This window comes from Nicotiana tabacum, chromosome 20 (assembly GCF_000715075.1).
Source record: "Nicotiana tabacum cultivar K326 chromosome 20, ASM71507v2, whole genome shotgun sequence".
NCBI lineage: Eukaryota > Viridiplantae > Streptophyta > Magnoliopsida > Solanales > Solanaceae > Nicotiana > Nicotiana tabacum.
The window spans coordinates 32,476,052-32,548,140 of NC_134099.1; the positions used below are offsets into that span (position 1 = coordinate 32,476,052).

At 40.8% G+C, this 72,089-nt stretch overlaps 1 protein-coding gene across 8 annotated transcripts; it reads left to right on the forward strand.

The window, feature by feature from the left end:
* The first annotated feature begins 13,351 nt into the window (after positions 1 to 13,351).
* On the forward strand, positions 13,352 to 34,846 carry LOC107823484 (uncharacterized). Of its 8 annotated transcripts, none has more exons than XR_012704159.1 (5): positions 13,352 to 13,574; positions 14,488 to 14,587; positions 31,580 to 31,848; positions 31,948 to 32,152; positions 34,417 to 34,845. XR_012704159.1 is itself a non-coding variant. In XM_075241463.1 (3 exons), exon 3 carries the CDS (start codon positions 15,494 to 15,496, stop codon positions 16,481 to 16,483), a length of 990 nt encoding a protein of 329 aa, XP_075097564.1. In that variant the 5' UTR covers positions 13,352 to 13,574; positions 14,488 to 14,587; positions 15,125 to 15,493; the 3' UTR covers positions 16,484 to 16,759. The 8 variants fall into 8 exon arrangements, 3 of the variants coding, with proteins under 3 accessions (XP_075097564.1, XP_075097565.1, XP_075097566.1); XR_012704157.1 differs by having other exon boundaries at positions 31,651 to 31,848; positions 34,417 to 34,841; XR_012704160.1 differs by lacking the exon at positions 31,948 to 32,152 and having other exon boundaries at positions 31,580 to 31,719; positions 34,417 to 34,846.
* Positions 34,847 to 72,089: the final 37,243 nt, after the last annotated feature.

Here is a 72,089-nt window from a genome sequence, read left to right on the forward strand (position 1 = left end):
ATGTACAAGAAGAAAGGGGTTTTGAGCAAGACGATTCTTATAATGAATAAGAAGAAGAGGTGCAATACGTGAACAACTTTCAAGGGCAAAGAAACAACTTCCAAGTCCCGAACCAACAACAATGGAGACCTCAAAACAATCAAAGTAATTGAAATTCTAACAACTAAAGAAATTGGAGAAGTGGCAACAATCAAGGGAATTTGCATAACAACAACAATAAAGGAATTGGAATGGAAATAATCAAGGAAATTTGGGTGGTAACAATCAAGGCGGATGGAAAAACAATCAAAGCAATCGGAGGTCGGGTTTTCAAAGTCCCCCCATGTATCAACAACAGAACAGCCCACCTCCATATCCTTCCCATGGTCCAAGTTCTTCAAACAATTAGATGGGGAATATTGAGAATATTTTCAAGCAAATGATGGAAAATAATGCCTATTTGGATGCCCAACTTGCCACATACAGCACATCAATCTGCAACTTAGATGTTTAAATGGGGAAAATCTCTTAAGCTCTAAATACTCGTCCTAAGTGAGCACTACCAAATGACACAATGGTAAACCCAAATGGACAAAACAATATAGGGCATGCCATGGTTGTTACTACAAGAAGTGGAAGATGTAGGAATGCACCCACCTCAAGTCAAAGGCAACTTGTGGATGATGAGCAAGTGGTGCAAGAGGAGGAGATCCCGAACTATGTGGTGCAACCTATTGATGAGGTTCAAATGATATTGATGATAGTGTGAAAGAGACTCGAGAGGAGGTGAACCCGTCTAGGGATCATATTATTGACATATCGAAACTGGTAGTGCAAAGGGCCAAGGCACCATTTCCCAAGCCTCCATCTCCATACCCTCAAAGACTTTCCAAGAAAAATTGTGAGAATCAATTCAAGAAGTTCATTCAAATGATGAAGAGTCTCTCAATCAATATGCCCTGTTATATAAAGTTTATGAAAGACCTTGTAACAAAGAAATGGTCAATGAATTTTTAAACTATCAAAGTCACTCATCAAGTGAGTGCAATTGTGCATTCAATGGCTCCTAAGTTGGAGGATCCTGGTGCTTTCATAATTCCTTATACAATTGGAAGTGTTGTGTTTGCTAAAGCTCTTTGTAATCTTGGGGCAAGTATCAATTTGATGTCCTATTCGATTTTCAGGACAATAGTAATTGGGCAACCAAGGCCCACCTATATGAGATTGCAAATGGCCGATTGTAGTGACTGAAAATGTCTTGATTTGTTTTGATAAATTTATTCTTCCAGTGGATTTTGTCATTCTAGATTGTGAAGTTGATTATGAGGTGTCTATTATTCTTGGTAGACCTTTCCTTGCTACGGGAAAGGCTCTTTGTGATGTTGAAGCCAGAGAACTTACATTCCGGCTTGGTGATAAAAAAGTGGTTTTCCATTTGTGTAAGTCCATGCGGCAACCTAATAGAAATGAGGTGTTCTCTTTTGTGGACTTAGTGACTGATGTTATTATTCATGAAACAAGTGCTATGATCAATATGGGTGATTTTTAGGAGGCCGTCTTGCTCAACTTTGATGATGACGGGATGGATGGCTTCATGGAATGTATGAACTCTTTGTAAGGAATGGGGTCGTACAACTATGTACCCCAGAAATTGTCCTTGGATCTTGAATATAGGACAACTCCTCGTACAAAGCCTTCTATTGAAGAACCTTCTACCTTGGAATTGACGCCATTGCCTCCATATCTTCGGTATGAATTTTTGTCCTTGTTCTACTTTACCAGTTATTCTTTCCTCTTGTTTGATGAACATGCAGGTAGACTCCACTTTGGCGGTGCTACAAAAAAGGAATAAGGCAATTGGGTGGACCTTGAAAGACATTTGGGGAATAAGCTCCGTATTTTTCATGCATAAGATCAACTTGGAGGAAGGCGCCAAACCATCTATTGGACATCAAAGGAGACTCAATGAGGCTATGAAAGAGGTTGTTAAAAAGTAGATTATCATGTGGTTGGATTCCGGGGTTGTCTAACCCATCTCTGATAGTTGGTGGATCTCTATGGTTCAATGTGTCCCAAAGAAGGGGCATGATTGTGGTCACCAATGACAATAATGAGTTGATTCCTACAAGAACAATGACCGGTTTGTATGCGGCAAAATCAGAAGACTCAATTTCTCGCTATCAAGACACTTCAGAAGAATACCTTGAGACCCCGGGGATGTGGAGTTGCGATCGAGTCCCCTCCCTCAGGGCTCGTCGGGGCCCATCTCAAAGAAGATGAAGGTCGGGGCTAGAGTAGAAGGGAAAGTTCCCAAGGCACACGGCTTTATCTGACGGAGCTGGCCTATCCAGGGCCTATGCTGAAGCATCACGTCTGGCCGTCTCATCTCCATACTTTATAATTAACGCATGTTGTACTATATCCGGGTTCCCCTCCTATATAAAGGGAACCCACACTACTTTGTAAGGAGATGATGTTGCTCCATCTATTTTCTCCACAATCAATAATATCTCTCTCTCTTTCTTCTATTTAACTTGCTCGTTCCTACTAGCTCGAGGCCAATCTTAGCGTTCATTGCTTTCATACTTGTTCTTAATTCATTACTTGGTATTGGCCATAAAGAGCCTTGTTTGATTATATCTCAACTATTATCCCATCCCCGACTACCCCCAATAGCTCAAGACTGAGCCAGATATCGGCCCCGAGGCTCCTTCATCGACCAGTCCGAGGCTCGGGCTACAAACCCTTGGGTTAGATTACTATCCCGTTTAAGCTTGAATCTCTTTGTAAAACTTCATACACTTAGCATCTACTGCTCTAACAACTAGCATAAAAATAGATCACATATTTTTAGAATCTCATTTATAAATTTAATTGTTGTTATCATTTTCATGGTAAACAAGGTTGGATAGGGTGTATGGACTATCACGGGTTCAACAGTCATGAGGAAGGATCACTTTCCACTTCCTTTCTTAGATAAAATGCTCGATCGATTGGCCAGTTGTCCCTTCTATTGCCTCCTTCATGGGTATTCAGGCTACAAACAAGTTCTTATTGCTCCAGAAGATCAAGAGAAAACAACCTTTACATGTACGTAAGGTACTTTTGCTTTCAAACGGATGCCATTTGGTTTGTGCAATGTACCGTCAACTTTTTAAAACTGTATGATGGCTATTTTCACGGACATGGTGGAGAACTAACTTGAAGTTTTAATAGATGACTTCTGGGTAGTTGGACATTCTTTTGATGATTATCTTGCGAATTTGGATAAAGTGTTGGCAAGATGTGAAGAAACAAATTTGGTACTCAATTGGGAGAAATGTCATTTCATGGTCGAAGAAGGCATTGCCCTTGGCCACAAAATCTCAAAGAATAGATTTGAAGTTGACAAGGCAAAGATTGAGGTTATTTCTAAACTTCCACCTCCAACTTTGGTGAAGGGTGTGCGGAGTTTCTTAGGCCACGCAGGGTTTTACAGGTGCGTCATTAAAGATTTTTCTAAGGTTGTGAACCCGTTGTGCAAGCTTCTCGATAAGGGTGCTAAGTGTAACTTCAATGATGATTGCATGAGAGCTTTTGAATTGTTAAAGTTCAAGTTGACTACTACTCCCATAATCACCGCTCCAAATTGGAGTGTCCCTTTTGAACTCATGTGCGATGCAAGTGACGTAGCGGTTGGGGCTGTTTTAGGGCAATGCATCAACAAGATTTTTCATCCGGTCTACTATGCTAGTAAGACCATGAATGGTGCCCAAGTCAATTATACTGTTACGGAGAAAGAGCTCCTTGCCATTGTGTTTGCAATTGAGAAGCTATGTCCGTACTTGATGGGTGCAAAAGTTATTGTCCACACGGATCATAAGGCGCTTCGTTATCTTATGATCAAGAAATATTCCAAAGATCGGTTGATGAGATGGGTACTTTTGTTGCAAGAGTTTGATATTGACCTCCGAGATAGAAAAAGGAGTAAAAATCAAGTGGCAGGCCACTTGTTTCGTTTGGAGGAGGAGGGGAGGCCACATGATTGCCTTGAAATCAATGACTCCTTCCCTAATGAGCAACTCTTTGGCTATTTCAATGAAAGAGGTGCCATGGTTCGCGGATCTAGCAACTTTTATTGTGTGTGGAATCATCCCAGATGAGTTCTCTTCAAACCAAAGGAAGAAGCTCAAACGAGATTGTCAAGATTTTTATTGGGATGAACCATACCTTTTTCATATTTGTACTGATGGGGTGATTAGAAGATGTGTACTAGAAGAAGAACAAAGTGAAATTCTTGGGGCTTGTCATTTTTTTCCATATGGTGGTCATCATGGTGGAGCAAGAACGACGGCCAAAGTTCTTAGTTGCGTCTTCTATTAGCCCACTCTTTACAAGGATGCAAGTGAGTTATTGAAAAGAGGTTGTTGCTCTACCCAAAAATTAGGCGAGAAGTGTGGTGGCGTTCTTAAAGAAGAATATTTTCACAAGGTTTGATACACAGTGAAAACTAAAGACACGACAACTTGTCTTCCAAATCAAAATGTTTGTGATATGTGCCAAAACCTGAAACATTTTATCTTAACCCTTTCACGAGTGAAACCACATAGCTAGGACATCTAAATATTGGGATGAAATCATGTATTGGTGAGAGAGAATAAACACTTTTCTATGAGATAGACATGTGTCTGCCATAATAACTCTCAGGCAGTAATACCAGGCCACTTCATGGGCAACTACAATACTAGGGACAAAGTGAGCTACTTACTGCGGAATGATCTAAGTGGGCGTGAAATTTGTACTACAATGGGAACACTTTTGAGATTATTATCATTCTCACAACTTAACCTTTGCCAATAGTTGATCCTATATGAGAGGACTAGAGATACTACAAACTTACCTTTCAAATCAATATGCCCTTATGTTACTAGACGGTGAAAAGGATTTGTGATAATATACACAAAGGAACAAAGTGATTGTTCAAACCATATGAGTCACATACACCAGAGAGAAAAAGAGTGACTCAAGAAGGATCGCAACACTAGGCTGCTTTACATTAAACTTGACACCACATAAGTAATCTTTACGACGGAGCATACATAAGCACAAGTTAGCAGATGTTATCCATTTGATTGAAAAGGTTCTATAAGAAATTCATCAGGTGTATTGCATGGTTGAGATGTTTAGGGAAGCAAGTGGGAAGTATTACCTTAAGATTGTGACTTAATTCAAAGAAATAATTAGATAACTCAATTCCTCAAGAGGTTGCAAATAAGAGAATTGTGATCAAGAGGCTTCACGAATAATGCGTCTCGTTCGAAGAGTAGGTACATGCAATGTTTTGTGATTCAGTGTTTTGGTTAAGACCATGTTCATGAAGGCTCTTCAATATGGATGTACATATACAACAAGAAAAATTTACGTTATTCATAATGATGTACTAAGGAGTGACTTACTTGGTGACTTTAGGTTGACAAGGCAATAACTTAATTGATGCCCCTCTACTCCACTTCCATAACGTATTTCACGAGTGACCCAACATAAACCCAAACGGTGCTTCTTACAAATCAAACATTCTGGTTTATTGGTACTAACAACCTTATTTTGTTTCCTAGGTGTTCTCACGACATGATCTGGTGGTGCAGTGACATTAATAGGAACAAGGGTACTGCCCTTAGCAATAGGTTCTTCCAATCCCTCAATGGATCGATACATTATCCTAACAAACTCTTGTGCAATCTCTCTTACATTCAATTGTGGAGTCATTCCCTCCTTACTACTTCAAACTTGTGGATTACTCATGTTGAAAATTAGACATAACGAGGAAATTAGCTCCCTATATTGAGCTTTATCGCACGATCTGGAATATCAAAGAAGTGTAAAATTTCCTAGATGTCTTAGTATCCTCCCCCTTATAGATGTGGTTGACAACACACTGATAATAAGGACACTAATAGAATGGCTTCGATACATCCTAGGACACTTTAAAACCTTAGGCTCTGATACAAAGTTTGTCATGCCCTAAACTCGGAGAGCACGACCGAAGCTCAATCGAGTGAACCCGGTAGGACAAACCTGTTAGATTTCATTCTACCCAAACTCACAAACTCATAAATAGAAAATCTATTTCATTTATTCAAACATCGTGGGGATTTCATTAACAATCCCAATTTCTATTTCCATTATCAGCTTCATTCATAATTTTCAAGATAGTACAAGTTTATAAATTTATTGAAAAACATGTTTGCCAAATACCAACATTATTAATTCAATCCCCGACATCAAATGTCACTCACAGCCTATTTAAGGAGACTCTAAGTACAACCAAAGAGTAATATGGAAATACCGGCAATAAGGCCCCGGCTATACCTCAAAACACAGTACATGAGAAATAAAAGAAAGATGACCCCGAAAAGAAGTGGGGCTCACCAAGTCAGCTGGAATGAGTGTACTGCTATCACTGATCAATGCCGCCTGCTATGGAACCACCTGCATCCATTAAAGATGCAGCGCCCCCGACAAAAAGGACGTTAGTACAGTCGAATAACACTAGTATGTAAAGCTAAAAGTCCTCTTTCAAAATAGAATGACCAGATATGAAAAGAAAAGCTATAGAAACGACAAGTCACAATCAATAATATCCAAATGCCCAATTGAAACATAACAGTTTAAAAATACGAAAACAATACATATTTTTTAGTTGGGAGATCTTTACCACCGATAATACCACAGTTCATGATATCACTGTCCATAATACCACTGTTTACAATGCCACTATTCACAATGTTGCTATTCACAATACCACCATACTCTTGGCACGGAGTCTGATCATGACCCGATTGGCTAGGCCATCTCATCTTAGACATTAACCGCAATCATAATCTCAAGCACAATCACAATCTCTGTGCAAGTATACCACCGTGAATCTAGCACGGAGTCCGATCGTGACCCAATCGACAAGGCCTTTTTATTTGATGACATCAACCAAAATCACAATTTATATAACTGATTTAGATCACAATTTCCAGCACAATCACCACCATGTGTGTGGCATGACATCCGATCATGGAAAGATTGGCTAGGCTGTCTCACCACAACACCGTGTTGTTCGATATCATACGTTTTTACCAATAATCTCATCCCAATTGAGGGAAATAATTTCATTACACCAATCTCATCACAAATTAGGAGAATATTCACAAATGGCTCCTACACCATCACATATAGTTTCAGGGTTAGTTTATTTAAACCTACCCTTCCTCAGTGACTATCGATACTCCCAAAAATATTTTTATATTGATTTGAATACAAAGGTAACATAAATACAAATGTACTCACCTCAACATATTTTACATTGTATAACTCTTCCTTAGTATTTTTAAACGCTCACAACCATAATATTTCCTTGGCTTTTTGGTTATTCACAAGATTATTTATTCATGGCACAGTGGCCGTATTTCATAATCCACACTTTCACTTCATTTGTTCTAAGGATCACCATCCAATACTAATATATAGAATATTTTGGAAATCATATACCTCAAGTTCATTAGTAATGGAAACTTTAAACACAAAAGGTTTCTTCTCAAGGAATGGGGCATACTAACCAGCAATAGAAACACACATCAAAGCCATAAACAAGCAATACACTCATTTATTTTTGAAATACTCTTTCCAACAAAGACAATGTACACTTTCAACACCGAGGTATATAAGAACTCAAATCACATTAGATGTATTTGTAAGGCAAGGCATTAGTTAAAAACAATCACTTATGGGCATACATTGAGTACACGAGCTTTTAGGCAGTTTCTATTTTAGAAGTCATTTAAAAATAGTTGAGTCGAGGCTCATTGCATTGGAACCACTAGTCACAATTATAACTTAGATTCTTGGCACGTTAGCCACACACTATATCCCCCAATTCACTTGTTTCATTTTCAAGCATCTTTATAGATTATCAACAACAAGACATTTTCAATCAAGACTTTAGGTACACATATGAGCAATTAGGAGCCTCAAGCACATCGAGTTTCCCTTACACAATTTGGCATACTAGATTTTATTTGAATCACGGCTCAAAGCCATAACAATTTAATATGCAAACCATACTTTGAACATATATCTTTCGACATAAGGCTCATGCGGAATAGTCAAGTTTATAGAGGATAACCCGGATTATAGAAATTAGGGATTTTGAGCCACCCATACTTGAACTTATGGAAACATTATGGAATTCGATTCCGAGAGAGAAAGTTTAGCCAACATACTTTGTTTGAGCTTTTCCTAATTCACTACAACGCCCTGACACTTCTAGCAATTAACAATGTATAAGAAGATAGCAAAAATCAGTAAATGATTAGAAGGATTCCCATGGTGTAACTCTCCTAGGAATTTTTTCAAACACCTAGCCCAAGAATCTAAAATGGTAATCACCTCCTCCCTCGATAGATTTCAACAAGAAACTACTCACAATGTTTCACTAATCCCACATACTACAACCTGGTGTCACATGCATGACCTATTTCCAACCCCTTACAATATTTAAACTCATAACTTTAGGAATGAGATCTTAGAAGTAGGACTTACCCGGATGGATGATAATCTAGTGACTAGCTTCCTTGATTCTTGAAAATTTGGCAAGATTGGATGATTGGAATGTTAGGTTCCCTCCTTCTCTCTCTAAAATGCTCTCACCACTCTCTAGATTCACCAAAAAATTGCCCCAAATAAAGCCCCAAAACCTATTTATCAAAATGGGGTCGGGCTATGAAAATAGGAGAATGGACCCTCCGAACTCAGGTCTGCGGTCGTAGAATGGACCGCAGAATAGGTATGCGGCCCGCAAAATGGACCGCAAAAGTGATGCCCAAAAACTGGAATGGTCTGGGCATGCTTGTGACCATTTTGGAGTTCGTAAACCAATTTTGTGGTTCACCCACTATTTTTGCAATTGCACAATTGGCCGCAAAATTGCATTTTGCTAGCTTTTGGTAATTTTGTCATAACTATTTGTAGGAACGTCCAAATGACAAATGGTTTGAAGTGTTAGAAATTAGACTCAAAGAGCTTTAATTTTATAAGTCATACATCACATAACTAATTATATATATGTAGATATGATCGTCCAAAGTTTGGTCTTGTGCGTACTCATTTGGAATTTTAGTCTATCATGTAATTTGTCAAGTTGACTTAGACTTAGGCCTCTCGTCAGACCCTACATCACTTATAATATGCCTCATAAACTTACTACCCTAACCAATTGATACCCATCATATTAATAGTCCTCATATGCACACAAAATAATATAATTAGAGACTTTTTGTCCAAAATAGTGAATGTTAATCGGACGGATTGGTCCAAGAAGCTTGATGATGCATTATTGGCTTATTGGACGGCTTACAAAACACCTATCGGAATGTCGACATACTGGTTGGTGCTAGGAAAACCTTGTCTGTCATCTTCCGGTGGAACTTGAGCCCAAAGATATGTAAGCTCTAAAGAAGTTGAATCTTGATTTGGATTTAGCCGCTAACTTGAGGGTTGCATATTTGAATGAATTGGATGAGTTCCAGTACCATGCTTATGCAAGTTCATCCTTGTACAAAGAAAAGATGAAATATCTTCATGACAAATACATTTGGAACAAAGAGTTCAAGGTGGGCAATCTTATATTGTTGTTCAACTCAAGGTTGAGGATGTTTCCCGTGAAGTTAAAGTCTAAATGGAGTGGTCCTTTTTAATGGGGGTGTGATACCCTTTGGTGCATCGGACTTGAAGAACAAAAACCATAAAGTATTCTAAGTCAATGAACACTGGGTGAAGCACTATTTGGGAAAAGTTGGAGATAGCCACGTCATGGCGGTCATTCATTTCAATTAATTATATTCTGTGTCGTGTCGAGACGTTAAATCAGACGCTACTTGGGAGGCAACCAATGTTTCTTTTCCTTTTTCTTTTTTTTAGTTGGGTGTTATATTTGTGCTAACTTGATTTGAAGTGTGCTATAGGATTGAGTGTGACTTACAGGAATTGTGGACAGAAATTTGGCTAAGTGTTGCAAGAATTGCGAACTGCAGTTGGATTGTGAGGACGACACATTTATAGTTGTGGCAGCAAAAAGGCCACAAAATTATCTTGCAGAACGCACAAATGGATGGTGAAAAATGTTAACGCTTTGAAGTTTAGTCTGTCAGAGAAAAGGTCGATGTGCGATCACAAAAGGAAATCCGTGGCTGCAACATAAAGTCTGCGGTCGCACCCAAAATTGTATGGACCGCAATTGAGTGTCGAGTTAAGGTCACCAAGTAAAGGAGTACAGACCGAACATGAAATAGTGTGTCCGCACTCGTCCCTCCTTCCCTTAAAATACCAAGTAGTATAAATAGAGGAATAGGGGCAACTGTTGCGTTGTTTTCCCTCTTTGAGCACAAACACATTAATCTGTTGAAATTTCTTGGTGAATCTATTTTTACACACACACAACATCTTTGATCAGTCAATAATCACACTCATTCATCTGGTATGTTTCAAATTCTTGTTAATCGTTTTCTTTTAATTTGTAGATTTTTAGTTTTTTTAGGCCATTTGTCAATAAAATTCAATTGTATATCCATGTGGGAGTAAATCTGTAGTGGGTTAACGAATGCATGCTTTATGGGGATTGGTCAACATATTTTCATACCTCTAAGATGTTACCATGTCAAATTGTGCACAAAATTGCAAAACCTAGAATGACCTAACTGAACTGTTCGAAGTTTTTGAATTCTGCGGCCGTATCTGAAATTGTGCGGTCCGTAGAAATTGATTCTAGGGCATCATTAGTGAAAAAGGAGTCTGCGGCCACAAGGTAAAAAGTGCGGACCATAGAATTTCCATTCCGGCTGCAGAACAGACCTTTTACTGTTATTAGAGAGTCTACACTTAGTGACTCAAATATGTGGCCTCAAGTCTAATTGTGCCGACCATAGAAATTATGTTGCAGCTACAGGTCTAATTGTGCGAACCGCAGAAACCATGTTGCAGATGCACATCAGTCAATTTTATGTCATTAGAGAGTTGGCATATTTTTTGGTTTCTAAGATGCGGCCAGAAGTGAAATTGCAGAGCGCACTTCCCTTTTACGGCCGCAAAACAAAATTGTGCAGTCCTCAAGGCCTTATCTGCATTTGCAAGAAAATTGTGTGGACCGCAGATGCTTACCCTTCAAGCATGTTCTCATTTTATTCCCTCAATGTGTCTTCTGGTTTATAGCTTACTTGCATATATCTTGTGTATATCTAAATATTAAACTTAAACTAACAATTGTCCTTGCTTGATACAGACAATGGTTTGATCTAGAGGGCACGGAAACACATCTAAAGGGAGAGGTGAACCTTCTCGGGGCGAGTCAAAAAGGCCTTTCCCCTTTCTAAACAAATGGAAATTAGGAAAAAAGACTACAGTCGGGAGAGGGAGAGGTGAAGAACTCTCTGTGACGAGTTCATATGCCCCGTCTAAAGATGTATCAGAGGGAAACTCAACCTCTATTCAAGAACAACCGGTAGCACAGTCAAGCCCGCTAGGGAAATTTCAACTTAGGGACCAGCCTTCCTCATCTCACAGCACTTTCGAGGGATCAGAAAGTGTTAGTCAGGTTAACGAAGATTCTAGCTGCACCAGGTGCGGAAGCTAGTGAATATCATTCGTCCTTGGTTAACGGAGATTCTAGCACTAGGACTACCACCACCACAGATCATCACTAGGGTTCCTATCCAACAGAGCACATTGAGCTTCGAGGCAAAGGGTTGGAAATCATTTGTCTGCAGTAGACTGGACCCAAATCAAAATGAGACTCACTTGATTCCTCGGGCAGTATTGGTTGCTTCTATTATGGTCGGGTACCCTATCAATGTGGGTGTTGTGATGTAGGCCAATATCCTAGTTATCGCTCGGCAGGATGACTCGTCCTACCCATATCCCAATACCATTATAGAATATCCTTCAAATGCGAGGGTAGAATCAAAGGATTATGATACAAAGGTGCGGCTGAAGAAGCCTTTCTCTTGGTAATCACTGGTGGATGCGAACAACCCTAAGAGAAAAGGTTAGCCTTCTACCACCACAGGCCAGTTTGATGAGCCAGGCCTGGTGGTTGTGTAGGTAGTTGATGTTCCATCTACTTCGGTCGAGCCTTCCTCTAGTGTCGCATCTATGCCTCCACCATCATCTTCAACCCCCACTACAGTCCCTGCCACATCTCACACTTCGGCTTTAAAGTTGTTGCCCATGCCTATTGGCCCATTTTCTGCACTGTGAGTCTCCCGGACATTGGCGAACCTCAACAATTGGATGTAGACAGCCACTACAAAGCTGCCTGACTTATCCAGCACTGTTGCAGTGAAATCTTCTATTCAGGCACCTCAGATGCCCCTTTCTGTTGAAAAGACAATGAAGAAGCTCCTAGAAAACCAGAACACTATCATGGCTACCTTGGTACAACATGGGTCAGTAATCGAAGAGCTGGGAAAGGAAGTAAAGAAGATGAGGAAATCCCAAGCTAGCAAGAAGTCAGTGGACAAGCTCCTAAAAGAAGTAAAGAGAATTACTACAATTGGAGTTCTTTCATTCGACATGTTACTTGACCCGTACCAGTCAGCACTAGATCCTACAACCCCATCTGCACTGATAGCACTAGCTAGATAGTCTGATGAGCTAGACCTTGCTACTGACACTCCTGAGGCAGTGCGTTAGATGTTCACCAATCCAGTCACTCCCAAAGTTGAGGATGATGAGAATATAGAGATGTCTAAGGAGCCATAGGGAGTTTTCTTCACTCTTTCCCCTCTTTTACTCTTATTTTGTTAAGCATTAGTGTCAATGCTTATCTTTATTTAGGGGGGTGGAGTTTATTGATTATATTTGATACATTCTGAGACATTTAGCCAATAATAACTTGATTTTATTCTATTTCTTTCCTTCTTAATTTATATGTATTCTCTCTCTCTCTCTCACTACCAGAAAATGGGCTTATGGCAACAGTTATTTTAGCAGCGGTTCAACAACCGTTGCCATATAACCTATATGGTTACGGTTACAACCGTTATAGTAGCATTTAGGTGATATTAGCACACTTTAACTATAGAGCCGTTGCAATTGTAAAACAACAGTTGCCATAGATGCATCAAGCACAACGGTTATATGAACCATCCCAATAAAACTATCTATGGGAACGTTTTCGTTGTAAAAATTTCTATTGGAACGATTAAATTTTCCCCCCTTATTTTCCCTCGTGAATTTTATTACACCCGCCAAAACAACTCCTATTTATTTTATTTTTTAATAATCTAAATATTAAATAACAAACTTTTTTGGAACTTTCCCCATTAACTACGATACCCCCAATGCTAGCCGATACCCCTAAAGTAAAAACACCGAGTCATCTTTTTCTTCTTCACTGATACTCGCCCCCATCTCTCTCTCTCTCTCTAAAAACCTTCTTCTTTTTTACTGATACACTGCTAAAAACTCCGATACCCCCATATCTCTCTCTCTCCGATGCCCTGAAAAACCCTCAATTCTCCCCATAATCATTTACAAACTAAGGAGAAACAATTCGGAGACCTAAAAATACCAAGGTAATAAGATTTTTTTTGCTCTATTTGCACTTTCTAGCTCTTAATCGAGAAATCTGGCCTTATTCTTTAGTTCAAGCGAAATAAATTTGGTATTACATATCATGTTTTAGATCTATATAAACTCGTTCTATAATACTTTAGTCAGTTTGACATCTGTCTTTACACTTGAGATATACTAGTGTTGATGGCTAAAGTATTTGACTCTTTGTTATCTTGAATAACAATATAGGCATCTTCTCTGTTAAATAACAATATAGGGATGTTTCTTTGTATGCTTTATTTTAGAACATTTATCCTTTTTTCTTCTAGAATTGATGTCCCAGCTTAATGGTTTATTAAATAATTATTTACATATAAATGAAAGTTACTCCCCGCCTCTATGTTTTAGACTAATAATTGATAAAGTCTTATAGAATATTGCCAAGATATTATGTAAATTAGGAGGCAAAGCCTGTTGATTTAGCAATATGACAGTGAGTTCTAGTTTATATCGTACAATTTATGAGCACAACGAAAAATTTAGAATTTTGGATTCTCTATTCAATTGTTCGACTGATTCTTGATTCAATATTTTTGGTATTGGGAGGACAGTGTGATGAAAAATGCAAATTTGAAATTGCTGATTATTTGCACCAGAATTCTGTCTGTTTGCTCCTCTGTTAGCTACATAAAATTTGCAGTTTTGAGTTAAGTTTTGGGTCAGAATATGCACTATTTGAGTGTAAGTTACGCATTATTTTGCAGAATTTCAGTTGTGATCGGTAGTGGTTTAAACTCCTTTGAGTCTAATTAGTTTGTTTTTATATCTAAGGCAAGATTATTTCTTGTTTTCTTTGCTCGAATGCTCTCAAAGTAATCCCTTTCTGATGTCAATTTTTATTTTTTTTGCATGCTACTCCTTGTTGAACTATAGAACCTTTTTTGGTGGTATAGACATTATTAGCTGAGAGAAAGTTTATTTTTGGTAGCCGAGGAGAAATCATTGCTGGTAACTTAGGGAACACTCGTCGCTGGTAAGTTATCTTAATTTAAATTTTTGGTAATTGGATTTGCTGGTAGTGTATTTGTGTATTTCGCTTATTTATCTTGTTATGTATGTTACTCAGAATTAGTTTATAGTGTTATCTTGGGGTTTAACTAATGATTCATTGAGTTAAGTTACAACATGTTGATGTAGTCTAATTTTTTTAGAACTTAATGCATGGGTTGAGTAGGACTCTAAATTAAAGTACTACAAATGACAGAATAGGCAAGCATTATTATTTAATATTGTTCTGTAACTTTTTTGTTGCAAGAATACAAAAAAGTCAACCTATTTCTTAGAGTTACCCAACTAGCTAAATATTTATTATGTCAGCATGCAGAAAATGCATAAAAATATACAAATGCACCATGTTAAAATTTATTACCTATGTTAAAATTAAAAATAAATATCCCACTTCTCTTTAGTTGCTCCTCCTTCTGAGTTTTCACCTTTAAAATCATTGGTCAATATCTTATTATATGTAGGTTTATTTGGTTAATTTTGTTGATTTAAGTTTATCGTATAGGATTTCAATAGATAATGGAGATAAAAGTTGGATGTATTTCCTAAGATGGACGGATGAGTATATCCATGGAGTGACAATTTTCTTGATAAGGCATTTGAACGAGCTTCCCAGGGAAATGAAATATTATGCCCTTGCAAAAAGTGTATTAATCGTTATTGGAAATATAGAAATGTAGTGGAGGATCACTTGGTTGTTAATGGTTTTGTTGATGGTTACACCAAATGGGTTTTTCATGGGGAAGGGTTTTCCTCTAGAAATGCACCTCACCAAAGCAATAATGATGAAGGTTCTAACATACGTGATGATATTGATAGAATACTTCATGATACCTTTAGAAATGTAGAAGGTGAGGCAGAGCAGGAAGAACCGATGAGAGCGACTCTATCTGAAGATGCTAAGAGATTTTTCAGATTATTAGAAGAAGGCAAACAAGAATTATATCATGGGTGTGAAGCTTTCACTAAATTGAGTTTTACTATTAGGTTGTACGTGTTTAATTCCTTGCATGGATTGAGTAATGTGGCATTTTCAAATATGCTAGAGTTGTTAAAAGAGGCATTTCCCTTTGTTCAGTTGCCAGAATCTTTCAACAAGGCTAGAAACATGATAAAAGATTTGGGTCTTCATTATGAAAAAATACATGCATCCCCTATTGATTGCATGTTATTTTGGAAAGACAATGAAAATGCCGATAATTGCTTTGTTTGTGGGGATTCTCGATGGAATGTTGTTGTTGCTTCCTTGACTAATACAAGCTTTAAAATCCTAGTAAAGGTTTTAAGGTACTTTCCATTAAAGCCTAGGCTTCAGAGAATATTCATGTGTCCTGAAACAACCATTGCAATGAGATGGTATGCTAATGAACGACCCAATGATGGGAATATGAGGCATCCTGCTGATGGAGAAGCTTGGAAGGATTTTGATTCTCTACAGCCTGACTTCTTCAGAGATCCACGTAATGTTAGGTTGGGTCTTTCAAATGATGATTTCAACCCATTTCGAACCATGAGCATTTCTCATAGCACGTGGCCTATCATGTTAATGAAGTATAATTTATCACCATGGATGTGCATGAAGCCAGAATATATCATGTTATCAATGATCATTCCAGGTCCTTCATCTCCAGGAAATGATATTGATGTGTATCTACAACCATTAATTGAAGAATTGAAGGAACAAACATATGATGCTGAGACAAAGCAAACATTCCAAATGTGTGCAGCCTTATTGTGGACAGTTAGTGATTTAACAGCTTTAGCAATGCTTTCAGGCTGGAGCACCAAGGGTAGATTGGCATTGTCACACCTCCTTTTTACACTATACCCCAGAGAGGGAGTACAAAGGAGTTTTTCCAATTAAAGGACAATCGAAATGGGATTATTTCCCTTTAAGATTCAGAGTCGCCACTTGGGAAATTTATGGTGTCCCAAGTCACCGGTTAAATCCCGAATTGAGGAGAGATTGACCCTTTTTTTACAGTCCGCAAACACAGAAATCCGGGTAAGGAATTTTGTTAACCCGGGAGAAGGTGTTAGGCATTCCCGAGTTCCGTGGTTCTAGCACGGTCTCTCAACTATAATAATTGGCCTATTATCTGATTTTTAATACATGTTCAAACCTATGTGCATTTTCAACTTTAACCGCTTTTATTCATTTTTTAGGGAAAATTGCAACGTTATTAAAACACATCTCAAACCACGTCACTTAAATGCACCAGTGGTCTTTGACATATTTTAACATCGTTGAGATTTGGATTTGGGCCACATAAATGTGCACCCGAATTTAGGAAGGTAATATTATTAGATGACGCGCCTAATGCAACCATGCGTTAATAACTTTGTGAGGTCCATGGAATTTGCTAAATGGCACGCCTCGAATTCTAAAAATATTAAAAGGAATAATTAAGCGAAGGCCACACAATTGTCCTTTTGTTCGGCACGACGCTTCTTGATTTATTAAAAGAAAAACAATGATACTTAATTAGACGAGCTTGAGAGGTTTGAACCTATTCTAGACTACATGAAGAGGTTTGGTCAAATGCACCCATTAATTGAGAGCCGATTCGAATAAAACAAACAAAATAAAAATGTGAGATTCATGCATGTACAAGGCCTGCTCGTAAAAGGGCCTTAGACTTGGGCCTGGGCGAGCCCAAGTTTCTTTCGGACGACTCGGCATCGAGTCTAGATAGAGTCTCGTCACCCAATTCGAGTAAAGAAGTTAGACTCCAAATGACTTTTGCAAAATCACGACGAATGAGCATGGTTATTCAAATTAGGCTGTTGTTATGATTCCTAAACAAATTATTCAAGTTCATGCTAACCTGATTTCCAAACTCAGTATTAGTATGTTAATAGCTATTCTCACTTAATCTTATTTTCCTTACCATCATTTCTTAGACAATTCCAAACCAGCAGTTGATTTTCAAAATAAAATATCCAACTAATATTCATATCATACAGTTCAACCTATCAAATAGTAACATGAAATCCTGGGTATACATTAGGCCTCAACATTCAAATGAGCTGCAAGGGCATATAGGATCTAACACTGCTTAATTATAAAATTTAACTAATGATCAATACTTTATCAAGTTCACGTTTCTCAACAGTTCAAGTCCAGCTATAATAGCAGGAATTTCAAAGGCAAACAACATTTAACTACAAGGCCCTATTAATTCTAAACAGATGCAAACTGGCTATGGATTCTCATATCGAACATACAATGCATCAATTAACTCAAAGAAACTGAAAATAAACTAAAGGGTCTGAACATGTAGAAGCTATATTTGGACCTCCAGATTTCATTTTACTTCAATATCAGGCCTCGTGTAAGGTGGGTCTAGAAATATATACCTGAAATATGAAATGAAAGAAACAAGAAGAGGTCAGTAGTCAAACAGCAAAGCAGCAGAGCCCAACAACTAGGAAGAAACTAGCCAAACCAGAAAACCAATTCGACTGAACTATGATCTCAACAACTTCAAACCAAACCTCTACAAGCCCAAGCTCAATTCATTTTAACCAGATTCTTAGCTTTCAGAAGTTTTTCAGAAATTTAAAACCAACAGAATGGCTCAGAGAATTAAAACCAAGCAAACACATCAGTTTCATTCGACTTTCAGCAATTGAAAACTAAAAAAATCAAAGAAGGATTTCAATAGCACAGTCCTTCTATGGATTTCTTCCCTATTTTAGTTGTTCAGATTTTCAGAGTTCAGGATTTTAGGGATTTCTTAACTCTTGGGTCTGACATTAAAGGCAAGAAATGGTGCCTTTATAGGAAAGTTACTAGGGCAGCCTTGCAGATTTGTTTTTACCTTTTTAGTCCCTATTTAAATCTTCTTTTAGCTTAAAAGTCCCTCACTTATTGGCTTGTTACTCAAGTTATATTGTTAAAAGTGTTAAATTCACAGAGAATCCCTCACTAGAAACTTCCAAATCAGTTACACTAAAGATTCCTTATGCCCTATTTCCTAAACTACCCCTGAAAACTTCTGTTTTTACTTCAGAAACCAAATGGATCAGATTGGCCCAACAACCAACCCAAAAACCTGGGTTTGCAAACCCGGACCGACCCCCTCTTTGGGCTTCAACACTCATCAAGCCCAAATTCAAAACTTAACCAAATGGATTCCCTAGTGAAAAATCAGACAAACAAAAAAATCATCTAACTCTGAATTTTTAGTAACATGGAATCTTTTAAATGAAACAAAAATAAATAAAAAAAGAAAATTAACAGTCATTTACCAAAGAAAATAAATTAAAACTTATAAACTAATCGCGAATCCAACCTAATCATTCAACAAAACAAATTAATAACAGAAACATAAATGAGAAGGAAAGGATCAGAAGAAGGCGAGGACCGGGATACAACAAAGATGAAAATAAAAAGAAAGGAATGGAAATACCTAGGATATCAGACGGAAAATGAGCTTAAACAAATTATCCGGCAGTTTTGATTCGGACCGAAACGAGTGTTAATCGGCTTGTTCTTGTGAGAACAATCGTCTAACACTTGTTTCAGGCAAAATCTCTTCAAAGCTTGGAAAGAAAATGCATCCAGACCCTTGCATGATGAGGCAAAGGCGGGAAAGGATTTAGGGTTCCTTTTTAGATCTAAAATTAAAGGGAAATGGTGGGCATTCTGGGGAAATTGACCATGGCTTAGGGTTTGAAGGAGTATAAGGAGTGTGGGGTGAGGATTTGGAGGCGGTTTGTGGTGGGCCACGGGGCTCGAAGTAGTAGGGAAAGGGGGCGGTGGGCTAGGGTTCTTGATGAGAGTTTCAGGAGGGGGGTTTGAACGAGATGAAATGAGGAGGGTAGGGTAGCGTTTGGACATATAAGTATCCTTACCTCCCCAGTTCCGATCCGTCTGATCAGATCAATTCAACGGCTCAGATCAACCCAGCAAAACGACGTCATTTGGGTTTTGAGTGGGACTGACCGGGTTTTGGCTGGTCTGGGCCTGGGTTAAACCGGTATTTTGGGCTAGAAAATCAAATTTTGCCCAAAAATCTGATCTCATTTTTTGTTTTTCTTCTTTTCTTCTTTTTTTTCAATTTTTCTTTTGATATCTTAAAAAATAAGTTGAAATTAAAAATAAAACCTAAATTAATCCCTAATCAAATTATCTATCACGACCCAGATTTCCCACCATCGGGTGTCGTGATGGCGCCTACTATCGGAGCTAGGCATGCCAAATGTTTAAAACGTCTTTCCTGCTTTCTTTCAACAATATAATAAGCGAGACAAAATCTAAGCGGCAGACTTTAAATTTCAAACAACTGAAAACCTAAAGTACGGAAGTTTGAACAAAAATGCTACCCAGAGTTTGGTGTCACTAGCTCACGGACTACTATAGAATGCTACAAACAATGTCTGAAAGGAAAATACATCATGTTTGTCTGATACAAGATAAACAAACGAAAAACATGGAAAGGGACTTCGGCCTGCGAACGCCAGCTAGGGTACCTCGAGAGTCCCTAGACTGAAGATAGCTCCCAAAAAGTCCTACTGCTGCGGTCCAAAAGCTGCTCCCTGATCTGTGCACAAAAATGCACAGAGTGCAGCATCAGCACAACCGGCCCCATGTGCTGGTAAGTGTCTGGACTAACCCCGGTGAAGTAGTGACGAGGCTAGACAGGACCTACCACAATTAACCTATACAGATATATATAACAAGTGCAAAAAAACAATAACAAGATAATACAAAGAAAAGCTGGGAGGGGACATGCTATCGGGGAGTAACAGATAAAAATGAAATATCGAAAATAAATAGAAGAAACTCCGGTTTCCATAAGATATATGTATATTTAGATATATAGTGGACGGCGTGCTACGCGATCCCATAATATCATATATAAGTGGATGGCGTGCCACACGATCCCATAATATCATACATAAGTGGACGGCGTGCCACACTCCCATAATATCATATATAAGTGGACGGCGTCCCACGCGATCCCATAATATCATATACAAGTGGACGACATGCCACACGATCCCAAAATATCATACATAAGTGGACGGCGTGCCACACGATCCCATAATATCATATATAAGTGGACGGCGTGCCACACGATCCCATAATATCATATATAAGTGGACGGCGTGCCACACGATCCCAATTCATCTTTATCACAGTGCACAATATGTCACCGGCAACGGAGGCCAATAACCAAGTGGACGGCGTGCCACACGATCCCATAATATAGTATATAATATCTGACTTCATATAGTAGACCCCTTCAGGGAGGATAACAAACCAATACCTTTAACCCGACAAGGGTACAACTAACAGCCCAAAATATCCCGACAAGGGAGAGTATATATCAGTCTACACATCCCGACAAGGGAGTACTCACAACACATTCTCCTTTTTAAATCACTTCCTCCTCAACTAACACATTCATGTTCGAGCTAATGCTCCAAAAGTACACCAATCACAATTCTACCTCAATCGTTCACATTATACGAAACTCATCAAGTAAACAAGGAGATTGTGTCACATTAATCGAATTAAAAGCAATTAAGACTCACGGTCATGCTAGACTCCGGTGCATAGATAACCGTCACCAGGCCTACACACCGTACTCCACATTAGCAAGTAGCAAATAACATCCTAATCCTATTCCCTCAAGCCAAAGTTAGAACAAACACTTACCTCGAATGCTCAAAACTCAACTCACGATTCTAGAATAGCTTTACCTCTTGATTCTACCACCAATCCGCTCGAATCTAGTCATAAGTTACTTAATCACATTAATAATTACTAAATGAATCATTCCCAATGCATGAAAATAGATTTTACAAAGTTTTTCCCAAAAAGGTCAAAAAAAAGCCCCGGACCCACGTGGTCGAGACTCGAGGTTCGGACCAAAACCCGGTTACCCATTCTCCCACAAATCCAAATATATGTTTTGTTTTGAAATCGGACCCCAAATTGAGGTCCAACTCCTTAATTTGTAGAAAACCTAGGTTCTACCAAAAATACCCAATTTCACCCATGAAAATCTTTGATTTGAAGTTGAAATTATGTTAAAAGACGTTAGGGAATAAAGAAATTAAGTTAGAAATCACTTACCAATCGTTTTGGAGAAGAAAAGTTGTTTGGAAAATCGCCTCTTAGGTTTTGGGTTTTTGAAAAGTGGAAAAATGACTGAAAATCCCGAATTTATACATATGCTGGGGGCTGGCGCGGACCGCGAAGAAATGCACCGCTGCCGCGTGGCCACCAGCGTGGACCGCGCGAAAATGTACTGCGGCCGCGCCGAGGGAGGGAAGAAGTGGGCTCTCTCTGAACCCACCCAGCGCGGACCGCACTGATTTGGTGCGCGGCCGCGCTGGTCGGCCTGACCACCCCCTCTGAACCCCACCACGTGGACCGCACAGAGAAATGACGCGGCCGCTTGGCTGCCAGCGCGGACCGCGCGGAAATGGCCGCGGCCGCACAAGGCCTGCAACATCTGACCTTATTTTTTTTTTAAGTTTAAGACCTCCCGGGCCGCACTCAAAACTCACCCAGCCCTCGGGGCTCCAAACCAAACATGCACACAACCTTAAAAACATCTTACAGACTTACTCGTGCGATCAAATCGCCCAAATAACATCATATACATAGGATCAAGCCTCAAAACACCTGATTTTCCTTCAACTTTCATAAAACTCAATTTCCCCATCTTAAGTACGAAACACGTCATATGACATCCGTTTTTAGCCAAACTTCACAGATAGTGCTTAAAACATATTTAAGACTCGTATCGGGCGTCGGAACCCAAATACGAGCCCGATACCATAGTTTTCTGATCAATTTTCTTCTTCATTTTCCTTAATTAATTTCAGAAAACAATTTCACACAAAAATTCATTTCTCGGGCTTGGGACCTCGGAATTTAATTTCGGGCACATGCCCAAGTCCCATATTTTCCTACGGACCCTCCGGGACCGTCGAATCACAGGTCCGAGTCCGTTTACCCAAAATGTCGACCGAAGTCAATATTATGCATATTAATATCAAAATTCATCAAATGTTTTTCCAATAAATTTGCATATTCTAACATAAAATCTTCCCGGCTACGTGCCCGAACTGCGCGCACAAATCGAGGCAACTAAAAGCGAGGTTTTCACGGCCTCGAAAGCACGGAACTTGGAAGAATTATGGTGATGACCCTTTGGGTCGTCACATTCTCCACATCTAAAACAACCGTTCGTCCTCGAACGGACAAAAGAAAGAAGTACCTGAGTCGGGAAATAAATGAGGATAACGGCTCCGCATATCAGACTCGGACTCCCAGGTCGATGCCTCAGGAGGCTGACCTCTCCACTGAACACGCACCGAAGGAAAACTCTTCGACCTCAACTGTCGAACCTGCCGGTCTAGAATAGCCACCGGCTCCTCTTCATATGATAGATCTTTGTCCAATTGGACGGTGCTGAAATCTAACACGTGCGATGGATCTCCGCGATATTTCCGGAGCATTGATACATGAAACACGGGATGCACAGCTGACAAGCTAGGTGGCAAGGCAAGTCTATAAGCCACCTCTCCCACACGATGAAGAATCTCAAATGGACCGATGAACCTAGGGCTGAGCTTTCTCTTCTTCCCAAATCTCATCACGCCCTTCATAGGCGATACACGGAGCAATACCCGCTCACCAATCATGAAGGCAACATCTCTGACCTTGCGGTCTGCATAACTTTTCTATCTGGACTGAGCTGTATGAAGTCTATCCTGAATAATCCTGACCTTGTCCAAGGCCTCCTGAACCAGATCTGTACCCAATAATCGAGCCTCTCCCGGCTCAAACCATCCAACTGGAGACCGACATCGCCTACCATACAACGCCTCGTACGGAGCCATCTGAATGCTGGACTGGTAGCTGTTGTTGTAGGCGCACTCCGCTAAAGGAAAAAACTAAAAGACACAGGCTCGGAGCATGTCCTCAATGATCTGAATAGTCCTCTCGGACTGACCGTCCGTCTGGGGATGAAATGTTGTACTCAACTCAACCTGGGTGCCCAACTCTCGCTGAACCGCTCTCTAGAAATGCGAGGAAAACTGCGTACCCCGATCCGAAATGATAGATAGCGGCACCCCGTGAAGGCGAACAATCTCCCTGATATAAATCTCGACTAACCTTTCAGACGAATAGGTGGCTGCAACAGGAACAAAATGCGCTGACTTGGTCAGCCTATCAACAATAACCCAAACCGCATCAAACTTCTTCCAAGTCATCGGAAGTCCAGTAACAAAATCCATTGTAATCCTCTCCCACTTCCACTCGGGAAGCTCAATCCTCTTAAATAAACCACCGGGCCTCTGATGCTCGTACTTAACCTGCTGACAGTTCAAACAATGAGCCATATATGCAACAATGTCTTTCTTCATTCTATGCCACCAATAGTGCTGCCTCAAATCCTGATAAATCTTCGTGGCGCCCGGTGAATAGAATACCGAGAACTATAGGCCTCCGCTAAGATCAACTCTCGAATCCCATCAACATTGGGCACACAAACTCGCCCCTGCAATCTCAATACACCATCCTCATCTAAGGTCACTTTCTTGGCACCTCCACACTGCACCGTGTCCCTCAAGACACACAAATGGGGATCATCGAACTACCAATCACGGATACGCTCCAATAACGAAGAACGAGCGACCGTGCAAGCTAATACTCGTCTAGGCTCAGAAATGCCCAACCTCACAAATTGATTGGCCAAAGCCTGAACGTCCAAAGCAAGCGATCTCTGGCTGATTGGAATATATGCAAGACTACCCATGCTGGCAGACTTCTTGCTCAATGCATCGGCCACCACATTGGCCTTTCCCGGGTGATATAAGATAGTAACATCATAATCCTTCAGCAACTCTAACCACCTCCTCTGCCTCAGATTCAACTCTTTCTGCTTGAACAAATACTGAAGACTCTTGTGATCAGTGTAAACCTTACACGTCACGCCATATAAGTAATGCCTCCAGATCTTCAAGGCATGAACAATGGCTGCCAACTCGAGATCATGAACCGGATAATTCTTCTCGTAGATCTTCAACTGCCTCAAAGCATAGGCAATGCCTTTGCCTTCCTTTATCAACACTACACCAAGCCCAATACGGGACGTATCACAATAGACCGTATATGGCCCTGAACCTGTGGGCAAAACCAATACCGATTCGTAGTCAGAGCCGTCTTGAGCTTCTGAAAGCTCGCCTCACACTCGTCCGACCACCTAAACTTGGCACCCTTCTGGGTCAATCTGGTCATAAGGGCGGCAATGGATGAAAACCCCTCCACGAACTGACGGTAGTAACCTGCTAACCCTAGGAAACTCTGAATCTCCGTAGCTGAAGATGGACAAGGCCAGTTCTTGAGTGCCTCTATCTTCTTCGGGTCTACCTGAATACCTGCTGTTGATACGATATGACCCAGGAAGGCAACCGAACTCAACCAAAACTTGCACTTCGAGAACTTAGCATACAACTGACTATCCTTCAGGGTCTGAAGAACCGCTCTGAGTTGCTGCTCATGCTCCTCGTGACTACGGGAGTATATAAGAATATCGTCAATGAAAACTATCACGAACAAGTCCAAATAAGGTCTGAACACTTGGATCATCAACTCCATGAACGCTATTGGGGCATTAGTCAATCCGAATGACATGACCAAAAATTCATAGTGCGCATACCAAGTGCGAAATGCTGTCTTAGGGACATCAGACGCCCTAATCCTAAGCTGGTGGTATCCAGATCTCAAATCTATCTTTGAAAACACCCTCGCACCCTGAAGCTAGTCGAATAAGTCGTCGATCCTCGGTAGTGGGTACTTGTTCTTAATCATCACCTTGTTCAATTGCTTGTAATCAATGCATATCCTCATCGAACCATCCTTTTTCTTCACAAATAGAACCGGTGCGCCCCAAGGCGAAACACTGGGTCTAATGAAACCCTTCTTGAGTAAATCCTGAAGTTGATCCTTTAACTCTTTCAATTCTGGCTGCGCGATACGATACGTCGGAATGGAAATGGGCTGAGTGCCTGGAGCCAGATCAATACAAAAATCAATATCCTTGTCGGGCGGCATGCCCGGCAGTTCCGAAGGGAAGACCTCGGGAAACTTCCGAACAATAGGAACAGAATCAATAGACGGGACCTCAGCGCTGGAGTCGCGAACATAGGCCAGATAAGTTAGGCACCCCTTCTCGACCATGCGTCGAGCCTTCACATAAGAAATAACGCTGCAAGTAGAATAACCAGGAGTCCCCCTCCACTCAAGTCGAGGCAAATCTGGCAACGCCAAGGTCACGGTCTTGGCATGGCAATCCAAGATCGCATGATACGGGGACAACCAATCCATCCCTAATATGACGTCGAAATCCACCATATTCAAAAGCAACAAGTCAACACGGGTCTCAAGACCCTTGAATACCACAACACAGGAACGATGAACCCGGTCCACCACTATAGAATCCCCCACTGGCGTAGACACATATACAAGAATACTCAAGGCCTCACTAGGCATAACCAAATAGGGTGCAAAATAGGATGACACATATGAATGCGTAGATCCGTGATCAAATAGAACAGAAGCATCCCTATCACAGACCAGAATAGTACCTGTAATTACAGTATCTGATGATTCAGCCTCTGGCCTGGCTGGCAAGGCATAACAATGGGGCTGGGCCCCACCTTCCTGAATCATATCCCTGGGACGATCTGCTGCTGGCTGACCCCTACTTCTAGCGGTCTGAGCTCCACCTCTAAGGCCTCTACCTCCAGCCCTATGTCCTCTACCCCCGCCTCTAGCTGGCTGAGCAGGCTGTGAGGCAACTGGTGCCTGTATCATCAGGCGAGAACCCTGCTGCTACGAGCTACTGGAAGCTCGAGGGCAATATCTGGTAATGTGACTCACATCGCCGCAAGTATAACAAGCCCTCGGCTGCTGAGAATAACGAAGTGGTGGTGCACTGATAGGTGTTGATAGTGAACTGAAGAGCTGCTGGTCAGAATACTGCGGCTGAGAACCACGACCACCTGGTGTACCATGAGAAGCCTGGAGAGCTGACTGAAAGGGCCTCGAAGGATGGCCTCTACCATAAGAATCCCTACCTCCAGACGAGGTACCACTGAATCTACCAGAATAACTGGGCCTCTTATCAGACCCATGACCACCTCCCTGAGAAAGTGCCATCTCTATCCGGCGGGCACCATCTGCCGCCTCCTGAAATGAAATCTCACTACCGGCACTCATGGCCATCTGAACACGAATCGGCTGAACCAACCCATCGACAAACCTCCACACCCTTTCTCTCTCAGTGGGGAGTATCACAATGGCATGACGAGCGAGATCAATGAACCGGGTCTCATACTGGGTAACCGTCATAGGACCCTGCTGGAGATGCTCAAACTGCCTGCGAAGAGCATCTCGCTGAGTAACTGGAAGAAACTTCCCCAGAAATAACTCTGAAAACTGATCCCAGGTCAATGATGGCGACCCTGCTGGCCTGGCTAAACAGAAATCCCTCCACCAAGTCTTGGCGGATCCTGCCAGGCGAAAAGTGGCGAAGTCGACCCCATTGGTCTCTACAATGCCCATAGTCCGTAGAACCTCATGACAGCTGAATATGAAATCCTGAGCATCCTCTGAGGGAGTGCCACTATATGTAGTAGTGAAGAGCTTGGTGAAACGATCAAGCCTCCACAAAGCATCCGCGGACATAGCTGCACCATCACTGGACTGAGCCGCAATACCTGGCTGGGCTGCCACAGCTGGCTAAACTGCTGGAACCTGAGCCTGAGGAGCTACCGGCTCTGGAGTATGAGTATCGGGAGTCTAAACTCCTCCCCCAGCCTGAGATGTGGCTGGAGCTACGGGAAGCAAACCCGCTCTAGAAATGCCCTCCATAAAGCCTACCAGTCGGACCAAAGCGTCTTGAAGCACTGGAGTGGCTATGAAACCCTCTAGGACCTAAGCTGGGCCCACTGGAATAGCTGGAGCTGGAACCCCTTCGTCGTAGTCAACATGAGGCTCCACCTCTAGGACTGCCGCTCGGGGCTGAGCTCTGCCCCGGCCTCGGCCTCGCCCACTGCCCCTAATAGGAGCTGCTGTTGGGGGCTCGGGCTGCTGCGCGGTAGAAGAGGAAGCACGTATCCTTGCCATTTGTAAAAGAACAGAGTGGAAAGACAATCAGTACTTGAGAAACAGAATAGCACGACAGGAATGAACAAGGTGAAGTTTTTCTAACTCAGTAGCCTCTACGGGATAAATACAGACGTCTCCGTACCGATCCCTCAGACTCTTCTGAGCTTGTCCGTGAGTTGTGAGACCTAAGTAACCTAGTGCTATGATACCAACTCTGTCACGACCCGGATTTCCCACCATCGGGTGTCGTGATGGCGCCTTCTATCGGAGCTAGGCAAGCCAAATGTTTAAAACACCTTTCCTGCTTTCTTTCAACAATATAATAAGCAAGACAAATTCTAAGCGGCAGACTTTAAATTTAAAACAACTGAAAACCAAAAGTACGGAAGTTTGAACCAAAATGCTACCTAGAGTTTGGTGTCACTAGCTCACGGACTACTATAGAATGCTACAAACAATGTCTGAAAGGAAAATACATCATGTTTGTCTGATACAAGATAAACAAACGAAAAACATGGAAAGGGACTTCGGCCTGCGAACGCCAACTAGGCTACCTCGAGAGTCCCTGGACTGAAGATAGCTCCCAAAAAGTCCTACTGCTGCGGTCCGAAAGCTGCTCCTTGATCTGTGAACAAAAATGCACAGAGTGCAGCATCAGCATAACCGACCCCATGTGCCACACGATCCCATAATATCATATATAAGTGGACGGCGTGCCACACGATCCCATAATATCATATATAAGTGGACGGCGTGCCACACGATCCCATAATATCATATATAAGTGGACGGCGTGCCACACGATCCCATAATATCATATATAAGTGGACGGCGTGCCACACGATCCCATAATATCATATATAAGTGGACGGCGTGCCACACGATCCCATAATATCATATATAAGTGGACGGCGTGCCACACGATCCCATAATATCATATATAAGTGGACGGCGTGCCACACGATCCCATAATATCATATATAAGTGGACGGCGTGCCACACGATCCCATAATATCATATATAAGTGGACGGCGTGCCACACGATCCCATAATATCATATATAATTGGACGGCGTGCCACACGATCCCATAATATCATATATAAGTGGACGGCGCGCCACACGATCCCAATTCATCTTTATCACAGTGCACAATGTGTCACCGGCAACGGAGGCCAATAACCAAGTGGACGGCGTGCCACACGATCCCATAATATAGTATATAATATCTGACTTCATATAGTAGACCCCTTCAGGGGAGGATAACAACTCAATACCTTTAACCCGACAAGGGTACAGCTAACAACCCAAAATATCCCGACAAGGGAGAGTATATATCAGTCTACACATCCCGGCAAGGGAGTACTCACAACACATTCTCCTTTTCAAATCACTTCTTCCTCAACTAACACATTCATGTTGGAGCTAACGCTCCATAAGTACATCAATCACAATTCTACCTCAATCGTTCACTTTATACGAAACTCATCAAGTAAACAAGGAGATTGTGTCACATTAATTGAATTAAGAGCAATTAAGACTCACGGTCATGATAGAAGCTGGTGCATAGATAACCGTCACCATGCCTATACACCGTACTCCACATTAGCAAGTAGCAAATAACAATCTAATCCTATACCCTCAAGCCTAAGTTAGAACAAACACTTACCTCGAATGCTCCAAACTCAACTCACGCTTCTAGAATAGCTTTACCTCTTGCTTCCACTACCAATCCGCTCGAATCTAGTCATAAGTTACTTAATCACATTAATAATTACTAAATGAATCATTCCCAATGCATGAAAATAGATTTTACAAGGTTTTTCCCAAAAAGGTCAAAAATACCCCCGGACCCACGTGGTCGAGACTCGAGGTTCGGACCAAAACCCGGTTACCCATTCTCCCATGAATCCAAATATATGTTTTGTTTTGAAATGGACCCCAAATTGAGGTCCAACTCCTTAATTTGTAGAAAACCTAGGTTCTACCCAAAATACCCAATTTCACCCATGAAAATCTTTGATTTGAAGTTGAAATTATGTTAAAAGACGTTAAGGAATAAAGAAATTAAGTTAGAAATCACTTACCAATGTACCACGTGGAAATGTACCACGACCACGCCGAGGGAGGGAAGAAATGGTCTCTCTCTGAACCCACCCAGCGCAGACCGCACTGATTTGGTGCGCGGCCGCGCTGGTCGGCCTGGCCACCCCCCTCTGAACCCCACCACGCGGACCGCACAGAGAAGTGTCGCGGCCGCGTGGCTGCCAGCGCGGACCGCAAGGAAATGGCCGCGGCCGCGCTGCGCCTGCAACATCTAACCTGCATTTTTTTTAAGTTTAAGACCTCCCGGTCCACCTTAAAATTCACCCGAGCCCTCGGGGCTCCAAACCAAACATGCACACAACCTTAAAAACATCTTATGGACTTACTCGTGCGATCAAATCGCCAAAATAATATCATATACATAGGATCAAGCCTTAAAACACCTGATTTTCCTTCAACTTTCATAAAACTCAATTTCCCCATCTTAAGTCCGAAACACGTCATATGACATCCGTTTTTAGCCAAAATTCAGAGATAGTGCTTAAAACATATTTAAGACTCGTACCGGGCGTCGGATCCAAAATACGAGCCCGTTACCACAGTTTTCTGATCAATTTTCTTCTTCATTTTCCTTAATTAATTTCAGAAAACAATTTCACACAAAAATTCATTTCTCGGGCTTGGGACCTCGGAATTTAATTCCGGGCACACGCCCAAGTCCCATATTTTCCTACGGACCCTCCAGGACCATCGAATTACAGGTCCGGGTCCATTTACCCAAAATGTCGACCGAAGTCAATATTATGCATATTAATATCAAAATTCATCAAATTGTTTTCCACAAAATTCGCATATTCTAACATAAAACTTCCCGGCTATGTGACCGAACTGTACAGACAAATCGAGGCAACTAAAAGCGAGGTTTTCAGGGCCTCGGAAGCACGGAACTAGGAAGAATTACAGTGATGACCCTTTGGGTCGTCACATTATCCTACAAAGGAAAATAAATTAATTAACTTTAAATAAATATTACCACAAATAATTAGATACCAAATTAAAAGAAAGACTACCAAAATTTGAAGCTAACAATTAAAAATGCAAAATAAGTTACTTTTTTTTTATTTTTCCATTTTTATAAAAAAATTAAATTACTAATTAATTTTTAAGAAAATGCAAAGTTAAACTCTAAATGCAAATGCAACATATTTTTGTATTTTTCATTAACTAAAATGCACACACAAAATGCAAATAACAGAACATGTCACGAAAATCCACAATATTGCGAACACTGAAAGAAATTATTTTGTTTTGAATTTATGGGAGTAATTCATATAGGGCAAAAATCACATGCTCACAGCTGCCCCTCTTTACCCGGAAACACGAAGAGTTTTCGTGCAAAGATAAAGTGAGCGGATAAGAGCGATTTTTGCCCGTTTTAATACTCTGTGGGAAGCATTTTTGAAAGATTTGACCGCACCCTACTTCCGAGGTTGCCTACATATCCTTGGCTAAAAAGGAATCAGGGCAGTGTAGTTTAGGAATGTTTGGTAGCTGGGACTACCATGAAGCTGGGCTTTCACTGTTGCTGTTGCTACTACTGCTTACTGAATCCCCTTATTACACCATGTCAAAAATAAAAGAAGCTAGACTAGACTATGATCTATGTTTTACAAAATCCTATCTAGATCTTCAAACTTGCTCTTGTGTTTCTTGTTGCCTTGTTGTCCTCTATTCTCTCGGTGATATTCGTTTGTTACTACCTTGAATTGTAGCTGAGATGTTTTCCCCTTCTTCAAGTTGGTGCCTGACTGTTGAACTTGATATGTATCCCCATGCTCTCCAGGCGGGCTCTTGATCGCTGAACTTGAATGTATTCCCATGCTATCCAGGCGGGCTACTGACTTCAAAACGTGTATGTATTCCCATGCTATCCATGCGGTCTCCTGACCTCAAAACGTGAATGTATTCCCATGCTATCCAGGCGGACTCCTAACTTCAGCAAAATAGACAAAAACAAAGAAAAATTTCTGCCCTAGTTTGGGTAAGTGGGCCCATGTATAAGTGTAAAATGAATCACATTGCCGAATATCAAAGAATTTTGGAAAACCAAAACTTGAATTGTAATCCCTTTGTTCTTCAGGCGGGCTCCTGACTGCTAAACTTGAAAGTATTCCCTGCTCTGTAGGCGGGCTCCTGACTTTAGCTCGAAAGTATTCCCTGCTCTCCAGGCGGGCTCCTGACTTCAATTTGAACTGTATTCCCTGCTCTCCAGGCGGGCTCCTGATTGCTAAACTGAAATGTACTCCCTGCTCTCCAGGCGGGCTCCTGATTTCAAAATAGGCAATGTGAGCACGTGATTTTTGCCCTAAATATGATTATTCCCAAAATACCAAACAAAATAATTTTTCTTTATTCTTTACAATTTTTGTGCATTTTGGTGTCATTTTCTGATAATTGTTGCATTCTATTTGTGCATGTTAATTTTTATGAAATACAAAAATATGCATTTTTTGCATTTAGGTTTTAGTTTTATGTTTTTTTATCAACTAAAGTTTAAGTTGTTTAGAACAAAACATGAAAATCACAAAATTAGTTCATTTTTGCATTTTAATGATTTCTATTGGGATTTCGTCATGAAATAGTTTTCAAACAATTTTAAAGAATTAATTAGTCTTCGTTTTGGAATAACTAAGATTTCATGTTAGTTTTACATCTCTATAAAAATTAGAAAAATTATAAAAATTGTAAAATTAAGAAAGGAAAGTAAAAAAAAAAAGAAAATAAGAGTAGAAATTTGGTCTTAATAAAGGACACAAAATTTGGGCCAAAATCAATCCCAACCCCAGCCCAAACCAGCATTATCTGCCTACCCGCCCAATCACACAGAAAATCAGCCCAGCCCAAGTCCCCAACCCGGTCCTCCTCCCAGTAAGTCCAAACGACGTCGTTTCTCCATCATCTAACCATGACCGTTGGATCTCATCAATCCAACGGTGCGGATCTAACTAGGTTACCTGTATATAAGTGTCCGAAACTTCCCCTCCTACCCCCATTTGCCTCGTCTTTCTCACCCCACCCTTCCCCTCAAACCCTAATACGCGCCGCCCCTAAATCCCTCGCCGGCGGTGAACACAACCTACGCCGTTCACTCCGAGATTAACACCACAGATCCCCCTCACTCTCCTCTTTCCATTGCACCCACTGGTTCACCTCGAACAAGGCCGAAACTCGTCGAATCTTAGTTTGAAGATTTCCGGCCAAGTGACGAGTTCATCCAAATCAGTCCAAAATCACACCACACAACCCCCGGCCCTTCCTCAACACTAATCCATGGTTATTTTCTTTCAAATCACTATGAAACGGCCTGAATCTTAGATCTAAGAATTTCTGGTCAAACCCTAAAACCAAATCCTTTTGATTTCGAACCGTAGTATCCTTAACCATGTGTTCTCCTGTAAGAACACATGGTTAGGGATGTTACGCGTCAAAAATCTGAAAGGATTCAGACGTTTCTGACTGGCCGGAGTCCCTTGTGCCTCTGTGAGTTTTACTGCTTCCTTTTTACTTGCATGTTTGAAGTGTTATTTACAGTTGTTGTTTCGTTAATTTTTGCTGTTAATTTTTTAGATTTATTCGTATTAGTTTAAGTCCTGCCAATTGTTAATTAGTTCTGAATTGATATTTGTTTGAATGAGTATGAGTTTACGGATTAAGAATTAGCTTTAGTTCATTTAATGCTGTTCATGTTAGTTTAAGTTTAGTTTGATATCATTTAGTTTGATTGAATTAATATAATTAAACATTTGGTTTTGGTTAGGTGATTAATTGTTTTCTGAGTGCTAGTTAATCATTCCAGTTAGTTTTAGATTGGTTTAGGGTATTGGTTATAACTGTTAAGGATGAGGGTAGGTTCAGTAACTTTGAGGGGCTTTTAGGGGTAATCTGGGTATGAAAAAGGGTAGTTTTGATAAGAATAGTAATATCAGGATATGGAAGGGCAGTATAGGTATTGTATGGGTAGAGGAATACCCTAGGGCCTTCTAGAATGGGGTACAAGTGTAGATTTTACTAACTGTAAGGTATTTACTTGTTTAGCAAGTTAAGAATAGAGGGACCAAACTGAAAATAGGGAGGGACTGATTGGAAAATCAGGATCTGATCTATTCTCTTTGGGTTTGCCTATAAAAGGGCATAAAATGCCTTGGGAAAGGGGGTTCCTCTCTCTTCTTCTGCCTTCAGCCCTAAGTTTCAATTTGAGCTTTCATTCCTGCTTTTGATTTCAGTTAGCATTTTAATTCCAAGATTATTCAGAAAACAAAAACATCAAAAATGGAGAAATCCGAAACCACTTCACATTTTCACTGTTAGTTTTGGATTTCAGTTTTGGGTTTTGGGTTTTAGCATTATCATAGAGGTGCTTAGGTTCAGCTGAAAAGGTTAAGAGTGCATTTGAAGTTGTGTTTGAGTTGATTTGTGGAGTCTGCCCATATTTCTGGTTTTCAAAGCAATCTGTCTGTATTTCTGTGGTGTAATATTGCTGAGTTTGTTGATATTGCTGTTCAAAGTAGCTGACTCCTCTCCTTTTCTCTATTTACATTCCAATTTCCAGGTATATTCCCCTGAACCTCACTGATGTATGCTTGTTGAAGTTTAAATGAAATGTTCAAGGGGCCTGTTATTCAACTGAGAGCAGTTTGTATCTTGACTGATATGAATAGTGTAGTTTCCTATTATATAACTGGTAGTTTGTAGTTTGTTCAGCGAGGTTGATTACATGTTAAAAGTTGCGTAATGTTGAACTGTTTGAATTGGACAGTTGAAATAGCATTGAGCATATGTGGTCTAAATTGAAAATTTGTGTGAATTTAATATCAATCAGTAGTAATTGGATCTATGTAAATGATATGTGAATTCAGGAGTAAGTCTGGTGACACTCAGCCTGTTTACTAGTAATTTTATCATTGGTCGTGATAGTGTGGTAAAAGGTCTGCTTTTGATTAAAGTTTTCTGAAATCGTTTGGTAGGCAAAACATAGTTATTGTTGGGTGATTGGTATCGAAACTAGTTTAAAATCATGAAACATGATTCATTCATAATTGGTTTGGTTCATTAGAGTAGCAGGTCTTGATAAGTAATTAGTAGGACAAATCGATTTAGTGATTTCGGAATTCATGGCTATCAGCTAAATGAGGGTACGTATTGTCATTATAGTAGTTCGTTGATATTATATCAAATGTGACCTTGGAATTGTACCCATATTTATTGGGCTAATTGGGTTGTATCAACGTCGTGAGGCAGGCCCATTTTATTTAAATTTGGTTTTTTTTAGTTTACTGCAATGTAATCCAAATGCCGAATTCGTTAGCCTTTTAAAGACACATAAATAAGTAGTAAATCATAGTTACTTCGGGATTGCTACTAGCCTCTCCCGAATAAAATCACATACGTAGGCTGTCAACAATTGATTATTAAGAATGATTAGAATTTGGGAGGGCCATTTAGCGAACTTCACGGCCTTCCCCAAAATAATATTACGTCAGAATCTTTAGGCGCAGTTTTAATTAAATTACCTTCTTAAACTCGGGTGCGCATTGATGCGACCCAAATCCAAATCTCGACAAAGTCAAAATGTGTTGACAATCACGGGTGCATTGATTGTGACGTGGTTCGAAACGCATTTTCATGACGTCGTAATTCTTAGAAATAAATAATGATAGAAAAGAGGTTCACAAATTGAGACGAGCCTCACCGCACAAATAAATAAATGTGGGGCCCTCAATAAATAATTACCGAAATGATTAGAATTTGGAATGGCCATTTAGCAAACTTCATGGTTTTTCCCCAAAATAATACTACGTTAGCTTCTTTAGGCACGATTTAATTAAATTACTTTCTTAAATTTGGGTGCGCATTGATGCGACCCAAATCCAAATCTGGATGAAGTCGAAATGTGTCAACAACCACGGGCGCATTGATTGCGACGGGGTTCAAAATGCGTTTTCATGACATCGCAATTCTTATAAAATAAATAATGATAAAAGCGGTTTACGAATAGAAGGCACATAAGCTAACATGTATTAAAATCGGATAAAATCAAATACAACAGTTAAGCGACCGTGCTAGAACCACGGAACCCGGGAATTCCTAACACCTTCTCCCGGGTTAACAGAATTCCTTACTCGTATTTCTGGTATGCGGACTGTTAACGGAGTAATAAATTTCCTCGGTTCGGGATTCAACCGGTGACTTGGGACACCATTAATATCCCAAGTGGCGACTCTGAATAATTAATAATTAAATCCCGTTCCGATTGTCCTTTAATTGGAAAAACTCTTTTATGCCATTTACAGGGATTAGGTAGAAAAAGCAGGTGTGACAGCTCTGGCGACTCTGCTGGGGATTCGAACCCAGAATCTCTGGTTCAGGGTTCAAATTCGAGCTTAGATAAATTGTTGTATTTAATTGTATCTGATTTTCCTACATGTTTTGTGTTGAATGTGCTAAATGTTACTGCTTTGATATTATCTGAACTGTATATAAACTGTGCCGACACCATTCTCTCTTCACCTCCGGGGATGTGCTTACTGGTTGAGACTCCCTATTCTGTTAGTGTCATACCTTTAAGTAAGAAAGAGGCAGGACAAGTTACGAAGCCGGATGGCCTTTTGGTTCCCGGTAAGTTGCCCCCTCCTCGACTCGAGTTGTCCGCTCGGGTACACAGTCTAGAACACTGACCCAGGTTTTGAACATAGAATAACGTGACTTCATTCCGGATCCCTAGTAGGAACGCTTATTTGCATCATGTTGCATTTGACTTAGGGGACTCAACACAGGGATTGGGTCCGTCTAGGGATAGCAACCTGAAATGAAAGAACCATCCTGATGCATCCTACTTGCTCTGTACATATATTTGTTTCGAACCTGCATGTTGACCGGTTTCTGAATCTCGGGTGTTGGAAAATTTAAAAAAAAAAGAGGAAAGAGAGTGAAATAAAATAGCAGTTAAGGAGTTAATTGATTATTTTAGAGATAAGAAATCAATGACCAATTACTGGCGAAACTCTGCCGAATTTTTTTTTAAAAAAGGGAATTATTTATAGAAAAAGAGCGTTTGTTTTGGAAAACATAAGTTGTCTCATTATTTTGTTGAAGGAAAATGAAAAAAAAGAGTCCTTTTTTTTGGAAAATAGGTTGTTTTAGTTGTTGAAAAAAAAAATTTTGTTTTAATAGTTGTTATTCGCTTATGCTAAAAAAACAAAGATGGAAAAGAGTCATGTTTAAAATAGTTCGGTTAATTTGCCCGAACTATGCCTGGTTTGATTCTCACAGGGCGTGAGATACGTAGGCAACCCTCATCGGGTCCAACTTTCCCTTTTGCAAAAATAACCGGAACGTATCAAAAATTTAATTTGTGTCATAAATAAACCAGGTGATGCCGTTTTTGTCAAAAATAGCCAAATGTTCCCCAAACGGGGCACCGAAAGGCTAACTTTGCATAAACAGCCACCTTTGGTCATGTATTTTCGTCTTTTTATTTTATGAAAAAAAAGAAGCTAAGTAGAGCCGTCTAGTCATAAGTAGCCTTAAAATCTTTTCCCAAAGCACTGAAAGGCCATGTTTGAAAGTCAAGTTCTTCGCTTGACAATAAATAGGTAATTTTGAGTCGCAAATATAGACAGCTTACTTTTTGTGTCAAACAAGAGTTTTCTTTTGCTTAAAACGCTTTAATAAATGTGCAGGATGAGCACGGTGGTGAATGGGCCCTTTTCAATAATGACCAAAATCCCTTTTGAGTTGCAATTATGGTGGAATGATTTAGGCAAAGAGGGGCACGACGAAGTGAGAAAATATTTGAAAGACCTTACGGATTTATTAAACATTCAGCCTCGGGGGGATATTATCAGGGAATTGGTTGCCCATTGGGATTCGGCACATAATGTATTTCATTTTTAAGACTTTGAACTCACCCCAACATTGGAAGAAATAGCGGGGTACATTGGAAGTGATCAAGCTCCATTGAGATTCAAATACTTGATTGCTCCTAGGGCCATTACCATACACCGATTCTGGGATTCCTTGAAAACACCCCGAACAGTTCATCACCCAGATTTTGCAAAAGGTTTCTGCAGTTTCCGCTTCATGTATGATAGATATGCCATGTGGGCGGGTTAAATAATCCAGAATTTAAGCTGTGCAGCAGAAATAGCCGACAAAAATGGAGGAACACAGACGAGTGGCATTTAAGATAGCTTTTTTGGGCCTCGTAATATTCCCAAGGAAAGATGGTAATATTGATTTGAAAATAGCGGGGGTCGTGGCAGATATCTTCAGAGCTCTCACTGCGTGCAAAGCTGGGGGCAAATTTTTTGAGGGATGTAACTTGTTGTTACAGATGTGGATGACTGAGCATTTGTGCCCTCGCTCTCAGTTATTGAGTTATGGTTCGGTTGAGAAAACTTGTATAGGTGAATTTTATACAAGAATCAAAGGGGCCAGTCTACCTGAAGGAGTCATGGCCTGGGCATTACTATTTCGGAACCTCAATGCCAGCCAGATACAGTGGGTGCTTGGATGGTTGCCTGTCGAAGAGGTCGTATATATGCCAGTAGCCCGCCCGCATTTTCTGTTGATGGGACTCAAAAGCATCCAGCCCTATGCGCCATATCGGGTTCTGAGGCAACTCGGTAGATATCAAGTAGTACCGAGAGATGAAGATTTTAGTACCCAAGTGGTCGAAATCAGTCCTGACGGTCGATTCCCCAAGGAAGAAGTTCGCCAAATTTGGAGCGAGTGTCAACATTTGATGGCAAACACTTGTGTCTCAAATAGGGTCAAAGGGGAAGTTGCCCCAGGGTATCACGAGTGGTTCAAAGGTGACGTGGCATGTGGGAGACCGGCTAAAAGACCTCACCTCGAAGATTTCTCCAAGTCATCCCAAGAGCAGTGGGACTGGTTAGCAAAGGAAGAAAGCTATCGAGTTGAGATTGGTAAACTAAAGCAGCAAGTTGAGAGTCTGAAATTCGAGAACAGTGTACAGGTTGCCGCGGATCAAGGGGAAAAGAGTAGACTGGCTCGAGAAAATGAAGCACTTAGGACCCAAATTCGACAGTTGAAGATAACCATCGATAAGCAACCGAGGAGCCGATCCGATGAACAATTGGTAAAAAGATTGGAAAACGAAGTCAAGGAATGGCGGGACGAGTTAGAAAAATCTGAGAATGTCATGGAAGAACTTAAAGCACAGTGGGCTACAAGAACAGAGGAGCATCGCCAATACTTGAATCAGTTGAAAAGGGACCATGAGAAAATTGTTGCCAATTTAAAGAGAAAAGTGGTCGCCCTTGAGGGTAAAGCGGTTAGGCAGGCTAGAAATTTTGAAATTGAAAGTGGACATTGTTACAACTTGTTGGCCCAAATGGAGTTAGAAGTACAGCAGTTGCAAGACCAACACCTGCAAGACTCTCGAGCTTTAAAGACGTGCAGCGATCAGATAAGACGCTTGCTCATAGAAAAGAAGCAAACAAAAGACAGGATTAGGGCCATTGCTCATGCTATCTTTAGGAGATGCCGGGTTTGTGAAGACATGACCCATACTACTTTTGCCTCAGCAGTGATGATCTATGTGAAGCGAACCATGAATGAGTTAGAGCAGCTTGAAAGGGATTTGGATCCTAGGCCCGCGACAAGGCCGAACGACGCCCCGCGGACACCTAAGTTTGAAGCACTAGAATATGCATAGTCTGTATCTGTAATCCTCTACCATTTTGAGTCAGTCTTTCATATGTCTGTTATCTGTCCAGGTTAAGTAGGTCTGCAGTTTTTAAGAGTCTGTATTTGCTTTTAAATCGTGTCTGTTAGCTTCGTTCCGAAATGTTGGGTTTGTAATAGTTTGTTTTAGTAATGAAAATTGAAAATTTCGAGAATTCTTACTTCCACCCTTTATTTTTGCATTTATCTGCACGAACTACGCTTGGTCTGATTCGTGCGGGGTCACGATACGTAGGCAATCTCCATAGGATTCGACCGTAATCAAGAAAAGGAAAATAGAAGGAAAACTGAGAAAGAGAGAAAGAAAGAAAAGAACGGAAAAATAGAGAGAAGAAGCACAAGAGAGGGATAAGATGAAGAAATTCGAAAGGAAGGTAAAAAGAAACAAGGAACGAAATGCCGGGATGAAGCATGCAATCGAGCAAACACATAATAGAAATGAATAGCTATATAAGTGCATTCATGCCAAAGTAGGTTGTTAAATCTGTTAAGAACTAATCGCTAACAAAGTGGTTGTCTAAATGTGTGAGTCTAGGCAGGTGGTTAGTTGATTGGCAATTCTGGCAACTCACCCATACAACACCCGGTCGAAAGATCAAGTAAAAATGACAGGGCAGGATTCGGAAATCAGCATCGTAGACCCTTCGAATGAGGTTGAGGTAACAGATGTGGGTGCTATGAAAGAAGAGATGAGGAAATTAAAAGCACAAATGGCTTAAATGCATCGGTCATGGTCTCAGGGACATCCGACGCCACTATATCCTACTAACCCATCTTACATCCCACCCCTGGCTCAAGCTCAGGAGCCTACCACTCCCTACGCATCTTCAGCTTTCCCTTATCAGGCCCAGTGTTATGGTACCACTTCATACGCTCCCCCAGCACCACCCTCTAAACAGAACCCTCCACCACCCATGGTTCCCGTCTTTGTGGCACCTCCCCCAGCTCCACTACATAGATCATCCAGTGAGCTGCTATTCCAAGCTCACGACACCCAATATTATCCTCCCAAACCCACTTTCAAAGCGCCTGAGCCATACACTTATTCTCCCCATTTTGAAATCCCGGGAGAAGTTGAGAAACCGGTTAAGAATACAGAACAAGAGGAAGTGATTCGTAAAGTCAAAAGCCTGGAGCAATCCTTCAGGAACATGCATGGTTTAGGTAACCAAGTTAGCGTCGCATACAAAGATTTGTGCCCTTTTCCTGATGTCCCGTTGCCTGTGGGGTTTAAAATGCCAAAGTTTGACTTATATGAGGGGCACGGTGACCCAGTAGCCCATCTGCGTGGTTTCTGTAGCAAAATGAGAGGTGCTGGGGGAAAGGATGAATTGTTGATAGCATATTTCGGTCAAAGCCTGAGCGGGTCAGCGCTAGAATGGTACACGAGGCAAGACCCCGGCCGATGGTATACATGGGATGATTTGGCACAAGCATTCATTGGCCATTTTCAATATAACCTCGAGATAGTCCCCAATCGTCTGTCATTGTTGAAACTAGAAAAGAAACCTGGGGAAAGTTTTAGAGAGTTTGGTTTCTGCTGGAGGGAACAAGCTGTAAGGGTTGATCCTCCCATGAGGGAGAGTGAGATGGTAGATTACATCTTGCAAACATTGGAACCTACCTATTTTGGTCATCTAGTGACATCTGTCGGAAAGTCATTTAATGAAGTGGTAAAGATGGGAGCCATGATTGAAGAAGGATTGAAAGCTAACAAGATATTGAGTTACTCGGCATTGAAAGCAACCACCCAGGCCATCCAAAGCGGTACTGGTGGTGTGCTTGGGAAAAAGAAGAAAGAGAAGTTGCTACAGTTGAAGCTAGTGCTTGGTCCATGCCCAATAACCCTCCACTCTACTACAACCAACCGAGACCCCACCACCCAAACTACCAATATACCCCATATAGCACACCAAAACACTATTATCCACCACCAGAACCACACTTTTCTATCCACTACGCCCAGACCTACACCAAACCCCCAGTGCACTCGCAATGGCGTACACCAAGTCCCCAAAATACACAGTCACACCCACAAAACACCTATCCACCTCCCAGGGCAAACAGACCAGGAACCAACTTCCGCCCAAACCAAGCTTTTAGAAGTGAGAAGGCCCCAAACAAAAAAACCTTTACTCCACTGGGAGAATCTTACACTGCTCTCTTCCATAGATTGAAACAGTTGGGAATGTTGACCCCAGTTGAATCCAAAGCACCAAACCCTCTTCACAGAAACCTGGACCACTCTGTTAGCTGCGAGTATTGCTTAGGGATGCCGGGGCACGATACTGAAAAATGTTGGAAGTTGAAAAACGTGATACAAGAGCTCATTGATAATCGCCGTATTGAAGTACAAGCTCCAGAAGCCCCGAACATCAATCAAAATCCGTTACCAGCACATTACGAGGCCAACATGATCGAACTGATACATAAGGGGGCAGAGCCTAAAAAACCTTCGCAGGTGGTTATGGTAATTCGTTCTCGGAAGCCAAAGAGAAGACAGTAAGTGCAAGGCCAGTGGTTCAGTTAAAAGCAATAAAAGACAAGCCAGTGTTGGTAATGGGAAAACGACCAGTTGTGGCTGCAGAAAAGCCAGAGCCAGTCAAGTTAATGGTACCAGGGTCATCATCTGCACCCATGGTGGTTGTGAAAAGAGCTTACATAGAACCGGTTGTCATAAAACCGGTAGTCCAGTTACCCGTGGTTGATAGCAAAGCCGTACCGTGGAGGTATGACAAGGTAGTGGTGACATACAAAGGAAAGGAAATGGAGGAAGAGAGTTGTGAAGCACAAGGACTAACCCGGTCGGGACGTTGTTTCGCTCCTGAAGAGTTGTGAAAGGCTAGGGGCGCTAAAGAAAATCCAGTGCCAGTCAAAAAGGCTGTGACGGAAGAAGAGGCAGAAGAGTTTCTGAAAAAGATGAAAGTACAAGATTATTCCATTGTTGAACAACTGAGAAAAACACCGGCCCAAATCTCGTTGTTATCATTATTGATTCACTCCGATGAGCATTGCCGAGCTTTGATGAAGATATTGAATGAGGCTCATGTGCCTGACAAAATTTTAGTAAACCATCTAGAGACAATTGCCAACAAGATCTTCGAAGTGAACGGGGTAGCATTTTCTGATGATGAATTGCTTGTGGAAGGCACAGAACACAACAAGGCTCTCTATTTGACGGTCAAATGTGAAGGTTCAACGGTTACTCGGGCACTGATCGATAACGGGTTGAGCGCTAATATTTGCACGTTGTCCACGTTTAACAAGTTAATGATTGATGAGGATAGAGTCCGAAAGAATAGCATTTATGTTCGAGGATTCGACGGAGGGGGAACAAACACAGTAGGGGATATTGTACTCGAATTGACTATTGGCCCAGTCGAATTCACTATGGAATTTCAGGTATTAGATGCTGCAGTATCCTATAATCTTTTGTTGGGTCGACCATGGATTCACTTGGCCAAAGCCGTGCCTTCCACGCTGCACCAAATGGTCAAATTTGAGTGGGACAGACAAGAAATTGTGTTACATGGGGAAGATCCCACATGCGCCATGAATGATGCCATTGTGCCCTTTATAGAAGCCGAAGATGATAAATGACCCTGGATTTATCAGGTCTTCGACATGGTCCCGGTAAGCAGAGTGCCCGAAGGTCAAAACATGCCATGTCCTAGGGTGGCAGCTGCGACTGTCATGGTAGTATCAGAAATGCTGAATAGCGGGTTCGTGCCAGGGAAATGACTGGGGGCTGAACTTCAGGGCATTATTCAACCTGTGTCCCTTCCCAAAAATCTGGACACCTTCGGATTAGGTTTCAAACCAACAGCGGCAAATGTTAGAAGGGCCCGTAAATCGAGGAAGAAAGCTTGGGTTCTTCCTAAACCTATCCCATGTTTGTCCAGGTCCTTTGTCAGGCCTGGTAGCAAGAAACAGTCATTGGCAAAGATGTTAGGTTCATTCATTGGGGCAGAGGGTAATTTGGATAAGGTGTTCGAGAGAGTATTTGCTGAAGTAAACATGGTTGAGTCCGGGGAAGGGTCGAGCGGAGCGGATATACACTACATCGGACCACATGCTAACATCAACAATTGGGAAGCTACTCCTCTTCCAATTCGGAGGGGGTCGTGGTAGTGGGTTTTGTTTTCCTTTTGTCACCTGGATTATTCCAGGGTTTGTAATCCAGTTGCTATGTTCCGTCCGTTTGGATGAGTTAAAACCCTGTTGTCTTTACATTTAATGAAATGCAATTTTCTTCGTCTCTAATTCTCCTTCCATTTTCTTTTCTTTTCTTTTGTACAGTTCTTTTTATGCTGATATCAATGATATGACATGCATGGGGAATCTTCGGCCCAGTTTTAAAAGCCAATCTAGCTCAGAAGTAATAATACAAGAGATCGAGTGTGGTGATGGGGTGGATTGTAACAATGATGAAGCTTATGAGGAAATTAGTAAAGAATTAAGTTATTTTGAAGAAAAACCCAAACCTAACCTAAATGACACAGAAGCAGTTAATCTAGGGGATCAAGACAATGTGCGAGAAACTAAAATAAGTGTTCATCTGGGGCCACAACTCAAGGAGAAGATAATTAAAGTACTGCATGAGTACAAAGATGTCTTTGCATGGTCATATGATGATATGCCAGGTTTGAGCACCGATTTGGTGGTTCACAAATTACCCACTGATCTGGCACTTCCCCTTGTCAAACAGAAGTTGAGAAAGTTCAAAACGGACATAAGTGTGAAGATCAAAGAAGAGATTACCAAGCAGTTTGAGGCGAAGGTCATTCAGGTTACACGGTACCCCACTTGGTTAGCTAATGTCGTGCCTGTGCCGAAGAAAGACGGCAAGACCAGGGTGTGCGTCGATTATCGAGACCTTAACAAAGCAAGTCCAAAAGATAATTTGCCATTGCCCAACATCCATATACTGATCGACAAATGTGCCAAACATGATATTGGCTCTTTTGTGGATTGTTATGCAGGTTATCATCAAATTCTAATGGACAAGGAAGATGCAGAAAAGACGGCATTCATCACGCCGTGGGGAACGTATTGTTATTGGGTCATGTTGTTTGGATTAAAAAATGTCGGGGAAACTTATATGAGGGCCATGACAACCATATTCCATGATATGATACATCGGGAGATCGAGGTGTATGTGGATGATGTGATCGTGAAGTCTAGACAGCAATCCGACCATGTCAGAGATTTGAGAATGTTCTTTCAAAGGCTTCGTAGGTACAATCTTAAGCTCAATCCTGCAAAATGTGCTTTCAGGGTGCCATCTGGGATGTTGTTGGGGTTAATAGTCAGCTGGCGTGGTATTGAATTAGACCCATCGAAGATCAAAGCCATTCAAGAGTTGCCACCTCCAAGAAACAAAACCGAGGTGATGAGTTTATTGGGAAGATTGAACTATATCAGCAGGTTCATTGCTCAGCTCACGGCAACGTGTGAACCAATTTTCAAGTTATTGAAGAAAGATGTCGCGGTCAATTGGACTGATGAATGTCAGGAGGCTTTTGATAAGATAAAGGGGTATTTGTCAAACCCACCCGTGTTGGTTCCACCAGAACCATGGAGGCCTTTGATTTTATATCTGACAGTTGTGGACGGTTCATTCGGCTGTCTACTAGGGTAGCACGATGTTACGGGCAGAAAGGAGCAGGCTATTTACAATCTCAGCAAGAAGTTCACATCTTACGAGGTTAAGTATACTCATCTGGAAAGGACATGTTGCGCCCTAACTTGGGTGGCACAGAAGTTGAAACATTATTTGTCATCTTACACTACTTACCTTATATCTCGCTTGGACCCATTGAAGTATATTTTTCAGAAACCCATGCCCACAGGAAGGCTTGCAAAGTGGCAGATCTTGCTTACAGAGTTCGACATTATATATGTGACACGGACTGCCTTGAAAGCACAGGCATTAGCCGATCATTTGGCTGAGAACCCCGTCGATGAAGATTATGAGCCTTTGAAAACCTATTTCCCTGATGAAGAGGTGATGCACATTGATGAATTGGAACAAGCTGAGAAGTCGGGATGGAAACTTTTCTTTGATGGGGCTGCAAATATGAAAGGCGTGGGAATAGGAGCAGTACTTATTTCGGAAACAGGTCAGCATTACCCTGTTACGGCTCGGCTTCGTTTCTATTGTACAAACAACATGGCAGAATATGAGGCGTGTATATTGGGATTGATATTAGCTGTGGATATGGGTGTATGGGAAGTCTTGGTCATGGGTGACTCGGACTTACTGGTACACCAGATTCAAGGAGAATGGGAAACACAGGATTTGAAACTTATACCATATCGGCAGTGTCTGCATGAGCTTTGCCAGCATTTTCAGGCCATAGAATTCAGGCACATTCCAAGGATTCATAATGAGGTTGCTGACGCTTTGGCGACTTTGGCATCAATATTGCACCATCCAGATAAGGCTTATGTTGATCCATTGCAGATTCAGGTCCGTGATCAGCATGCTTACTGTAATGTGATAGAAGAGGAAATCGATGGAGAACCGTGGTTCCATGATATCAAAGAGTATATTAGAGCGGGAGTATATCCAACACAGGCCACCGGTGATCAGAAAAGAACAATTCGGCGATTGGCAAGCGGGTTTTTCCTTAGTGGAGGGGTGCTGTACAAAAGAACTCCAGATCTCGGGTTGTTGAGGTGTATAGATGCAAGGCAAGCCACAACTATCATGACTGAGGTGCATGCCGGAGTTTGTGGACCACATATGAGTGGGTATGTTCTAGCAAAAAAGATTCTCTGAGCGGGTTATTATTGGCTCACGATGGAGCGGGATTGTATCAGTTTTGTGCATAAGTGTCATCAATGCCAAGTACATGGAGATTTGATTCATTCTCCGCCATCAGAATTACATATGATGTCCGCACCATGGCCTTTTGTTGCGTGGGGCATGGATGTTTTTGGGCCAATTGATCCAGCAGCATCAAATGGGCACAGGTTTATTCTGGTAGCTATAGATTATTTTACCAAATGGGTGGAAGCTAAGACGTTCAAGTCTGTGACTAAGAAAGCTGTAGTCGCTTCGTGCATTCAAATATCATCTGTCGGTTTGGGATTCCAAAGGTAATCATCACAAATAATGGGGCTAATCTTAATAGTCATTTGATGAAGGAGACATGTGAGCAGTTTAAGATTACTTACAGGCATTCTACTCCGTACCGTCCCAAGGCAAATGGTGCGGTTGAAGCAACCAATAAGAATATAAAGAAAATACACCGGAAGATGGTTGAAGGATCTAGACAGTGGCATGAGAAATTATCTTTTGCTTTGTTAGGATATCGCACCACCGTCCGTACCTCGGTGGGGGCAACTCCTTATTCTTTGGTATATGGTACCGAGGCAGTAATACCCGCAGAAGTGGAAATCCCATCACTGCGAATCATTGCAGAGGCTGAGATCGATGATGATGAATGGGTAAAAAGCCGTCTTGAGCAGTTGAGTTTGATTGACGAGAAGAGATTGGCATCAGTGTGTCATGGCCAACTGTACCAACGAAGAATGGCAAGAGCATACAACAAGAAAGTACGTCCAAGGAAATTCGAAGTCGGACAATTAGTACTGAGGCGGATTTTGCCTCATTGGGCTGAAGCAAAAGGAAAGTTTGCCCCAAACTGGCAGGGACCATTTGTAATAACCAGAGTGTTGTCTAACGGAGCATTGTATTTGACAGATGTGGAAGGAAAATGTATAGAAATGGCCATCAATTCTGATGCGGTCAAGAGATACTATGTATGATTTCTTTATTTTTTGAATGTATCTATTTGTATCTGGCATATTTTAAAGATTGAAATGATGAAGGCATTTTGTCCTGCTATCCAAACACTATTATCCCTTGTTATCCCCTTTGAGCCTTACTTATTTTTCATACCCCTCTTTCGGAATCAACGGCACTATTAGGGAACACAGGTGCCGAACATAAAAGAAAGAAGAGAAAAAGAAAAAGAAAAGAAAGAAGAGAAAAACAAAAACAAAAACAAAGGAAAAGAAAAACAAAGGAAAGGAAAAAGAAAGAAAATAAAAGCAAAAGAAAGAAAGAAAGAAAAAAAAATAAAGAGAAAGAAAAGGGAAGAAAGAAAAACACAACAACAAAAGTTAAAAACCATGAACTACGTTTGACTTGATCCCGAAAGTATACGTAGGCAGCCTTACTCCGAGGTTCAGTCATACCAAAATAGAAATCCAAAAATCCCCAAGCAAGAAACTGGGGCAGAAGTTGTGATTTTTGTGAAAAATGGATTCCGAAAGTTGTATTTTAAACCCATTCAAATTGTTTTGAGCCTTTTATACTTTTCTTTCTAACCCAATCCAAAAGCCTACATTACGGTCCAAAGAAAGACCTTTTGATCAATTTCTAAGAAATGCCAGGTCGAGCAGGTGACGGTAATTCATATCAGCGGCGACACTCTGGTTCAAGCAAGAAAGAACGAAAGTAAAATGAGAGAGTCTTATTGGTGAAAACCTTCACGGGCACCGTAAGGCGACGGGAGCTGAGAGTAAATAGATGAGAGAGTCTTATTGGTGAAAACCCTCGCGGGCACCTTGAGGAGAAAGTGAGTTGGAAAATGTTTGAATGGCAAAAGGTATGTGGGTGGAAAAATGTTTTGAGGTACCGTAGCAAAGCAAAGTTAAGATCGGGGTAATCCAAACAAGTGATGGAAGTTTCGGGCAACAAAGTATGGCGATTGAAAGCCGGTTATTTGGACAGAGTGGGCCGATCAATTCAAAATTCATGTCATGACCATTGGTACCAGCTGTCTCACTCAGATAAGTTTCTTTTCCTTCTCTTTTCGAAATAACCATCTGGTTTGGATTCTTCTTATCCTTGACTCAAAAATCATCGCATTTCATTTTCTTGTGAGGGTTTTATCTAGTTGAGATGTTTCAGTACTAGTCTTGGTCAATGCAAGTAGAAAGGACTTCAAAGCTCACTACCGGTTTCTAGAATTGTAAAGAACAACGTGGTCAGAGCATGTCAAAAAATAACGTGATGTCAAGTGGAACACAGGAAATTAATGGAAGTTTCATCGGTGAAATGATTGGGGAATGTCGTGGGAAAGGCAAAAACAAAAGGTTAGGAAATGAAATAACAGCATGGATGTAAAACATTTAGGTCGCCGGATGTTGGGAAATTTAAAAAGTTGGTCAGAAAGCCAGGCAGTTCAGGGACAGTGTGTGGAAGGCAGTTAACATAAAGCAAGGCAGTGGAAGGATTTTTTAGCAAGAAGGCCATCAACTAACCACCATTTTAAACTGACGAAATTTTCTTTGATTTTAATAGGGGCAGGAAGTTAGCCGTTGAAAAGGAATTCTCCAAGAAGGAAAACAAGCAGTAATCAGGTTTGATCGCAAAGTTCGGTTTGATTAAATACAAGATAATCTTGAAATGCATAAGGGGAATGGAATTTGATTGAAAAGTTGGCATGATTAGAATAAGTGCAAGTTGTCAGGACCTTCCTGGATAATAGGATGTAGTTCATATACCCGAAAGTTAGGAGTCCTCCTAGAAAATAGAGACATACCATTCGGATTTTTAAGCAGTCAGGGGCCCGCCTGAAGAACGGAGGTGATACAATCCAAGTTTTTAGCTTCCCTTAAATTTCTTTGTTCATCTAGTAATCAGGAGTCCGCCTGGAGAATAGAGACATACAATTTAATTTTAGTAATCAAGAGTCCGCCTGGAGAATAGAGACATACAATTTAATTTTAGCAATCAGGAGCACGCCTGGATAATAGAGGAGTAGTTTCAATTTTAGGTTCAAAAGTGAAGAGCCCGGCTGGAAAATGGAGGTGTTAAATATTTTTAGCAGTCGAAATCAGCAGCCCGCCTGGAGAAAAGAGGTGATATAATTCAATTTTAGTTTTCAATCAATCTCTTTGTTTATTTTGAAGACAGGAGCCCGCCTGAAGAATAGAGGCATGCGATTCAAGTTTCGGAGGTCAGGGAATCCGCCTGGAGAATGGAGTTCAAGTTTCAGAAGTCAGGAGCCCGCCTGTATAACAGAGGAATACACACAGTTCAAGTTTCAGAAGTCAGGAGCCCGCCTGCACAACAGAGGAATACATACAGTTCAAGTTTCAGAAGTTGGGAGTCCACCTAAAGGAATAGCAACATGGATTTTATCGAGAAAGAACAAGACAACAAGGCAACAAGGAAGTACAAGAGCAAGTTTGAAGAATCTAGATAGGACTTTTGTAATTCATAGTTCATAGCTTAGTCTAACTTCTTTTATTTTTATACGGTGTAGAAAGGGAAGCCAGCAAGCAGCAGCAACAGCAATCGTAGTGAAATCACAGCTCCCGATAGTCCCAGCTACCAGTCATTCCTGAACTACACTGACCTGATTCCTATTTAGCCCAGGATATGTAGGCAACCTCTGAAGCAGGACGCGGTCAAACTTTTCAAAAATGCTTCACACGGAATTTTCAAACGGGCAAAAATCGCTCGTATTTGCTCACTTATCTTTGCCCGAAAACCCTTCGTGTTTCCGAGCAAAGAGGGGCAGCTGTGAGCACATGATTTTTTCCCTAAATATGATTATTCCCAAAATCCCAACAAATAATTTTTCTTTATTTTTTACAATTTTTGTGCATTTTGGTGTCATTTTCTGATAATTGTTGCATTCTATTTGTGCATGTTAATTTTTATGAAATACAAAAATATGCATTTTTTGCATTTAGGTTTTAGTTTTATGTTTTTTTATCATCTAAAGTTTAAGTTGTTTAGAACAAAACATGAAAATCATAAAATTAGTTCATTTTTACATTTTAATGATTTCTATTGGGAATTCGTCATGAAATAGTTTTCAAACAATTTTAAAGAATTAATTAGTCTTCGTTTTGAAATAACTAAGATTTCATGTTAGTTTTACATCTCCATAAAAATTAGAAAAATTAGAAAAATTGAAAAAGTAAGAAAGGAAAGTAAAAAAAAAGAAAATAAGAGTAGAAATTTGGTCTTAATAAAGGACCCAAAATTTTGGCCAAAATCAATCCCAACCCCAGCCCAAACCAGCATTATTTGCCTACCCGCCCAATCACACAGAAAATCAGCCTAGCCCAAGTCCCCAACCCGGTCCTCCTCCCAGTAAGTCCAAACGACGTCGTTTCTCCATCATCTAACCATGACCGTTGGATCTCATCAATCTAACGGTCCGGATCTAACTAGGTTACCTGTATATAAGTGTCCGAAACTTTCCCCTACACCTATTTGCCTCGTCTTCCTCACCCCACCCTTCAAATCAAACCCTATTCTGCGCCGCCCCTAAATCCCTCGCCGGCGGTGAACACAACCTACGCCGTTCACTCCGAGATTAACACCACAGATCCCCCTCACTCTCCTCTTTCCATTGCACCCACTGGTTCACCTCGAACAAGGATAGAACTCGTCAAATCTTAGTTTGAAGATTTCCGGCCAAGTGACGAGTTCATCCAAATTAGTCCAAAATCACACCACACAACCCCCGGCCCTTCCTCAACACTAATCCATGGTTATTTTCTTTCAAATCACTGTGAAACGGCCCGAATCTTAGATCTAAGACTTTCTGGTCAAACCCTAAAACCAAATCCTTTTGATTTCGAACCGTAGTATCCTTAACCATGTGGAACACATGGTTAGGGATGTTACGCGTCAAAAATCTGAAAGGATTCAGACGTTTCTGACTGGCCGGAGTCCTTTGTGCCTCTGTGAGTTTTACTGCTTCCTTTTTACTCGCATGTTTGAAGTGTTATTTACAGTTGTTGTTTCGTTAATTTTTGCTGTTAATTTTTTAGATTTATTCGTATTAGTTTAAGTTCTGCCAATTGTTAATTAGTTCTGAATTGATATTTGTTTGAATGAGTATGAGTTTACGGATTAAGAATTAGCTTTAGTTCATTTAATGTTGTTCATGTTAGTTTAAGTTTAGTTTGATATCATTTAGTTTGATTGAATTAATATAATTAAACATTTGGTTTTGGTTAGTTGATTAATTGTTTTCTGAGTGCTAGTTAATCATTCCCAGTTAGTTTTAGATTGGTTTAGGTTATTGGTTATAGCTGTTAAGGATGAGGGTAGGTTCAGTAACTTTGAGGGGCTTTTAGGGGTAATCTGGGTATGGAAAAGGGTAGTTTTGATAAGAATAGTAATATCAGGATATATGGAAGGGCAGTATAGGTATTGTATGGGTAGAGGAATACCCTAGGGCCTTCTATAATGGGGTACAAGTGTAGATTTTAATATCTGTAAGGCATTTACTTGTTTAGCAAGTTAAGAATAGAGGGACCAAACTGAAAATAGGGAGGGACTGATTGGAAAATCAGGATCTGATCTATTCTCTTTGGGGTTGCCTATAAAAGGGCATGAAATGCCTTGGGAAAGGGGTTCCTCTCTCTTCTTCTGCCTTCAGCCCTAAGTTTTAATTTGAGCTTTCATTCCTGCTTTTGATTTCAGTTAGCATTTTAATTCCAAAATTATTCAGAAAACAAAAACATCAAAAAATGGAAAAATCCGAAACCACTTCACATTTTCACTATTAGTTTTGGCTTTCAGTTTTGGGTTTTGGGTTTTAGCATTATCATAGAGGTGCTTAGGTTCAGCTGAAAAGGTTAAGAGTGCATTTGAAGTTGTGTTTGAGCTGATCTGTGGAGTCTGCCTATATTTCTGGTTTTCAAAGCAATCTGCCTGTATTTCTGTGGTGTAATATTGCTGAGTTTGTTGTTGTTGCTATTCAAAGTAGCTGACTCCTCTCCTTTTCTCTATTTACATTCCAATTTCCAGGTATATTCCCCTGAACCTCACTGATGTATGCTTGTTGAAGTTGAAATGTAATGTTCAAGGGGCCTGTTATCAACTGAGAGTAGTTTGTATCTTGATTGATATGAATAGTGTAGTTTCCTGTTATATAACTGGCAGTTTGTAGTTTGTTCTGCGAGGGTCGATTACATGTTAAAAGTTGCGTAATGTTGAACTGTTTGAATTGGACAGTTGAAATAGCGTTGAGCATATGTGGTCTAATTTGAAAATTTGTGTGAATTTAATATCAATCAGTAGCAATTGGACCTGTGTAAATGATATGTGAATTTAGGAGTAAGTCTGGTGAAACTCAGCCTGTTTACTAGTAATTTTATCATTGGTCGTGATAGTGTGGTAAAAGGTCTGCTTTTGATTAAAGTTTTCTGAAATCGTTTGGTAGGCAAAACATAGTTATTGTTGGGTGATTGGTATCGAAAATAGTTAAAAATCATGAAACATGATTCATTCATAATTGGTTTGGTTCATTAGAGTAGAAGGTCTTGATAAGTAATTAGTAGGACAAATCGATTTAGTGATTTCGAAATTCATGGCTATCAGCTAAATGAGGGTACGTATTGTCATTATAGTAGTTCGTTGATATTATATCAAATGTGACCTTGGAATTGTACCCATATTTATTGGGCTAATTGGGTTGTATCAACGTCGTGTGGCAGGCCCACTTTATTTAAATTTGGGTTTTTTAGTTTACTGCAATGTAATCCAAATGCCGAATTCGTTAGCCTTTTAAAGACACATAAATAAGTAGTAAATCATAGTTACTTCGGGATTGCTACTAGCCTCGCCCGAATAAAATCACATACGCAGGCCGTCAACAATTGATTATTAAGAATGATTAGAATTTGGGAGGTCCATTTAGCGAACTTCACGGCCTTTCCCAAAATAATATTACGTCAGAATCTTTAGGCGCAGTTTTAATTAAATTACCTTTTTAAACTCGGGTGCGCATTGATGCGACCCAAATCCAAATCTCGACAAAGTCAAAATGTGTTGACAATCACGGGTGCATTGATTGTGACGTGGTTCGAAACGCATTTTCATGACGTCGTAATTCTTAGAAATAAATAATGATAGAAAAGAGGTTCACAAATTGAGACGAGCCTTACCGCACAAATAAATAAATGTGGGGCCATCAATAAATAATTACCGAAATGATTAGAATTTGGAATGGCCATTTAGCAAACATCATGGTTTTTCCCCAAAATAATACTACGTTAGCATCTTTAGGCACTATTTAATTAAATTACCTTCTTAAATTCGGGTGTGCATTGATGCGACCCAAATCCAAATCTCGATGAAGTCGAAATGTGTCAACAACCACGGGCGCATTGATTGCGACGGGGTTCAAAACGCGTTTTCACGACATCGCAATTCTTATAAAATAAATAATGATAAAAGCGGTTTACGAATAGAAGGCACATAAGCTAACATGTATTAAAATCGGATAAAATCAAATACAACAGTTAAGCGACCGTGCTAGAACCACGGAACCCGGGAATGCCTAACACCTTCTCCCGGGTTAAAAGAATTCCTTACTCGAATTTCTGGTATGCGGACTGTTAACAGAGTCATAAATTTCCTCGGTTCAGGATTCAACCGGTGACTTGGGACACCATTAATATCCCAAGTGGCGACTCTGAATAATTAATAATTAAATCCCGTTCTGATTGTCCTTTAATTGGAAAAACTCTTTTATGCCCTTTACAGAGTTTAGGTAGAAAAAGGAGGTGTGACAGGCAAAATAGAGGATTTGAAGGTTAAACTTAAATTATACTCCCTTGTTCTCTAGGTGGGCTCCTGACTGTTGACTTGAAACGTGTTCCTTGCTCTCCAAGCAGGCTTCTGATTGCTAAACTTGAATGCATTCCCTGCTCTCCAGGCGGGCTCCTGACTTCGAAATGTGAATGTATTCCCATGTTATCCAGGCGGGCTTCTAACTTCAGCAAAATAGACAAAAACAAAGAAAATTTCCTGCCCCAGTTTGGTGGCTGGGCACAGATGTGAGTGTTAAACTGTATCATATTGCCAAATATTACTAAGAATTCGAAAGCTAGGTCCCATTATCCATGAGGGTCCTGACAATTCTTACCTAAACAACAATTTTAAATCTAAGTTACATCTTTTGAAGGTGTGACTTCCGCTAAATCTTGTTATCTAAGAGGGTCTTAAAGCTACACCCCATTATCCAGTAGGGTCCTGAAACTCAAAATCAAATCTTGTCCTAAAAAAACGCTTTTACGACTAAATTATATTACCCTACGGCAGAGTTTACGATACACCTTGTGATCTAATGGAAATCTTAAAACTAAGTCCCATTATTTAGGAGGGTCCTGGAAACTCCTAATTGAATCCTATCTCATACATGCAAACTCATAAGCTAACTTATATTCCTTTTGGGGTACATTTATGCTAGATTATGCTATTTCTGAACTTTAAACTAGGTCCCATTTTCCAGGAGGGTCCTGAAAATCAAAAATCAAACCTGTTTGCTGACTGCCTTTCTCCACGGAGGGTATCTCCGAAACAACCAAAATTTTTTGCCCCTGTTTAATCAAAAAAAAATCTAGTCAGTTTTAGATATGGTGGTTGGTTGATGGCATTCTTTGTTGAAGGTCTCTCCGCTGCATTGTTTTATTTTGACTGGCTTTCCCGAACTGGCCCTGAATCGCTCGACTTTCCGACTGACTTTCAAAACCCTATGAGTTTGGATGACCCAAGTGTTCTATACCCGAACCGTTGCCTCATACCTCATACCCCTTTAAGTGAGCCTCTGCATCTCCCATGAAATTACCAAATCATTTTGCCGATGGAACTCTTGCTGGCATTTTATCTCCTTTTTCATCATGCTATATTTGGTATTGCTCTGGCTGCACTGTGCTTTGCAATCTTGAAACTGGTAGTGAGCTTTGAAATTCCTTCTTATTTTCTTAAACAGGACTGACATTGGGAACATCTTAGAGAAATAAACCCAAAGAAATGAAATGCAATGACTTTCAGAGTTAAGGATAAGGAAGTTCAAAACTGGAAAACTATCTAAAGAGAAAAAGAAAAGAGACTTATCTGAGTAGAACAGTTGGCACCAATGATCATGACATGAAATTTGGATTAATCGGCCCAATCTGTCCAACCAATCAACTTTCAGTTGCCATACTTTGTTTCCCCCAGAATTTCCATAACTTGATTTATTCACCTCAAATCCATACCTTGTTCATCTTGCAGTGCCTTGAAAGGTTTTCACCAGCAAGCCTCTCCCATTTTGTTATTTTCTCTCAACTTACCGTCACCTTACGGTGCCCGTGAGGGTTTTCACCAATAAGATTCTCTCATTTTCATTTCTCTCCGCTCTTGTTGCCTTACGGTGCCCGTGCGGGTTTTCACCAATAAGACTCTCTCATTTTTGACTTTTTTTCTTTTTTTCTTTGGACCGGAGTGTTGCCCCTGATGTGAATCACCGCCACCTGCTTGACTTGGCATTTCTCGAAGACAGATCGGAAGGTCTTTCTTTGGACCGTAATGTGGCTTTTGGATAGGTTTAGAAAAGAAGGGTATAAAAGGCTCAAAACCGTTTGATTGGATTCAAATTTACAACCTTCGGAATCAGATCTGATAACAATCACAACTTCTGCTCCAGTTTCTTGTTTGGGGACTTTTAGATTTTTATTTTGATGGGACCGAACCGTGAGGCTGCCTACGTATCCTTAAAAGGAATCAGGTCGAACGCAGTTCATGACATAAGAATTACTTTGTTTGTTGTGATTTTTCTTCCTTTTTCTTTCTCTTCTTTTCCTCTTTTGTTTTTCCTTTTGTTGTTGTTTTTTTTCTTCTTTTTTTTCTTTCTCTTTTCTTTCTTTTCTTTTTACTTTCTCTTTTTCTCTCCTTTCTTTACTTATATTTACGCTTGTGTTTCCGATATTTGCTATTGATTTCGAAGGAGGGGTATGAAAGAAAATAAATGAGGCTCAAAGGGGTAACGAGGGATAAAGTGTTTAGATAGCATAACAAAATGCCTTAGTCATTTCAATATTTGAGACATGCCAAATACAAACAAGTACAATCAAAGAAAGAAATCATACATAATATCTCTTGACTGCATCAGAATTGATAGCCATTTCTACACATTTGCCTTCTACACCTGTCAAATCCAATGCACCATTGGACAACACTCTAGTCACGACGAACGGCCCCTGCCAATTTGGGGCGAACTTTCCTTTTGCTTCAACTTGATGAGGAAGAATGCGTTTCAATACTAACTGCCCCACTTCAAACTTTCGTGGACGCACCTTCTTGTTGTATGCTCTTGCCATTTTCTGTTGATACAACTGGCCATGACATACTGCTGCCAGTCTCTTTTCATCGATCAAACTTAATTGTTCTAAGCGGTCTTTGACCCACTCCTCATCATCGATCTCAGCCTACGCGACAATTCGAAGGGATGAAATTTCCACTTCTGCGGGTATCACTACTTCGATGCCATACACCAACAAATAAGGAGTCGCCCCTACTAAAGTACGGACAGTAGTGCGATAACCGAGCAATGCAAACGGCAACTTTCCATGTCACTGCCTAGAACCTTCCACCATTTTTCGAAGTATCTTCTTTATATTCTTGTTGGCCGCCTCAACTGCTCTGTTTGCCTTAGGGCGGTACGGGGTAGAATTGCGATGTGTGATCTTGAACTGCTGACATACCCCTTTCATCAGATGACTATTGAGCTTAGCCCCATTGTCTGCAATGATCACCTTCGGTATCCCAAACTGGCAAATGATATTTGAATGCACAAAATCAACCACCGCCTTCTTGGTTACAGACTTGAATGTTTTAGCCTCTACCCACTTCGTGAAATAATCTATGGCCACACAAATAAACCTGTGCCCGTTGGACGCTGCTGGCTCGATTGGTCCAATGACATATATTCCCCAAGCAACAAAAGCCATGGTACAGACATTGTATTTAATTCAGATGGTGGAGAATGAATCAAATCTCCATGCACTTGGCACTGATGACATTTACGCACGAATCTGATACAATCTCGCTCCATAGTGAGCCAATAAAAACCTACCCGGAGGATCTTCTTTGCCAGCACATACCCACTTATGTGCGGTCCAAAGACTCCAGAATGTACTTTGGTCATGATAGCCACGGCCTGTCTGGAATCTACACATCTTAATAACCCGAGATCTAGAGTTCTTTTGTACAACACTCCTCCACTGAAGAAAAATTCACTTGCCAAGCGATGAATTGTTCTCTTTTGATCACCTTTGGCTTGTACCGGATATACTCCCCTTTGGATGTATTCCTTGATGTCGTGAAACCAAGGCTCCCCATCGAGCTCTTCCTCTACCATGATACAATAAGCATGATGATCACGGACCTGAATATGCAACGGGTCACCATAAGCCTTATTCGGATGATGTAACATTAACGCTAGAGTAGCCAAAACATCAGTGCCCTCATTGTGGATCCTCAGAATATGCCTGAACTCTATTGATTGAAACCGTTGGCAGAGATCATGCAAGCATTGCCGGTACGGTATGAGTTTTAAATCTTGTGTTTCCCATTCTCCCTGAATCTGGTGTACCAGCAAGTCCGAGTCACCCAAGACCAGGACTTCCTGGACACCCATATCCACAGCCATCCTCAAACCCAAAATGCATGCCTCGTATTCCGCCATGTTGTTAGTACAGTAGAACCGAAGTTGAGCCGTAACAGGGTAATGATGCCCTGTTTCAAAGACAAGTACCGCTCCTATCCCAACGCCTTTCATGTTAGCAGACCCATCAAAGAAAAGTTTCCATCCTGGCCTTTCAATCTGTTCCAACTCATCAATGTGCATTACCTCTTCATCAGGGAAGTAAGTCTTCAAAGATTTGTATTCTTCATCCACAGGATTCTCAGCCAAGTGGTCGGCCAATGCTTGTGCTTTCATCGCGGTCCGAGTCACGTAGACAATGTCAAATTTCGTGAGCAAGATATGCCACATTGCGAGCCTTCCCGTGGGCATAGGCTTCTGGAAGATATACTTTAATGGATCCAAGCGAGAGATGAGGTAAGTAGTATAGGAGGACAAATAATGTTTCAGCTTCTGGGCTACCCAAGTTAGGGTACAACACGTCCTCTCAAGATGAGTGTAATTAACCTCGTAAGATGTGAACTTCTTGCTGAGATAATATATGGCCTTATCTTTCCTGCCAGTGATGTCATGCTGTCCCAACACACATCCAAATGAATTGTCCAAGACTGTCAAATACAAAATCTAAGGTCCCCTTGGTTCTAGCGGGACCAATACAGGTGGATTTGACAAGTACCCCTTTATCTTATCAAAAGCTTCCTGATATTCATCTGTCACTTGACTGCAACATCTTTCTTTAACAATTTGAAGATAGGCTCACACATTGTCGTGAGCTGAGCAATAAACCGGCTGATGTAATTCAATCTTCCCAACAGACTCATGACCTCAGTTTTGTTCTTCGGAGGTGGCAATTCCTGGATGGATTTGATTTTTGATGGGTCTAATTCAATACCTCATCGGCTGACTATGAATCCCAACAACTTTCCAGACGGAACACCGAACGCACATTTTGCAGGATTAAGCTTGAGATTGTACCTGCGAAGCCTTTGGAAGGACTTTCTCATATCTCTGACATGGTCAGACTGTTTTCTAGACTTTACAATCACATCATCCTCATAAACCTCGATCTCCCTGTGTATCATGTCATGGAATATGGTTGCCATTGCCCTCATGTGGGTTGCCCCGACATTTTTCAAACCATATGGCATGACCCGATAGTAGTACGTTCCCTATGGTGTGATGAATGCTGTCTTTTCTGCATCTTCCTCGTCCATTAAGATCTGGTGGTAACCCATATAACAATCCCAAAAGAACCAATTTCATGTTTGGCACAATTGCCGATCAATATATGGATGTTCGGCAATGGGAAGTTATCCTTGGGACTTGCCTTGTTGAGATCGTGATAATCAACACACACTCAGGTCTTACCATCCTTCTTCGGCACAAGCACAACATTTGCTAACCACGTGGGATATCGGGTGACCCGAATGACCTTTGTATCGAACTGCTTGGTGACCTCTCATATCAGTTTTAAATTTTCTCAGCTTCTGCTTGACCGGGGGGAATGCCGGATCAGTGGGCAATTTGTGAACCACCAAACTAGTGCTTAAACCTGGCATGTTGTCATAGGACCATGCAAAAATATCTTTATACTCGAAAAGTGTTTTAATTATCTCCTCTCTGAGTTGTGGTTCAAGATGGACACTTATTTTAGTTTCCCAGACATTATCTTGGTCCCCTAAATTGATTGCTTCTGTATCACTCAGATTAGGCTTAGGTTTTTCTTCAAAATGGCTTAATTCTTTACTAATCTCTTCAAAGGCTTCATGCTCATCATATTCCAATTCAACATCACATTCTATTTCTTGAATTACTATATCAGAACTAGATTGGCTTTTAATACTGGGCCAGATATTCCGCATGCATGTCATATCATAGAAGCCAGCATAAAAAGAACTGTAGAAGGAAGAAAAAAAAACAAAATAAAACTATTAGGAAGAAAGGAAAAGAGAAATTGCATTTCATTGAAATTAAAGACAACGGGGTTTATACATCCAAACAGATGGAACATAGAATCTGAATTACAACCCCGGAATAATCCAGATAAATTGAAAGAAAATCAAAGCAAACTACCAAACCTCCCTCCTGGTGGGGAGAGGAGTAGCTTCCCAATTGTTAATCTTTGCACCTGGCCCAACAAATTGCACATCCGCCTTGCTAGAACCCTCTCCAAATTTCAATACGTTCACATCGGCGAATATCCTCTCGAACCTTTCCATCAAATCTCCATCCACATCAACCACCGAACTGGGGACCGACGTTACTAGGTGCTTTCTGGTACCAGACCTGACAAATGAACGGGAAAGACGCGAGACTGGCTTTGGAAGGGCCCATGCTCTCTATTTCATTTTTCTGGCTCTTCACACGTCTGGGACTGTGGGATTGAACCCCAGACCAAATGTATCCATGTTTTTAGGAAGAGAAACTGGTTATATGATACCTTGCAGAGATGTGCCCAAACCTTTGCCCAGTACAAAACCATTTTCAACATTTCAACGGCTACCATGACTGATGCAGCAACTACCCTTGGAGTCGGCACGCACTTCCCTTCAGGAACATTATCTACCGCTACCGTGTCAAAAACCTCATAAACCCACGTCCCCTTGTCATCTTCAAACTCTATGAATGGAACAATGGCATCAGTGGGAACACACAAATTATCTTCGCCATGCACAACAATTTCCTATCTATCCCATTCAAACTTAACCATTTGATGCAGAGTGGACGGGATCGCTTTGGCAGCATGAATCCAGGGTCGACCTAACAATATATTGTAAGAAACAACCACATCGAGCACCTGCAATTCCATAGTAAATTCAATTGGCCCTATTGTAAGCTCGAGCACTATATCCCCGACCGAATTTTTCCCTTCACCGTCGAATCCCTGAACGCAGATATTGTTCTTGTGAATTCTTTCATTATCCACCTTCAACTTGTTCAGAGTGGAAAGAGGCAAATATTTGTGCTGGAACCATTGTTAACTAGTGCCCGAGTAACCATGGAATCTTCACATTTCACCGTCAGATAGAGGGCCCTATTGTGCTCGGTACCCTCCATGGGTAACTCATCATCAGAAAAAGTGACTCTATTTACTTCAAATATCTTGTTAGCTATCTTTTCCAAGTGGTTTACTGAGATTTTGTCAGGAACGTGGGCTTCGTTCAAAATCTTCATCAAAGACCGACGGTGTTTGTCTGAATGGATCAATAATGACAAGAGCGAGATCTGAGCTGGTGTCTTCCTTAACGGCTCCACAATGGAATAGTCTTGTACTTTTATCTTTCTCAGAAATTCTTCTTTTTCTTCCTCGGTCACCGCTTTCTTCACGAACACTAGATTATCGTTTGAGGTCTTAGCTTTTCTCAACTCTTCGGGGGCAAAGCATCTCCCCGATAGAGTCAAACCATGAGTCTCATACACTTCTTCTTTAACCTCTTTCCCCTTGTAAGTCATGGTCAGTCGTTCATAATTCCATGGGACTGCCTTACTGTTGACTATCGGTAATTGAGTTATCGGTTGGATAACGACAGGATCTGTGGGGGCGCCCTTCACAATTACCACAGGCTTGTTCGTCACTCCTGGCACAACCACTTTTGCTCTTTGATGTTTTCCTGCAACGTCACTTGAGGACCCCTTCTTGACCTCCATGGATGGTTCATTATTTGCCCCGTTCAACTTGATCACAGACTTCTCACTTGTTGACTTTTCAAATGGCTCGACTTCACTAGCCCGAATCATCATGACCGTTTGCGAAGGCTTCTTAGGCGCCCCTCCCTTATGCACTATCTCAATCATATTGGTCTCATGATGGGCTGACAACGGGTTCTGGTTGATGTTGGGTGCCTCCAGGGCTTGGACCTCAATTCGATTTGTATCAATGAGCTCTTGAATAGCTGTTTTCAACATCCAGCATTTCTTTGTGTCGTGACCCGGGATCCCTGAACAATACTCGCAACTCACCGAGCAGTCAAGATTTCTGGGAGGGGGATTCTGCAGTTTAGTCTCGATTTGATTCAACATACCTAACTGTCTCAGTCGATGGAATAGACTAGCATATGATTCTCCCTAAGGAGTGAAGGTCTTCTGTTTCTGCAACCTCTCATTCTTAAAGGCTTGATTTGGCCGGAAACCTGTTCCAGGGGGATTTCTGTAGGCTCTCGGGGGTGGATGGGAATTTTGTGGAGCCAGGTATGGACTTTGTAGAGCTGGCGCACGCCATTGTGCGTGAGCGGGAGGTTGGGTATAGGTTTGTGCGTGATGGACGGAAAAATAGGGATCGGGCGGTGGGTAGTAGTGTTGTGGTGGACTATATGGAGTGTGAGGGTAAGTTTGGTGGTAGGGTCTAAGTGGGTTGTAGTAACGTGGAAGGTTCCTGTATCCAACCCAAGCTCCCAACTCAATTGTAGCAACATCCTCTTTCTTCTTCTTCCCGAGTACACCTCTAGTACTGTTTTGAATGGCCTGGGTGGTTGCTTTGATTGTTGAATAACTAATGATCTTGTTGGACTTGAGTCCCTCCTCAACCATGCCTCCCATTTTTACAAATTCATTAAAGGACTTACCCACTGCTGACACCAAGTGACCAAAATAAGTGGGTTCCAAAGCCTGCAAGAAATAATCAACCATCTCACTTTCTTTCATCGGAGGGTCAACCCTCGCTGCTTGCTCTCTCCACCGGAATCCATATTCCCTGAATCTCTCACTGGGCTTCTTCTCAATCTTTGTCAATGATAGATGATCTGGGAAAATTTCGAGGTTATACTGAAAATGGCAGGCAAATGCTTGGGCCAAATCGTCCCATGTGTACCACCTGTTGTGATCTTGTCTGGTATACCATTCTAATGCCGATCCGCTCAAACTTTGGCTGAAATATACCATTAGTAACTCATCTCTTCCACCTGCTCCTCTAATCTTGCTACAAAATCCTCTTAAGTGTGCTACTAGGTCACCATGCCCGTCATACAGATCAAACTTGGGCATTTTGAACCCTGCTGGTAACTGAACATCTGGGAACAAACATAAATCTTTATATGCCACACTTACTTGACCACCCAACCCCCTCATATCTCTAAACGATTGTTCTAAGCTTTTCACCTTTCTGATCATCTCTTCATGCTCGGGATTTTTGAGTGGCTTCTCGGTCTCTACCGGGAGATCAAGATGAGGGGTACAAGAATATGGTTCTAGAACTTTGAAGGTAGGTTCAGGGGGATAGTACTAATTGTCGTGAGTTTGGAACAGAGGTTCACTGGAAGATCGGTGTAATGTAGCAGGTGGAGGGGCCACAAAAATAGGTGTAATTGGTGGGGGAGGTTATAGGACTTGTTTGGGTGGTGGAGCTTGAGAAGTATGGGAAGTGGCGCCATAGCATTGTTGGTAGAAGTGAAAGGCTGGAGATGAGTTCACAGTGGGAGGCTTCGGAGGTTGGGCTGATGGTAGGATATAAGCAGGGTTGGCGGGATAAACCGGTGGTGGATGCCCCTTTTCCCAGGCTTTGTACATTTTAGACATCTACTGCTTTAACTTATACATCTCTTCCTTAATTGCATTAACATCTAGTTCTTCCATCTCTTTTGATGGGTCAACAATACTTGTCTCCGGTTCTTGGTTAGCCATATTCAGCCTGTCTTTTGATCGGGTGTTGTATGAGTGAGTTGCCAGAATGCCAATCAACTAACCACCTGCCTGAGCTCAACATATCAAACAACAACCTTGTTAGCGATTAGGCTTTAACAGATTGGTAACCACACATTGGGCATGAATGCACCTAAGCAGTTAACGTCTCTATTATGTATTTGATCGGTTGCATGCGTCATCTCGGCCTTTTCTTACTTTAAATTGCAAACTTCCCCCTTTCTATTTATTTTTCTTTTCCTTCCTTTCACTCTTGCCTCTATTCTCTCTTTGTTTTTATTCTCTCTTGATTTCCTATTTTTTTCGCTCTTTTTCTTTTCTTTACTCTCTTGTTTTTCCTCTTATTTTCTTTCTCTCCTTTTTATTTGGTTAAGGTCGAATTCTATAGAGATTGTCTACGTATCATGGCACCGCATGAATCAGACCAAGCATAGTTCTTGGAGATAAAAATAATAAAACATTATTGGAATTTTCAAATTTTTTCATAATAAGACACGAAATAGACTTAAACAAAAACTAACAGACTCTGATGAAGGATGGAATACAGACTCGAAAAACAACCAACCCACATACTCTAATAAAAGAAATACAGACTCCAATACAAACTGGTAGACTTTAATGGAAAGAAAATACAAACTTAAGAAATCACGAATACATCAGTGCCTCAATTTCCCTCGAGACCCGCGGGGCATCATTCGGCCTCGCCGCGAGCCGACTCGCTAAATCCCCTTAGAGGTGGTAGAGATCTTCCATTACCCGACAAACAAAAATCATCACAGTAGCGAAGAACATAGATCTAGTTCATATCCTCAAAGCTACTGCACTTCATCGCGATATAGTTGGCGACCCTTTTGACTCTCTCTCTTATGACACCCTTCTCTTGCAACAAACGCCCAATCTGTTCGGTTCTGGCTTCCAAAGTTTGTTCAGCCACCTGGTTCTGCTCTTGGAGTTGTTGCAAGTCTCTTTCTAGATATGACATTGATGTATAACACTGTTCCCTTTCAGCCTTGAAGTCTTTCGCCTGTCTGATTGTTTTGTTTTCTGTGGCGATGGCCCTTTTCTTTAATGCTGCAACCTCGTCATCGTACTTTTCTTTCAGCTGCTTAACTAGACGTGCTCGTTCATCTGCATTTTTAGCCAACTGTTTTCGAGCCTTGGCTAGTTCACTATCTGCTTTGTTCAAATCAAAACTATAATCACTCACTTTCTGCCTCAAGTTAGCTATGAGTTTCTCATCTTTGGCACTTCGGGATGGGTTTTCTGCCGCTATTTTGATTTTCTGAATCTGGGCTCGAATGGCATCATTTTCTATGGCTAGCTTTTTCTTTTCTCCTTCGTCCGCCGTGGTTTGCAAGCTATTCTCAAACTGAAGGTCCCTGACTTGTTTCTCCAATTTGCTTATGGTAGCCCTATACTCGCTTTTTTTGGTCAACCAGTCCCATTGCTCATGTGATGCCTCGACGAATTCCTAAAGATGAGGTCTTTTAGCCGGCTTCCCAAACTCAATTTCTCTCCTATACCAAGCAAGGTATCCTGGTGAAACCTCACCTTTCGACCGATCACTCACGCAGGTATTGGTTGTTAAGTATTGACATTCCCTCAAGATTTGGCGGACTGCTGCTTTATGAAATTGATTGTTGGGTTAGATCTCGACTACTGGGGCACTAAGATCTTCATCTCTCGGAACTATCTAGCATCTCCTCAGCTACCTCAAAACACGATATGGAGCATAAGGCTGGATACTCCTGAGTCCCATCAAGAGGAAATGAGGCCCGGTGGCTGGCATGTATATGACTTCATCCACAGACAGCCATCCAAACGTCCACTCTATTTGGATTGCAGTGATGGAACGGTGTCACGCTTCCCACTCTATGGTACCCTCCGGAAGGCTGATCCCGTCAACCCTTGTGCAAAATTCTTCTACGCATGTCTTCTCTGTCGACCCATAGCTCATAAATTGAGGACGATGGAAAAAGTGTTCGATCATCCACATCTGTAACAACACGTTGCATCCCTCAAAAAAATTTCCTCAGCTTTGCAGGCTGTAAGAGCGCGGAAGATTTCCACTACTATCATGGGTGCGAGGTTGATGTTGGTTTGAGTAAGCAAAGTACTAACAACTCCGGCTATTCGTATGTCAATATTTCCATCTTTTTTAGGAAACACCAAAAGTCCCAAGAAGACCACAATAAATGCGAACACCTGTGTTCTTCCCACTTTAGGTGATTTCCTTTGCTGCAGATCTTATTTTTCGGCTTGTTGAACCCTCCTACATGACCATATTTGTTGTATATAAATTGCAAAGTACAAAATCCAGTTGTAGACCCCCCTGCTTATTTTCAAAAAGTCTAAGAACCTGTGGACGGCTACGGCCCTTGGAGCAATCAGGTACTGGTGTCACAGGGGAACTTTGGGATTCCCAATATATCCGGCTATTTCTTCCAATGTTGGGGTAAGTTCAAAATCTGAAAAATCAAATACGTTGTGGGCCGGGTCCCAAAATGTAACCAACGCCTTTATGATGTCCCCCCTAGGATTATTCTTCAACAACCCAGTGAGGCCTCCCAAGTATTGATTGACCGTGTCTTGTCCCGATTTACCCAAATCATCCCACCACATATGCAACTCCAAAGGGATCTTGTTCACAACTGTTATTGGCAAATTCCGCCTTGTGCTCATTCTGCACATTTATTAGGGTGGTTAAGCAAAAATCACGATTCAGTTGACTCAAAAACAAATTGACACTTTTCAAATAAAATCCGGTATTACGAATACGGCCTTTCAGCACCCCGGAGTCGAAGATTTTGAGGTTGTGTTGGCTAACCGGTGAAAACCTTTGAAAAATAAAATGATCATTGTCACGCCTCCTTTTTACCTACACCCGCAGGGGTGTAAAGGGAGTTTTTCATATTAAGGGACAATCGAAAACGGGATTTATTATTTAATTTAGAGTCGCCACTTAGGAGATTTATGGTGTCCCAAGTCACCGATTGAATCCCGAATCGAGGAAAAGATTGACTCTGTATTACAGTCCGCGAACCAGAAATCCAAGTAAGGAATTCTGTTAACCCGAGAGAAGGTGTTAGGCATTCTCGAGTTCCGTGGTTCTAGCACGGTCGCTCAACTGTCATATTCGGCTTATTTATCTGATTTTAATACATGTTGAACCTATGTGCAAATTTTAACTGTGTACCGCTTTTATTATTGTTAGTTTTACCGAGAATTGCAACATCGTGAAAATACATCTCGAACCACGTCACATCAATGCACCCGTGGCTATTGACACATTTCAACTCTGTTGAGATTTGGATTTGGGTCACATAAATATGCACCCGAGTTTAAGAAGATAACATTATTAAATACGCGCCTAAAGCGACTAGCGTGTCATTATTTTGAGAAGGCCGTGAAATCTTGCTAAAACGGCCTATCCGAAGTCTAATTAATTATTAACCATTTATTGAGGGCCCCACAGCTTGCGTTTTATTTGGCGAGGCTCGTCTCATTTTTTTATTTTTTAGGGGAATCCTAAAGTGACTACATTTCTATTAAATTTGTCTCTAAAATAAAAGAAAATAATCCTGGTTAATTACATGCTTGAAAAGGCCATCACTTATTTATCGGATTAAAGCAAGCGCAACTGGAAAACTACAATCAAACTTTGTAAAAGGAGATTATTTCATGCCTTATTCTATAAGTCAATATTACTGAAATTCAAAATACGGAGTTGACAAACAATACATACATTCAAAAGAAAACTAATTATCCTATAGCTAATCTAAACCCACATTGTTAGATGAAATGAACCGTTGGAACTAATTGTTTTCAAAGACTTGAAACTAAACCAACCTTGATTACTAATGATTACGAAAGTTTGATAAACTAAATCATTAATTTAAATAACTGATTGGATTAGTGTTCTCAGCCTTACTACATTGAATCGCATTTCAAATATATCAAGCCTATGGATTATAGGAAATTACTAACCAATTATACTTACCTAACACTTACGGATCTTTGTTACTAACGAGATTCAAAAAATCACAAACTTCGAGTTACTTCTATTCCAATATTCGCGAGTTTAAAGTTAGATTTTACCAACCAATTAAATCGATCCACCACATTAACTAATTACCAATTCGAGTTGGGATGTGATTCCGAAGCTACATTATTCTAAATATATGAATTAGCAAAACTGAAGCTGATAACTATGCAATTCCTACAGAAATATGCCCAATAGTTCAACAATCTAACAATTCTGCTCAAATTAAACTTGCATACTATATTAACTAATATTCACATCATTACAAGGGTCTTGAGTCCGTAATCCAACGTTATGCCATATTTAGTTGCTAAACAGTGATAAGCAAATCCAACAATCAAATTATTCGTCCAGCTCTAAACTAACTCACGATTGCCGTTAAATACAAAACAATGTGACTACAGGATTACACTGCCATTTATCAAGATGAATGAGGATTGTGAATAACAATATCGCTTCATGCTTTGAATAACTTCTTATTTTTAAAACTTAACTACAACTAAATGAAGTTAAACTAACACATGTCTAACAAATGACCAAATGTCCCAAACAGTCCATGAATTTAACAGTCCAAACCCATCTAAATTATTGTAGAAAATTTTAATTACAGTCCAAACTACTACAATCAACTATGATAAAATACGGCAAGAAATTAAAGCTTCCAATGAAGTTATACTTCCATTTTTCATATTTATTCCGACTGGACAACTACATGATTTGAGATTCAGGACATATACCTGGTTTAGGCAATACAAGAAGAGGAAGAAAAAGGTCAGCAACAGTAGTAGCCAACAGAATTTGCAACGGCAGTGTAACAACGAAATAAACAGCAGCTACAAACTGTCCCCAGCATAGAGCAAAAAACAAAAGGAGCGTTCTAGTTATTTCAAGTTCTCAAGCCAAGAAAATAAAATAGCTTCTCTTTTTCAAGTTTTCTACTTTCGAAATACAGTTTTTTTCAATTGAGCGTTCAAGTTTTTTTTCAGTCCTCCTCTGTCTCTTTTTTTTCTTAGTTCTCTCTTTCCAATTTCCAGCCTCAACACCCTTTTATGCAAGTCTGCCCCCTCTCCAACCTACTGCCCAACCCTTTTTCTTATTGAAATCAGAATTTTCCACTAAAATCCCACTAAGGAAAGCTTTCCTTAATTTCAGCCCCCCATTCCCTTTTGTTCCTCATTATCACATTAATTTAAAGACACTAACATCCCACTAACAACACACTAACATTAACATATTATTCCTACTGTTTCATTCTCAAATTACCCCTGAAAACCCCTTAATATTACTGCCTATCAGCTGTACCAACTCATTTAAGGAAGAAAGTTATTCATTTGACTAAACTAATTCCCATATGATCACCTAAATTACTACAGCTATAAACTAATTCCAGTCAGAAAAATACATCAAGTACAAGAGTTTCAATGATTCAGAATAATGCTCATAATCAAACATAATCTGAATTAATCAGACAATTAACAATTGAACACTATAAACAATAGAATGCCAAATGATTCAAACTATACGAACAACCTAGTCAACGAAGCTTAATTAGTCGATTACATATTACAATTGACACTGAACAAATCAGAAACAAAGAAATGGGAAATTCGGGTAATTTCAGTGTTATTGACAGAATCATGAATTAACTGGAAACTAATTAATCGATGCAACTTATTAATCGATTACACAAATTATAACACATAACAATTATAGCAAACAGAAACAAATGACAGAATTGGACCAAATAAAAAGGTCCAGTGAAGATGAACAGAATCAATTGACAAAAAGAATTAAAAAAAACCAATAAAACTAATCTAACAAATAAATAGATATAAACAGATACAAAACGGAACCAACTGGAAAAGACAAATACCTCAAGAACTCGGACACTAGACAATCCTGACTTGAACTCTGACTCGTACCCTTTTTTGAGGTCGAACGGACCTTAATCGAGTGTTCTCAACTGAGAATACTTCGACTAAGGTCCATTAAACACCCAAAACCTCTTTGATTTGGACAGAATTCTAGGTTTGGGTTTTTTTAGGGTTCTTGGGCTTGATTTGGGGCTCGAGTGTTTCTAGCCAGATTCGAACCAAACCAAGCTTGGTTTGGTTACGAGTGAGGTCAGGGGAGTAACTGGTGTGAATTAGGGACTGGTTGGGGTAGATCTAAGTTTGGCTCGAATCTTCACATGAAGATTCGAGAAGTTCCAGGAAGATTCGAGCTAAACGGTTACCGGATTTGGATCGAGGGTGGTCAGGTGGTCTTAGGGTGTTGGTTTGGTGATCGGCGACGTTGTTGCTGCCGGGTTTTAGGCGGAGGTAACCTAAGGCAGCTAGGGTTTGGTTTGGGGGGGGATAGGGTAGGATATTAAGTTTATATAGGGGAGGGGTGGTTTGATCTTGGCCGTTGGATCAATCATGATCCATGGCCTGGATAAATTCACTTAAAGGGGACGACACCGTTTGGGCTCATTCAGAGACTGGGTCGACCCGGGTCGAAATGGACCGGGTTGTGAGGGAAGCTTTGGAGCCATTAGATCAAAAGCAATGAACGGTCCCGATCAAATACAATCATACGACGTCATTTGGTTTAATGAAAGAACTGAACTGGACCGATAGATCTGTTTGATCAACGGTCCAGATGGAAAGTGCCAATACGGCGTCATTTGGTTTGTCTTTTGAGATTAACTGGACCGGGCACCATCAAAACGACGTACCTATTGCCCTATACTACGTCGTTTGGTAGTCTTTGGGTTGACAGACCTTGGCGGGGTAGGGCGTGGGACTTTTGAGCCTGAATTCTCTTTTAAAAACTGGCCCAGTCCGAATTTTCTTCATTTTTTGAACTCTTTTCCTTTTCCTTCTTTAATTTCTAATTTAAACACAATTCCTAATTAAATTGTAAAACCAAAAATAAAACTACACAAATATTAATTAACACTTACAACAATTAACACACAAATTAAAACCTTAAAATAAAATCACACAATGACAACAAATAGAATAAAACGCATATTTTTGTGATTTTAATTTTAGAGCCAAATGATGGTTTAATTAATTCTTAAAGGCATAATTAAATCCTAAATATGCATGCAACATGTATTTTTTGTATTTTCCAATTAACTACAACAAGGTAAACATTTACGGACAAAAACACAAATAATTATCCAAAAATGCCACGCAAATCCTAAAAATTGCACACCAAGAGAGTTTTCTTTTGGAGTAGTTTTCGTGAAGCAAAAATCATGTGCTCATAGCTGCCCCTCTTTGTCTGAAAACACGAAGGGTTTTCGTGCAAAGATAAAGTGAGCAGGTACGAGCAATTTTTGACTGTTGGAATACTCTGTGTGAAGCATTTTTTTTTGAAAAATATTTAACCGAACCTTTGCTTCAAACCCTACATATCCCTGGCTAGAAGGAAATCAGGTTAATGTAGTTCGGGAAGTTTTGGCAGCTGGGACTACGATGGAACTACAATTTTGCTGTTATTGTTGTTGCATGTTGTTGCTACTGCTTTACCGATCTCCTTATTACACCGTGCCAAAAGAAAACAAGAAGTTAGACTAAACTAGGAATTACAAAATCTTATATATCTTCCACGCGCTCTGGTTTCTTTGCTTTCTTGTCGGCTTGTGTTTCCTCTGGTGCTTTTCTTTCGAAAACTGCTGGGGATGACACTGGCCTTTTGCTTTTCTGAACACAAGTTTTATCATTTCGTTCTTTCTGCTGGGGACACTGCTTCCTACATTAAAGCTTGTTATGCTGGGGATTTTTGTTGTAACTCTCCTCATTACTGACTTCTGATTTGATCTTGAAATGTATTCCTCTGTTTTGCAGGCGGGCTCCTGACTCCAAGCTTAAAATTTAACAACCTCTATTCTGTAGGCGGGCTCCTGATTTCTCCTACTTAAAATAAACAACCTCCGTTCTACAGGCGGGTTTCTGACTTCACCAACTTCTTAAATGTAACACCTCTATTATCTAGGCGGGCTCCTGACTTCAAGAATTTCTTAAAAATTTCGGCCTCTGTTCTCCAGGCGGACTCCTGACTTCCATAGCAACTTTGAAAATAAATCAGCCTCCATTCTCCAGGCGGGCTCCTGACTTCAACAACTTTTCAAAATAATTCAACCTCCATTCTCCAGGCGGGCTCCTGACTTCAACAATTTCTTAAAAATTTCAGCCTTAGTTCTCCAGGCGGGCTCCTGACTTCAATAACTTCTTCAAAATAATTCAGCCTCCATTCTCCAGGCGGGCTCCTGACTTCAACAATTTTAAAATAATTCAGCCTCCATTCTCCAGGCGGGCTCCTGACTTCAATATTAATTCAAAAATAATTCAACCTCCATTCTCCAGGCGGGCTCCTGACTTCAACAAT

Bases quoted from the DNA above. Each gene is read 5' to 3' on its own strand.
- LOC107823484 (XM_075241463.1), top strand. From the start codon at position 15,494: ATGAGAGCGACTCTATCTGAAGATGCTAAGAGATTTTTCAGATTATTA.